This window comes from Spinacia oleracea, chromosome 6, assembly GCF_020520425.1.
Source record: "Spinacia oleracea cultivar Varoflay chromosome 6, BTI_SOV_V1, whole genome shotgun sequence".
NCBI classification, from domain to species: Eukaryota; Viridiplantae; Streptophyta; class Magnoliopsida; order Caryophyllales; family Amaranthaceae; genus Spinacia; species Spinacia oleracea.
In genome coordinates, this window is record NC_079492.1 from 14,871,167 (window position 1) to 14,942,093 (window position 70,927).

Sequence of the window (70,927 nt, forward strand, 5' to 3'; positions counted from 1 at the left end):
CCTAATGTTCTTGTTTAATTGTTGAGGGATTTGAAGATGATAGAGATCGACAATACAATACCGATTCGATGTGAGCACCGTCGCCATCATCTAATCTCTCACAACTCAACATCTTCACAAAAGAAGATGAAATCAGTATCCCTCTATCTCTCAAGATTCACGCCTAATTCTCAAATACTCCGTACCAGTCTCCATATTAATCCCAGAAAACTACAATCATCCGCCATGGTGTTTCATGCCTGTCGGGTCACCTCGTCGGAACTGCATTTCGTTCAGGCATATTCCGGTAAAGCGGTGTCTACCTAAATCCCAGGTTACGAATATTCATATTTCATCAATTTTTTCCCCAATTAAGTTAGTTCTATTTTTTCGAAAATTTCTGGTGTATTACCTTGATTATTTATGCAATTGATTGAGGGCTTTTGTTTTTGTTGGTGTTTTGAATGATCTATTTGAAGCTATTACATCAGTTACTCCTTTGACTACTTCCAAGTTCCAACCCAATATTTGTTTTTTTTGTAGATTTAAGTGAGCTAGATTGAGTAATACAAAGGTGACCCATTTGCAATTGGTTGGTTGAATGAGATACTGTAGTATTTAAATGTATATGTGATGTTTTATGATACCTCATATGCCACTCAAATTGCCTTATTAGCTACTGATATGTTCTTTTTGGCTAAATTACTTGCCTGAGTATGCTTCAAACTCTTTGGTTTGCAAGAGTTGCAACCACCGTTTTCTTAATCTAGCCTATTAGCTCAATATGGGAGAGCATTGTGTGACAACACACAAAGAAGTAGGTTCAAATCCTGCATAGGCTACAGAAAAAAAAGTATGTATGTAGGGAAGAGAGATGGGCGACAGGGGAACGTTCATGTCGATAAGATTACTGCAAGGTTGAAGAAATTGAGTTATGGTTTGAGTACCGATCACTGTGATCCTGTTCTTGTCTCCCAGAAGGTTTGTGCTTGTGTTTATGAGGGTGTTGCTACTAGTCAGCTTGATGAATTAGCAGCTGAATCTGCTGCTGCTATGACTGCTAATCACCCTGATTAAGCTTCGGTGAGGCCTTTATTTTTTCTGGGTTTGGTTTTGTTTCTGCTGCTGCTATGACTGCTAACTTGCTAAGACTTGGTATACCATGAACATCTGTTTAATCATAAAAGAAACTGAAACTTTTGGACATGTATGTATGTATGTCAATATTTATAAAACTCCCAAACATAATTCTTAATCCTCTAGAGACTAAATTAACTTATACAATTGTTTCTTGAGCATCTGCCAACATGAGCATCTGCCAACAAAAACTCCTTGCCACAGCTAACTCAATCCCATCTAATGAGATGTATAACATCACATACCTGCATACACATGGAAAAAAAAACTTATCTTCAAGTCGTACCAAGGTCACACCCACACACCCAAATGACTGAGTTAATAAACATCATACCTTGCCAATTTACATTTGACATATCGTTGAAATTTGTTCGGGAGTGAAGCTCTTGAGTAAAATGTTGCACGTTCACAACCTACAAGAAGCAATTGAAATTTGCAGATATTTTAAATATGGAGCCTGATCAAGCTATGCTACACATTTACTCTTTTCTACACAAATTATGAAATACCAGAAGATTTTATGTACTGTCAACATAAAATTACAACATTCATAAACTCATATTTTCATTACTTGACTGGTGTAGAGTCAAAATCAGTATCAGCTATACCAGTTTCAAGTATTCCTAGCTTCTGAAAGTGATACGCACTGGCTAGGTGGGGGCAATTAGCCTATCAATGTTTGAAGACTTGAAGGGTGGGCAAAAATGACCTGGACACAAGATGAGACCAGCAAGGCTAATAAACTTTGGAGGTGTGTTTTCTTTGTTTTCTTACCAGTAACTAACATTGATAAGTATCGATTTATTGAACATTGAATGTTCAGCTAGGCTTGAACTCTGAACTCTGAAAACATGGAACGAATAAGAGCTAGCCTCACATTTGGCAAAAACAATGTAGACAGTAGTAAAAACAGGAATCAATGTTCCATGTAGTACCTGATACTGTGGGATTATAAATTGAGCCATCTAAAAGAAATTCAATAACTACTGAAAACTATAGTGATGAGATTAACAAGGCTGATAAGGCTTAAGTTAAGAACAGAGTAAAAATCACCACTTACACAATAAACTTGTTAGCTATTTTCCTAACTTATCTGAAAAAAGGACGACAAACATAGAAACAGCTAGGATAGCAGCAGAAAATAGCACCAGAACAACAAAAACAGAAGAATATCCTGTCCACGAATGTACAACAACTACCATGCCGAAAATTATACCTGGCTTGGAAATGAAATTCCTGTCCACGAATCAAAATAAGACGGATCTTGACTTCTATTATGCTCCCCCTGAAACAAAGTTCAATAATTAAAGTAAACAATTAAAATATTTTGTGATACATTGTTCTATTTAGGTTATTAATTCTTACCAAGAGTAGTTGTGTAAAACTATTGTTAGGGACTTGCAGATTTTGATAGTTATTCCCAAGTGCTACAATATGTTGTGGTACAATTCTTCGATCTTCTCCTTGCTAAGTAGCATCATTTAAGGAAAAAAAGCACGAAGTTATAGTTAGAATTTAAAATAAAAATATCATGGTGTGATTATAGCACTTTTTATATACCTCTGGCGGTGTATTTTCTGTATTGGAGTGATTTGACATCTTCTTCTTTCTACTTTTTCTCTGATCCGTTGATCCTTAACTATCTTTATCATGAAATTTTTCCGTCCAACTTTTCCTTCGCTTTCCTCCTTTTTTCCCCTCTTTTGGCTTCAAAGTAACATTGTTAGGAACATATGTTTGTGTTGATCCTTGTTCACTTGCAGTCCCCTCAGACAATAAGGGAGTTTCACCCCTTTCTCTTTTAAGGCTCAACAACAACTTGTCAACCTCAACACTCAAATTATTCAACCCATTCTCTAGCAGTGACGACGATTCTACAAAATTAGATGCACCAGAAGCTACTTTCACAAATTTTTGACATAAAGCTTTGTATCTACGAGTAACATCCAACCGAGGGTCCTCAAGAATAGTTCTCCCTGAGGTATCTTGCACAGTTTCAGCCTTTGCTTCTCTAGTCCAACGCTTCAAAATATATTTCCTAGGAATCAATTTAATGTTCATGGTATCAAGAACCTTCAAAGCATGAGCACATAATAACCCCAATCTTTCAAACATCTTACAACTACATGAAACTGTTTCGATCAAAGGATCACCGAACACTTGGTACTCTTTATTAATAGAGCTATCATTCTCAGGGTCTGAAATTACAACTCTATACTCAGGCGGCTTAATAATAGCAGCTGTTGACCATTCATACTCGTCTTGAAATGCTTCGAATATATTAGAAGTATATATTTGGCCAACTTGCCTAAGTAAAGGTGTTCTTCTCATCTTAATTCTTGGCAGTTTCTCCTTAGAATCAAACTCATTGTTTGTCTCATTTTGACGCTTTAGCCCCAAGACTCTCTCAAATTGTTTAAAAAACCGCATTATATCCATAGTGCATTTTAGATAATCTTTTAAATCTTTATTGAAACTTTCACTTAATTGAGTGCTACGCATCCCCAACGAAAACACATTTGTCATGTAACACTCTGCCCATTTTTCTTTTACTGCATAAATACTATCTAACCATGTACCTTTTGAGACTTTTCCACGCAATGCACTGAATGCCTCTTCAAACTCCGCCTCTTCTTTATACTCATACATACAAGCTTTGAATGCTCGAAAAACTTCCAGCCCATCACATAGCAAGTGTTTGGTTGCATTTTCAGTTATGTGCCAAGTACATAGTCCATGCCACACATTTGGCATCACCTCCGCAATAGCCTTACCCATAGCAATATCTTGGTCAGTGAAAATAGTCTTTGGCTCCTTGTTACAGTGTGTTGCTAGAAACGTTTCAAACAACCATTTAAAAGATTCTATTGTTTCATCATATAAAAGAGCCGCACCAAAAACCGTTGTCTCCCTAAAATGGTTAAACCCAACAAATACGCCAAGTGGTCTATGTTCTTTATTAGTACCAAATGTAGTGTCAAATGCAACAACATCACCAAATAAAGCATAATCAATAAGCATCTTAGCATCGGCCCAGAATATGTTAGTTATTTGCTCTTCACAATCCAATTGAATAGAATATTGGAATGAAGGGTTCTCTATTGTTTGTAAGTGGAAGTACCTGCTTCCCCATACATCAAATCTCTTTGGCGCTTACTTCGTAAATAGTTTTTATGGTCCCGATGAGTGTAGCCAAGATTGCTAGATCCACCCACATGTGCACCAATAAACTCATGCGCTGCTCTAGGTCGGATCCCAGAATCATCAGCAAGTTCAATTTCAATGGCTTGCACTTCAGATATTTTTCTTTGTGAAGACAATAGGTAGCTAGTATCTGGTGAATGAAGTATATGATTGTGTTCGGATACAAAATCATGTACTCGGTACTTCCCTGTGGCCTTAATTAAACAAATCCCCATACGAACCTTGCAACCTACTCTTTTTTCAGCTCGAGAATTGATAGTCAAATGATCTCTCTTATCAAGTGGACGGAAACCCTCTTTTGAACAGACATATCGTCTAGAAGTTACTTGTCCATCCTTAGTCTTGTTTTCATAATGCTTGCGAACATTAAAACCCAACTTCCCGCCATACTGCTGAAGGAAATAATGCCCTTGGTCCAAGTATGCATTCTATGTTAAGTCTAATAAATGCGGTTCAGTATTAATTAACAAGTTAATAATTCAGTGAGATCAAGTGAGCTGAATGCCTAGCTAGAGGCCGCTTCAGTTCAAGTGGAATTAATGATATTAATCCACAGCTTACTCTTGACTGAACCCGTAGGGTCACACAAATAGTACGTAAACGGATCAAGTATTTAATAGCATTAAATACTCCATCTATGAATATTCGGAACCGACGGATCTTGGTTTCAGTGGGAGCTAAGATCGTCACAGGCAAGGAATGAATACTCCGGAAACGATGATATTGCCGGAAACGGAAATATGGATCGTATCGGAAATATAAATATTTTCCAAGTCGTAGATGTTGCCGGAAACGGAAACATGGTACGTGTCGGAAAATATTATCGGAAATGGAAATATTGCCAGAATCGGAAATATTGCCGGAAACAGAAATATTGTCAGAATCGGAAATATTACCGGAATCGGAAAATAATTCCGGAAACGGAAATATTAAATATTTGTTCGAAACGGAAATTAATTCCGGAATCGGAAATATTAAATATTGTTCGTATCGGAAATGAATTCCGGAATCGGAAAATTTAATCGGAAGCGCATCGTACGAATAAGCATCGGACGAGGCCTGCCGGACGAGGCCCAGCACGAAGCCAGGCCATCGCCCAGCAAGCCAAGCGCGCCGCACAAACAGCCACGCCAGGCCCAGCGCAAGGCCAGGCCCAGCAGGCTGCGCGCGGCGCGCAGCGCGCGCGGGCGCTGAGTGGGCTGCTGCTCGCGCGCACGCATGGGGCCCATCGTGGCTGCCGTGCGTGTGTGTGCAAGTGTTTGTGTTCGTGCACGTTTCCTAAAACATGCAGAGTTCGGTTAATGATTAAATTCCTAATTCTATTTGATAAATTAATTAAATTAGAGTTCTTGTAGGATTCTAGGTTTAATTAATTTGTATCTGAATAGGATTTCGATTCCCTTTCCATACCGCTATAAATATGAGGCTAGGGCTCACAATTTATAACACAAGTTTAAAAGTATTCAAAGTGAGTTTTTGAGAGAAAAATTCAGTCACACATTTGCCTATAAAGTGCCGAAAATAATAGTACCTTAAGGGCGATTCTAGTTGGTCAATCTTAAGGCGGATCCGGACGTGCTGTGGACTATCTACGGAGGGACGACACTTGGAGTCCTAAAGACTTGTTCTTGTTCGGTTCGGGCGCAGCTAGGGAAGGCACGCAACAAAGAGTATGCATCTAATCTATGCTAAATGATTATGTGAATAATATGTTTTCCTGGGTTTATGGTTTTTCCGCATGATTTATGAATTGTCATATGTATCATAACCTAACAGTGGTATCACGAGCCCCTTATTATTTTCATAATCTAAATTGCATGAACATGGTTAAATATTAAAAATTTGCAAGAATTAAAAGGGGTAATTAATTTTCGTAATTGTTAATTAATTGCAAATTGCGTTTATTTAATTATACGTACGCAGTTTTTCGGCAGTTTCTTCGTTACTCATCCGAATTGAGTGATTTTTGTGTCAATTCCGCATGTAAAAAACATTCTAAAATTTTGACAAAAATAGTATTTTTCTGCCGAACCCAGAATTCTCAAATTCGAAGCCTAACTATGACTTTTCGAAGGTTTTAGTTTTTCGAATGCAAAATTTCGTAAATTTAAGATGTTAAATTAAATATTTGCGATTCTTGTTGATAAATCTTGAATTTTTGATTGACCTACTGCATATGTTTAACAAGTTTGAATGCCTAGTCTTGTTAATTATGCAATCTAATTTGTAATTATGATTAATTTGTTGAAAATTAGAATAATTTAGAATTAATTTGATTTTCATAATTAATTGTAATTTAATTAGAAACCTATGATTAAAAACCACCATAAAAATTGTAAATTTACGATAAATTTTAAATTTTTATGACCTAGGCTTGAATCCATAACAATCGGAAATCAATTGGATAATAAATTTTCGATTTTTCGCCCTAAAATTATGAAATTAATATTATTTATTAATTTGTCATTAATTTTAAATATAAATTTTAAATTTTTATGCGATTCGTTCATATAACTTGCACGCACGAAGCAATGGACGCTTCGTGTTACCCTTAAGGGGTGTTGTATAATGCGGGCATGCGACGACGAGCAAGGGAGCTCGTCGCCCGTGCGGCACGAATGCAATGAGCAAGGGCGTAGTGCACGAGCACAAGGCAGCAGCCCTGCCTTGTGTCGTGTGCCACGACCAATGGACGAATGGGCATGGGAGTAAGGCGAGCCAAGGCAGTCGCGTGTGGGCAGCAAGCGAGCTGCGCCACAACGCGCGCTGCCTCGCACAAGAGCGCGCAGCGAGCGCAAGCTCGCGTGCCACGAGCGCTGCGCCTAGCATTGCTCGCGCGCACAGCGAGCGATGTCGCCCGCCCAGCGAGCGATGTCGCGCGCCCAGCGAGCAATGGCTCGCGCGCCCAGCGAGCGATGTCGCGCGCCCAGCGAGCGATGTCGCGCGCCCAGCGAGCGATGTCGCGCGCGCACTGCGAGCGATAGCCCGCGTGCGATGAGCGCTGGCGCGCGCAGCGAGCACCAATGCGTGCGGAGGCTTGCGATAGGGATGCAGCAGCTATGCGACGAGCGCATGGGCTGCGCGCACATGGCCAGCAATGGCTGTGTGCGTGCGGCCCATGGGCGTGCAACGCGTAGGGTGTTTGCGTTACGATTAGATCGTTCTGAATGTTTAATTTGAAAATTTCAGTTCACGTAATTTTAATTAATTTTAAAATTAATAATTTAAATTATTTTCTTGGATTTTAATTTTGAATATTATAATTATAATAAATGTTATTTATTCTAATTATTTTACTAAAATTAAAATCATGAATTAATTTAAATGCGACTGAAATTAAATTAAACTTTTTGGATTCAATTATAAATTTATATGAGCTTTAAATTTTAATTAAATTTGTATGTTTCCGGTTAGACTAGAAATACATTTTTATGTTTAAAATTGGTAAAGCATATGAATTTATTGGTTTAAGTGGGAGCGTTTTTTAGTCATAAACTCTTGATTAGGTCTACAAATCCTTAAGGTTAAAACAACTTGATTAGAATTAATAAGGACTGAATAATTGGTAGATTATTGGTGCCCTTGATTAATTGCTGCAAATGTTTACGTGATGCATAATGTGTTTTACTAACCAGCTATGTGGGCCATTCATGATAATGAATGGGTGAATGGTATATATTGTATATGTACTGTTTTGCAGGTTATGAAGTGACTAGTATGGCCCAAATAGGATAGAAAATATGGTCTGCGTACCATTAATTTGAATGTAATTGGTCTAAAGTACCAAAGTTATTTTTCAATTCAAATATGGTCTGCGAACCATCAAATAGTTGTAATTAGTTATAGCTTATCCTATTTGAAGAAAATGGTGCCTCCCACGGAGATTTTCAAGACGGACTTTGAAGTCAAAGCTTCAAGATGAAGTCGGGCCATACTAGATCACAAATATCTTATGCATGTTTTAAGTTATTTATTGTTTTAAATATGTCTTAAAATGCATGAGATCAAAAACTTGATTATGTTGCATGATTAAGGATTTTAGTTCACTTAAAATCTAACCAACATAGTAAGAGCCTTAAGTTCCAAACTTAAAAATTGAGTTAAAAGGTGCCATGCCAAAATATACACTTGCTTGGATATCCTTTACATCAATCTAGTAATAGTTTTCGCTCAGCGAGGTGTTACTTATTGGTCCTAAAGGGGCAAGGTACACAAATAATTGTGAGTACATGTTAGTTTTGGTGAAACTCAACGATATAAGTAAGGAGTCCTTTTATGTCGTGGCAAATTCGATAGGTTTACCTAATAAGTTCTTAGACGTACCTATCAACCAAGAATAGTTTCTAGACTATTAGCAAAAGGCTTTTGCTTACCTAAGATGTTCTAGGATTAAGTCGACAAACTGTGCTTAGTTCTTCAATGATTTTAGGATCTTGGAATCATTTTATTCACACCTGCCGGAACACATAATTTGAATAAAATGCTTAATAAACATTGAATTATGCATGTATGCTAGAATTTAAGTTTATTAAGAGGAACTGTGAATGGTTATTTATTTGTTTATTCTTTTCAATTGTAGTTTTTAATATGGCAAACAACAATTCATTCAACATTCGATCAATTCTCGAAAAGGAGAAGTTGAACGGGAAAAACTTCCTTGACTGGCAAAGGAACTTGCAAATAGTTCTTATGCAGGAAGAAAAGCAGTATGTCCTAGATGAGGCGATGCCCGAAGCTGCAGGCGACGGGGTCACTCAGGCAGCCCTCAATCGTTGGATTGATGCCAACAAGGATGTGAAATGTCTAATGCTCGCCACCATGAGTGCGGATCTGCAGAAAACGTTCATCAACTCAGATGCTTTCACAATCATCAGTGAGTTGAAGAACATGGTCCAAGATCTGGCTCGAGTCGAAAGATTCGAGACTCATAGGCAAATTCTTGAGACCAAGCTTAAGAAAGGCGAGCCCGTAAGTCCACATGTTCTCAAAATGATTGGACTCATTGAGAATATGAGTCGGCTGGATCAGCAATTTTCTCAGGAAATGGCTATAGACACCATCCTCCATTCTCTTCATAGCGGGTATGATCAGTTCAAACTGAACTACAGTATGAATAGTCTGGACAAAACGCTCACTGAGCTTCACGGTATGCTGAAGACCGCTGAAAAGACGCTCAAAAGTGATAAGCAGGATGTGCTTATGGTGCGTGGGGGCAAGTTCAAGAAATCTGGAAAGAAGAGGAATGCTAAGAAAGGTGGCAACAAAGCCAGCCCAACTAAGCAAACTGGCGCCAAATCTGCAAAGAGAAAGGTCAGTCAACCCACTTCTGAATCCGAATGCTTCTACTGCAAGAAGAAGGGGCATTGGAAGAGAGATTGCTTGAAGCTAAAGGAAGATCAGAAGAACGGAACAGTCGTTCCATCTTCAGGTATTTTCGTTATAGACTGTATACTTGCTAATTCAACTTCTTGGGTATTAGATACAGGTTGTGGCTCACACTTATGTTCCAATCCACAGGGACTAAGAAGAAGTAGAAAGTTAAGCAAGGGTGAAGTCGACCTACGAGTGGGAAATGGAGCACGGATTGCTGCATTAGCTGTAGGAACTTACTATTTGTCGTTGCCCTCCGGGCTAGTTTTGGAACTGGAAGAATGTTTCCATGTTCCAAGTCTTACTAAAAACATCATTTCAGTTTCTTGCTTAGATTCTAAGGGATTTTCCTTTATAATAAAAGACAATAGTTGTTCGTTTTATTTTAAAGAGATGTTTTATGGATCTGCTAGATTAGTCAATGGACTTTATTTATTAGATCACGACAAACAAGTATATAACATAAATACCAAAAAGGCCAAAAAGGATGATTCAGATCTCACCTATCTGTGGCATTGTCGATTAGGCCATATAAACTTGAAACGCTTAGAAAGACTTCAAAGGGAAGGAATTCTAGAACCATTTGACTTAGAGGATTATGGTAAATGCGAATCGTGTTTACTTGGCAAAATGACGAAGCAACCTTTCTCTAAAGTTGGAGAAAGAGCAAATGAACTATTGGGTTTAATCCATACAGATGTATGTGGACCAATGAGTACAAATGCTAGAGGTGGTTTCAGCTACTTTATCACTTTCACTGATGACTTCAGTAGGTATGGTTATGTCTACCTAATGAAGCATAAGTCTGAATCCTTTGACAAATTCAAGGAATTTCAGAGTGAAGTAGAGAATCAATTAGGCAAGAAGATTAAGGCACTGCGGTCTGATAGAGGCGGTGAATATCTGAGCTATGAATTTGATGACCATCTGAAAGAATGTGGAATTCTATCAGAATTGACTCCTCCTGGAACACCACAATGGAACGGTGTGTCAGAACGGAGGAACAGAACCTTGCTAGACATGGTCAGGTCAATGATGGGTCAGGCCGAACTTCCATTAGAATTTTGGGGACATGCACTAAATACAGCTGCACTCACTATAAATAGAGCTCCGTCTAAAGCTGTCGAAAAGACTCCATACGAATTATGGTTTGGAAAGCCTCCAAATGTGTCTTTTCTTAAGATTTGGGGATGTGAAGTATACGTCAAACGATTAATTTCAGACAAACTTCATCCAAAATCTGACAAATGTATCCTTGTGGGCTATCCAAAGGAAACAAAGGGGTATTACTTCTACAATACATCTGAGAACAAAGTGTTTGTTGCTCGAGATGGTGTCTTTTTGGAGAAAGATCACATTTCCAAAATGACAAGTGGGAGAAAAGTAGACCTCGAAGAAATTCGAGTCGAACAACAAACTCTAGAGAATGCTCAAGATGACATTCAGGATGAAACTCAGAGATCTTTAGAAGAATCTGGTGAGAATCATGGTCAATCTAGAAATGTTACCCCGCGTAGATCGCAAAGATATAGATCTCAACCGGAAAGGTACTTAGGTATTTTGACGAACGAGAGCTATGACGTTCTATTACTTGAAAGTGATGAACCTGCGACTTACAAGCAAGCTATGACGAGCCCTAGCTCCAAGCAATGGCAAGAAGCCATGCAATCTGAATTAGACTCCATGTCTGAAAACCAAGTATGGGATTTGGTCGATTTGCCAGATGGCTACCAAGCCATTGGAAGCAAATGGGTTTTCAAACTGAAAAAGGACAAGGATGGGAAACTTGAAGTTTTCAAAGCTAGATTGGTTGCAAAAGGTTACAGGCAAGTCCACGGTGTGGATTACGATGAAACCTTTTCACCAGTTGCAATGCTAAAGTCTATTCGAATAATGTTAGCAATCGCTGCATATTACGATTACGAAATATGGCAGATGGATGTCAAAACTGCTTTCTTAAACGGCGTTTTAACAGAAACTGTGTTTATGACACAGCCTGAAGGTTTTGAGGATCCAAAGAATGCTAAAAAGGTATGCAAGCTAAAGAAGTCAATCTACGGATTGAAGCAGGCATCCAGGAGCTGGAATATACGTTTTGATGAAGCAGTCAGTGACTTTGGTTTCATCAAGAACGCGGACGAATCTTGTGTATACAAGAAGGTCAGTGGGAGCAAAATTGCTTTCCTAGTATTATATGTCGACGACATATTGCTTATCGGAAATGACATTCCTATGTTGAACTCTGTCAAGATTTGGCTTGGGAAATGTTTTTCGATGAAGGATCTAGGAGAAGCACAGTACATATTGGGCATCAAGATTTACAGAGATAGATCTAAAAAGATGATTGGACTTAGTCAAAGCACTTATATCAATAAGGTGCTTGATAGGTTCAAGATGGCGGACTCCAAGCGAGGCTACCTACCCATGTCTCATGGAATGACTCTAAGCAAGACTCAGTGCCCAAAAACACTTGATGAGCATAGACGAATGAATGGGATTCCATATGCATCATTGATTGGTTCAATAATGTATGCTATGATATGTACACGCCCGGATGTTGCGTACGCACTCAGTGCTATGAGCAGATACCAGTCAGACCCAGGAGAGGCGCATTGGACTGCTGCCAAGAACATTCTGAAGTACCTGAAAAGGCACAAAGATGACTTCCTGGTCTATGGTGGAGATGATGAATTAATTGTTAAAGGCTATACGGACGCAAGTTTCCAAACCGACAAAGATGATTTCAGATCACAGTCTGGGTTTGTCTTCTGCCTCAACGGAGGAGCAGTAAGCTGGAAAAGTGCTAAGCAAAGCACCATTGCGGATTCTACAACTGAAGCGGAGTACATTGCTGCACATGCATGAAGCAGCAAAGGAAGCTATATGGCTAAGGAAGTTCATAGGAGAACTTGGTGTAGTCCCCTCCATTAAAGGACCAATAGCCCTGTATTGTGATAATAACGGAGCTATTGCACAGGCAAAAGAGCCTAGACACCACCAGAGAGTCAAGCATGTACTTCGTAGATTTCACCTTCTACGAGAGTTCGTTGAAAGAAAAGAAGTCGAGATAAGCAAAATTGGAACTGATGACAACATATCAGATCCATTAACTAAACCTCTGCCGCAGGCGAAGCACAACTCGCACACTGCAGCTATGGGAATCAAGCATATTGGAGAATGGCTTTGATGTCTCTGTTTAATGTTTTAAAGTTTTAGAGTTTAAATCTTTGTAAAACATTATTGGTTAATCATTCACAATAAATGAAAAGAATTCATTTTTCCATTTAATTTGTGGTTTATTAAATGATGAGTCCCTTCAATTTGACGATATATTCAAGATAGACTGTCAGGACCAGTCCTGTGACTAAGAAATGTCCATCAAGTGAACTTGAATGTCAAAGGTTGAAAATGGTCCCTAATCGGAGTTTTCTATAAAATTGGACGCATAGAAAACGTTAGACGATTAGAATGCAAGATGACTAGTAGTTCTGTTTCTTGAACTATGTGGACATGGCAATGTCATAATCATTTGCATAGATACTTACTTTGGGAAGACTAGTATCGGACGAGACCTATGAAACTTTACTGTAAGAGATGAAAGTCTGTCATAAGTAAATTTCATTAAATTATTAGACACTAAATCCTCAATACCTGAGTGATTTGAGATTACTTGTTTGAGAACTGGTTGCTTTGACGTTGACCAACCGTCGCACCGTAAAAGGAGGCTATAAAGGCAACGCTCAGGTAATCACCTATCAAACGAAGTCTAATCTCAAGATCGCAAGATTGGGATTGTCCTCCCATAAATCGGGATGAGATGCTTAAAAGTTGTACAAGGCCACTCGGAGAGCTAGAAACTGTGAAATGCATGGCCGTGCTCGGATGAATCATAGGCTATGATTATCTGTTTATTTGATCAGTTGAACTCTGAAACCGAGGAACACCTCTGGACATAATAAGGATGACAACTCTTACCTTATGTTCAAGAGCAAGCATCGAGCGACAAAGGAATTAGGAAACGCACACTTGTCCCTAAGGACAAGTGGGAGACTGAAGGAAATAATGCCCTTGGTCCAAGTATGCATTCTATGTTAAGTCTAATAAATGCGGTTCAGTATTAATTAACAAGTTAATAATTCAGTGAGATCAAGTGAGCTGAATGCCTAGCTAGAGGCCGCTTCAGTTCAAGTGGAATTAATGATATTAATCCACAGCTTACTCTTGACTGAACCCGTAGGGTCACACAAATAGTACGTAAACGGATCAAGTATTTAATAGCATTAAATACTCCATCTATGAATATTCGGAACCGACGGATCTTGGTTTCAGTGGGAGCTAAGATCGTCACAGGCAAGGAATGAATACTCCGGAAACGATGATATTGCCGGAAACGGAAATATGGATCGTATCGGAAATATAAATATTATCCAAGTCGTAGATGTTGCCGGAAACGGAAACATGGTACGTGTCGGAAAATATTATCGGAAATGGAAATATTGCCAGAATCGGAAATATTGCCGGAAACGGAAATATTGTCAGAATCGGAAATATTACCGGAATCGGAAAATAATTCCGGAAACGGAAATATTAAATATTTGTTCGAAACGGAAATTAATTCCGGAATCGGAAATATTAAATATTGTTCGTATCGGAAATGAATTCCGGAATCGGAAAATTTAATCGGAAGCGCATCGTACGAATAAGCATCGGACGAGGCCTGCCGGACGAGGCCCAGCACGAAGCCAGGCCATCGCCCAGCAAGCCAAGCGCGCCGCACAAACAGCCACGCCAGGCCCAGCGCAAGGCCAGGCCCAGCAGGCTGCGCACAGCGCGCGCGGGCGCTGAGTGGGCTGCTGCTCGCGCGCACGCATGGGGCCCATCGTGGCTGCCGTGCGTGTGTGTGCAAGTGTTTGTGTTCGTGCACGTTTCCTAAAACATGCAGAGTTCGGTTAATGATTAAATTCCTAATTCTATTTGATAAATTAATTAAATTAGAGTTCTTGTAGGATTCTAGGTTTAATTAATTTGTATCTGAATAGGATTTCGATTCCCTTTCCATACCGCTATAAATATGAGGCTAGGGCTCACAATTTATAACACAAGTTTAAAAGTATTCAAAGTGAGTTTTTGAGAGAAAAATTCAGTCACACATTTGCCTATAAAGTGCCGAAAATAATAGTACCTTAAGGGCGATTCTAGTTGGTCAATCTTAAGGCGGATCCGGACGTGCTGTGGACTATCTACGGAGGGACGACACTTGGAGTCCTAAAGACTTGTTCTTGTTCGGTTCGGGCGCAGCTAGGGAAGGCACGCAACAAAGAGTATGCATCTAATCTATGCTAAATGATTATGTGTAAATAATATGTTTTCCTGGGTTTATGGTTTTTCCGCATGATTTATGAATTGTCATATGTATCATAACCTAACAACTGCAACCAAAAATTCCAAGCATCCTCCACTGAATCGAATTCCATGCCGATTTGTGGACTATATTTTTCGAGTTCCTGTATATCCATTACTATGAGACAAAAAAATATTGGTATCAATCATCAAATGATAATATGTGTTAAATTGCTACTATGTAAACCGAATAATCAGTTAATTACGCAAGATAATAACGTTATAAGTGTAATCAGCATAATATTCATAAAAAAATCATTGAACACTATTCTCTAAACGAATACAACATATAAACTGTTTCAATTCTGAACATATTAGCTTCTCTTACTTACAATGGCTGCTCGAAGTTACGACTTCAATGTTCGTCGGTATTTGCAGGCAATTGTGTCGATTGTGTATATAGAGGGATACAGATTGTTGCTTCAATTTTTTTTTTTTGAAAAATAAAAACTTATAGCCACAAGCCTTCAATCATAATACTGAGTATGTATAATGTTATGTGCAAGTATCCGTAATTTATTTATCTTCCCGTGAAAAACAAAGAGAATTTCCCACCAAAATTGATAATGATGAAGATTTTGGTGGGAGATACCATAAAAGACTAACTTCCCCTATAATTTAGGAGCAGAGTATACGCACGCCCCTAATCCTGACTTGTTTCTTTTCCTTTTTTTTTTTTGCTTTTTTTTAATTAGTTGAGTTAGTAGAGCAAATCTTAGCCATTAAATATAATAGAAGGCCAAGATCTTTTCAACTCTATTTTGTAGAGTTTTTCTCCAACTCCAGAGGATCCGAACCCATTAAAACACCACTAAAAGCGTGTTCTTGTATGGTAAGTAATTAAAGTGAATCCATATGAGACATAAAATAATACTATAGTCTTAAAAATAATGTTAAAAAAACCAAAAGAAAGTCCATATGAGACATAAAACAATACCAAAGTCCTAATTATGATGTTAAAAAACCAAAAAAATAGTTCATATAAAACCAAAAACCAAAGATAATGCTTTGAAAAAAACACGATTTGAAAGCTATGCTAGAACCAAAGTCAATTCCGTCAATAAATATGTATTCAATGAATTTTGAATTGTTTAGCTCATTTGAAAGGTTTGACCCGTCACCTTATGTCAATTACGCAAGGAAACATGGAAACTTTTGGTCATATATGTATTTTATTATTCAAACTCTATATGATCACAACAAATCCAAAAAAGAAGAATAAGCATGGCTCAAAAGATCAACAAATCTTCACTAATCTTCTTACTCCCAATCCTAATTATCTTAACTACCATTTCCAAATCAACATCACTTTATCCAATTTATTCCTGCTCAAACACCACTATGTTCGCCAACAATACCCAATATCAAACCAACCTAAACACCCTCTTCACTTTCCTCTCTTCCAACTCAACCACCCCAACCGGCTTCCATCAAGCGGTTTCCACCAACGGCACCGCCACGGATGAGGCGGTGTACGGTCACTTCCTCTGCCGTGGTGACCAAAACGCTACCTCATGCCAAGATTGCGTTACCACGGCCGTGACCATAGACCTCCCTAGGCTACACTGTCCTAACCGAAAAGAAGCAATAATATGGTACGACAAGTGCATGGTTAGGTATGTTGGGTATATGTCACAAGTTCTAATTACTACAAGTAATAATTAAATTTTTTTTTTATATTTGCCTACTTTTATCAATCTCTTTATTCGCTTCCGCTTGCGCTTCTAACCCCAACAAGGTACTCTAACTGCTCGTTTTTCAACTCAATGGATGATTCACGAGCCGTGGTTTATTGGTCGGATCCGGGTCAAGTAATTCGCAACGAGACCCGATTCATGGAGCTTTTGAAGAAGATGATGAACAACGAAATTGCCGTTAGAGCTGCACTCGGAGGATCACAGAAGAAATTTTCAACGGGGTTTGTGAACGTTACGGCGTTTCAGACAATATACGGGTTAGGGCAGTGTACACCAGATTTGAGCCCTAGTGATTGTAATACTTGTTTGGAGACTGCTGTTGGAAGCTTTATCGTGGGTCAAAGTGGAGGAGTTATGCCGCCTAGCTGCAAAGTCCAATATGATATTATTCCTTTCTTTGATTTGTCATTACTTCCGCCACCGCCACCACCATCGTCGCCACCATCACAACCATCACAACCACCGTCCTCGACGGAAGATTTCACTCACACTAGGGGTAAGACAAATTTTCTTAATTAGACATGATTTTCTCTATAAGTTTTAATATTGATCGACTGATCGAGAGAGGGGAAAGAAAACAACAAAGAATATTGTTTCTATCTAATTAACCCAAAACATAAGTCATATTAACTCCGTTTCAAAATAATCTTTACACTTTGTTTTATTTTAACTTTCAAGATGAAAATTTACTACCATACCATTTTTACCTCCATAATATTTACGATTTCCACTCGCTTCTCTACATTTATTCATTTTTTCTTACACTCTTATCTAGCGAATCCATTGAACAATAGTTGCATCATGGACACCTATTCAGCATGCGTGTGTAGTCATGTGGGTCTACCGGCCCTTACCACAAGTAGTACATTAACCCTCGCGCTTTATAAATTAACAAAGGAAAATTATGGTTTTCTACCACTATGGTACAATTTCCACTATGCATTTTTCACTCTTTTCTATGCTGTTCTGAACTAGAATTTTCAACAATGACAATTATAACTAGGATTTTAAGCTTAACTTAACTAAATTTTACTAAATTAAACTGAACTTTCCAAAATGATTTTGTAGGACATGGGAGCTACACAGCGAAGATTGCTATCCTAATCACAGTACCAACCGTTGCACTAACTTCTCTTATAGTTTGGTTGATCTATTTCTTGTTTAGAAGAAGAAAGACATGGAGAAACGCTAAAAGTAAGCAAAATCGTCTCTACTTCAAATCATAAATAATGGTACATTCCAAATACATTTATAATTGTTAACCATCTTAGTTTTCTTCTTCTTTTAGCGGATTCCGGTTCTCTCCACCGAGTTAAAAATGACGAAAGCATAAGTTTAGTGTCTCTACAGTTTGATTTTCACACCATTAGGGTGGCTACAAACAACTTTTCGGATGCTAATAAACTTGGCCGAGGTGGATTTGGTACAGTTTATAAGGTACTATCTCTATTTTGTAACGATCTTTACACTTTATGGTTTAGTCAGTTTGTTAGTGATCACCTTCTTGGTTGATCACAAACTGAAAGTAGCAACTTTCAGAAATTGCAGAAAGAAAGAGAGAAAGAAAGAGAGAGAGATTATTTTCTTATTGAATGAATAATGATTACAGCATAATTGGCCTTATATACAATGATTAGGTGACGTGTTGGAGCCAATCAATGTGCTCCAAACTAACACACCAGCAAGCTCTAACTAACACTCTCTATAACAGAAACAGAAGCTAACAACTACACTAACAGAATTCAGTTACATTGAACATTCTAGAAGGCTGTGATGCAGTTAGCTGTTGTTGCTTGAGGTGAGCTTGTGCACGAATATTGCTTGCTGTATTGCTGTAAGGTTGAGTTGATCATACCAGCATTGAGATCATGAGTGTGTACACCAACACCCCCCCTCAAACTTGGGATGGGTGAAACATGAGTCATACCAAGTTTGGAGGAAAGAGTTCTGTGTTGATGACTAGGGAGAATCTTAGTGAATATGTCAGCTAACTGGTGCTGAGTAGGGAGATAGCTGAGTTGTAACAGACCTTCAAGAACTTTATCTCTTGTAAAGTGGCAATCAACTTCAATATGCTTGGTTCTTTCATGGAAAATAGGGTTAGTGGCAATGTGAAGAGCAGATTGATTGTCACAATTAAGTTGAACAGGTTGTAAACCAGTGACCCCCAATTCCTCTAGAAGTCTCACAATCCAAGAAACTTCACTAGCTGCTTGTGACATAGCTCTATACTCAGCTTCTGAAGAGCTTTTAGAGATAGTTGTTTGCTTCTTGGATTTCCAGCTAATAGGAGAATTGCCTAGCAAGAGAATATATCCAGTTACTGATCTTCTAGTTGAAGGGCAAGAAGCCCAATCAGAATCAGAGAAAGCTTGGAGTGTGAGTTTATCAGTAGCTCTAAGCAAAATCCCTTGACCAGCAGTGTGATTAACATACCTCAAGGTATGAGTGAGAGCAGCAATATGATCAATCCTGGGTGAATGCATGAATTGACTAAGTGATTGAACAGCAAAGGCCAAGTCAGGTCTTGTGTTGGTGAGGAAATTTAGCTTGCCTACATAGCATCTATACAAGTCAGGATTTGCATAAAGATCACCCTCAGGAGAAAGCTTTAGATTCAAAGGGAAAGGTGTGACTGCTGGTTTAGAAAGATCCAGTTCACAATCATGGAGCATTTCCTTAGTATACTTCTTCTGAGTAAGGATGTAACCTTCTGTTGTGTGACAGATTTCAATCCCTAGGAAGAAGTTAAGTAATCCCAAGTCTTTGATGCTAAATGTCTGATGTAAATGAGTCTTTAGTGCAGTAATAACAGATTCATTTGATCCTGTGATGATAATATCATCAACATAAACAGCCACCACTGTAATGTCAGTAAGATCATGTTTGATGAAAAGAGAATAGTCATTCTTTGACTGTGTAAACCCTTGAGATTTCAACTCAGCTAAAAGTCTGGCAAACCACTGCCTAGATGCTTGTTTGAGACCATAAAGAGACTTAGTAAGCTTGCACACATGTCCAACAGGAGCATTGACACCTTCAGGAACTTTCATGTAAACTTCCTCATCAAGATTTCCATGTAAAAAGGCATTGTTAATATCCAGTTGGAACAATTTCCAATTTCTGCTTGCAGCAATAGAAATCAGACACCTAACTGTGGACATTTTCACAACTGGGGAGAATGTTTCATGGTAATCAATACCATATTTTTGAGTGAAACCCTTGGCCACTAATCTGGCTTTGTACCTTTCAATAGAACCATCAGCATTTTTCTTAATTCTGTAAACCCATTTGCAGCCAATTGCTTTCTTGCCTTTAGGAAGAACCACAAAATCCCATGTGTGATTTTTGTTGAGAGCTGTAATCTCCTTTTCCATGGCTGTAACCCAGTTATGATCACCAGCAGCTTCAGAATAAGAGGTGGGCTCAATCAAGTCCATATTTGCTGCAATTAGGACCTTTTGTTTGTCAGGTAACTGGTCAAAAGCAACAAGGTTGCACCAGTGTCTAACTGGTTTTGAACAAATAAAATCTTGATAGTGAGATGGCTGTTTTGGTACTCTAGTGGACCTTCTTGGAGGAGGAGCACAAGGTTGAGTGAGATCTGAAGAAGTGTGAACAGTTTTTGGGGAAGAAGGAGATGGTATGGAAGAAGGAGAATTGTGAGCAGGAGGTGAAGAAGTTAAAGGAGTAGAAATGGAGGAGATATGAGAAGAGATATGAGATTCTTCATTTTGAGCAATAGAAAGAGAAGAGGAATCTGAAATATCAGTAACAATTGAAAGGAAAAATTTGGTTTTGTAAGTGGAATAGGGGGAAGATGAAAAATGATATGGAAAGTGTTTTTCATGAAAAACAACATCCCTAGATGTAACAAGCTTATGAGTAGCAAGGTTAAGAACCTTGTATGCTTTCTGATCACAAGGATATCCTATGAAGACACATGGATCAGCTCTGGGATCAAATTTTGATCTCTGTGTCTTTGCAGTAGTAATGTAGCAAAGACATCCAAACACCCTTAGATGAGACAAGTCTGGTTTTGTACCAAATAGCTTTTCATAAGGAGTGCAGAAATTGATACTTTTCAAGGGCATTCTGTTGATGAGATAGGTAGCAACAAGAATACATTCACTCCAGTATTTATCAGGGAGATTGGATTGAAATGAGAAGGCTCTAGCTGTTTCAAGTAGGTGTTTGTGTTTTCTCTCAACAACCCCATTTTGTTGAGGTGTATAGCTGCAACTTTTCTGGTTTAGAATACCCCTTGATTGAAACAACTCTTTCATGCTACCTTCTGTCAAATCAGGTGCATTATCTGATCTAACATGTTTAACCTTTAAGCTAAACTGATTTTCAACATAAATAAGAAATTGAGTCATGATTTTCAAAGAACCTGTTTTATTTCCCATAAGATGAGTCCAAGTCATCCTTGTGTGATCATCTAAAATTGTAAGAAACTGATTACAATGAGAAGAATCAGGAATAGAGTAAGGGCCCCATATACATCAATGTGTATTAATTCAAAAGGCCTAGTTGTTTTGATGCTACTATTAGAGAAAGGAAACATAGCCTGCTTAGCTAAAGGGCATATCTGACAGAAAGATTCAGCTAAGCATCCTGGTACATCAACTCCTTGTAATCCCTTTATTTTGGCAAATGACATATGTCCTAACCTAAGATGCCAGAGTTTGGCTTCTTGGACAGCAGCTGACCCAACAATAGAGAGAGCATACTTATTCTTGCTAGACACCAGTAAATCTTCACTTAAACTGTACAATCCCTTCTCCAATCTACCAAGCAGAATAAGCTTGTTCTTGGAAAGGTCCTGAAGTAAACATTCATTAGTTGTGAATGAAACAGAATAACCATCATCACAACAAAGTTTGGATACTGATATCAAATTGAACTGAAACTCAGGAATATGCAGCACATCTTTAAGTGTAATATTTCCACCTAAATGAATGACACCTTTGTGCTTAACTGTCAATTCTGAACCATTAGGAATAGTAATAGTATGCTGAGCATCATTCACAGATTCAAAAGAACTGAATAATGACAGATCTGAACACATATGACCACTAGCACCACTGTCTAAAATCCATTTTTTCTTGAGATTGGAAAATAAACAGAAAGTACCTTTGTGCTGAGAAGTTGTTGCTAATCCAAGTGAGTGAGAGCTGGAATTCTCAACTTGATTAGAAACCTGATTATTGTTGAGGTATTGCATCAATTGACTGTATTGATCTTCAGTGAAAGTAGCATGAACCATTCCTGAATCTGTTTCATTCTGATTTTCTTTGTTGAAGCTTTCATCAAGCTGTGCTGCTGCTGCAATTCTCTTTCCTTTATTTTTGAAATCTTTTGGATAGCCATGTAGCTTCCAGCATTTGTCAACAGTGTGATTTCTCATTTTGCAATGATCACAAAAGAGATTATTCCTGGTTGAGGTTCTGAACTGATTTGTGTTGGATGTAATCTGAGAGCCAGAATTAGAGCTGTATTGAGGCTTGTAGAACTTGTTGTCAAACCTTTTGACACTGAATGCAGCAGATTCTGTTGTTTGCAATTGATTTCTGACAGTGTGCAACTCTTTCTGCTGCTCTTCTTGGAGTAAGAGTCCATAAGCCTTAGATATTATAGGTAAGGGATTCATCATGAGAATTGCACTTTTAGGATGCTCATATTTCTGGTTTAATTTCATCAAGAATTGTATCAATCTCTGATTCTGCTGAGTTTTCAGAAGTTGTTGTGTGAGATTACAACTACAACCAGTGCAAACACACGTAGGTAGGGGTTCTAATCCATCTAGTTGGTCCCAAAATAGCTTGATTTTACTGAAAAAACTAGCAATTCCTTCATCCTCTTCTTGTGTTAATTCACTCAACTGATGCTGTACAGAAAACAATTGAGGACCAGATTCTCTACAAAATCTGTCAGCCAATTCAAGCCAAATTGCTCTTGCTGTCTTGAGATAAAAGACACTTCTTGCTATTTTAGGTTCAAGTGAAGCTAACATCCAAGAAATCACCAAATCATTACATCTGCACCACAATCTGTAGTTTACAGAATTTATTGCTGGCTGATTTAGTGTTCCATCAACAAAACACAATTTGTTTCTTGCAGATAAAGCTATCATCATAGATCGTTTCCAATCATTGAAAAACTGTCCCTCAAATTCAATATTCACCAATTTTGTAGCATTTAGATCACTGTTGCTCAGATAGTAAACAGAACTAGGATTTTGAGATTGATCTGTTTGATCAGGCATTTTTTATTGATCTTTTTGAGTGTTTTGCTGATTGAATATGCAAAGAAGAAACGGATTATAGCAGGATCTGATTTAATCACTGCTCTGATACCATGTTAGTGATCACCTTCTTGGTTGATCACAAACTGAAAGTTGCTAAGCAACTTAACAGAAAATGCAGAAAGAAAGAGAGAAAGAAAGAGAGAGAGATTATTTTCTTATTGAATGAATAATGATTACAGCATAATTGGCCTTATATACAATGATTAGGTGACGTGTTGGAGCCAATCAATGTGCTCCAAACTAACACATCAGCAAGCTCTAACTAACACTCTCTATAACAGAAACAGAAGCTAACAACTACACTAACAGAATTCAGTTACACTGAACATTCTAGAAGGCTGTGATGCAGTTAGCTGTTGTTGCTTGAGGTGAGCTTGTGCACGAATATTGCTTGCTGCATTGCTGTAAGGTTGAGTTGATCATACCAGCATTGAGATCATGAGTGTGTACACCAACACAGTTTTATAATATATACACATAATGTTACTAGTACGTACGTATAATATATGCACATAATGTTTTTTTGGTGTTAGCACCCGGTTCACACTTAGGGCTAATCCGGATTCTAAGCCAGTTTTGGGTGGATAGGTTTCAGTCTACTCCCAATTATTGTTGCGGGGAATCGAACACGGGTACGGTCCTCCCTACCAAGTTCAGCCCCAAACACCACTGAACCAACAGACAATTAACAATATATGCACATAATGTGTCTACTAGTATTATTAGACTAATGTAAAATGTTATATGAAACCAGGGAAGATTAGCCAACGGACAAGAGGTCGCGGTTAAAAGGCTCGCAAAAAATTCCAATCAAGGTGATGGCGAGTTCAAGACCGAGGTTTTGTTAGTGGCGAAGCTTCAGCACAGGAATCTCGTTAGACTCCTTGGGTTCTGTATAGAACGTAAAGAAAGAATTCTCATCTACGAGTTTGTTGCCAATACAAGCCTGGATCATTTCCTGTTCGGTACGTATGACTATATATATAGATGGTTGTAGACCGGGTTAGGCTTCGTGTCAAGCCATGGGTTGTGGTACGGGTCGGGTCATGCTTTGGTCCAAGACATGGGTTGTGGGTCGGACTGTATCTAGCTTTGGGTCAAGTCATGGGCCTGAACGGGTCCAGTCTACGCCGAGCCACCTGTAACGTGTTGGGATGAAATTAAAATTAAAAAATGAGGTCCAGGTACAGCTCAGGCCCACGTGTCAGGTCATCGTGCTTAATCCTAGTTTACTCCATTTAGCGTGTTTTACCATGATGTGTCGTGCTTTTTCAAAAAAATGCGACCCACGACTTCTTGCTCGTGTCGGACCAGATTCTTTTTCTGTGGTTGGGCCAGGCCATGCAATATTTAATTCCATATAGGTAAATTTGTAAAAAAAACTAACTTATAAAATTGAATTTTTTTGAAAACTATCTTATAAAATAAATTTATGTTGTAAGATACTACCTTTCGTAGGAATATAAACATTGATTCAAGATTTCGTGATTGACTTACTAAATGTATCTCACGTGGTATCTAACGGGGCAAATGGGTAATTAAGTGACACGTAAGATGCATATGGTAGAGTCAATCCCGAAATTTTGAGTCAACCTCCATAATTTGGAAAAATGTAGTATCTTACATTTTTACAACATAATTTCTTTTATAAGTTAGTTAATTACAACGGTTTTTTAAGGTGTATTTTCGCAAAAACACAATTTTGTAAGTTGATTTTTGACAAATTTACTTTCTATATATACAGAATGTTTCAGCAGAATGACAGTTCGATCACATTAATCCTCATATGAACCGAAACATATGTTGTGCAGATGTAAGCAAGCGATCATATTTGGACTGGAGAAGCCGGTACAACATTATAGTGTGCATAGCTCGAGGAATCCTTTACCTTCATGAAGAATCTCGACTACGAATCATCCATCGTGATCTTAAGGCCAGCAACATACTTCTTGATGATGAAATGAATCCTAAAGTTGCAGATTTTGGCACGGCTAAGTTGTTTGAAGCTGATCAATCTCAGGGTGATACCAACAGAATTGTTGGTACCTAGTAAGTCTATTACTTCGTATTGTTCAATTCATCGATCCTCTGTTTTTTTTCGTAATGGTCATTACTTTTTACACTATTTACATATTCTACTTCGATTATATTTTTGAATTACTATCCATATATATAAAGATAAAACATAGTAATGTAGGATCTTGGAAGATTTTTTTATTTTCAAAATATCAATTTTTTATAATTTTTTGTTAAAGAGTGTTAAATATATTAATTATCAAAGTTGTGTATTGGCATGCGTGAAAGTATATAACACGAAGTATGATTTCTTTACGCAGTGCATACATGGCTCCGGAATATGCACTTTATGGTTTATTCTCTGTGAAATCCGATGTCTACAGCTTTGGCGTACTAGTTCTCGAAATTATTACAGGTAGAAAGAATAGAGGCTCTCCCAATGGCAATGAGGAAGATGAAGAGGACCTAATATACTTTGTAAGTGTCAAGTTCAAGATTTTCCTAATAAAGACTAGTATGTTACTCCCTCCGTATTTTTTTAGGAGTCACACTTACTCCCTCCCTAATCTTCTAATTTGTTTAATATATCTAATTTTCTTTAATGATCACCACTACAATAAACTTGCTCTGTACTTTGATTAAAACTCTTTTTTCCATCATCTTTTTTCTATTTGTTTACTCCCTCCATCCACTTATTTTATTATTTTTATTAGATTCAACTCTCATTCTTTAATACACGTGTCGATCAACATGTGACTCCTAATAAAATATAGAGGGAGTAGTAAACAGTTATTTAGTCCATACTAATTTACTTTATGTAATAAATATAAGGTATAAACGTTTTTTCACAAAATTGGGTGGTCGGCAGCCCTACCCAGACACCTCCGGGTCTCGTATGAAACCTATTAATTACATCTAGAGTATCAGAGAAGTATCAGATCATCTGATCCCTAGGGACACGACACCCCATAAGAGTCTTAGCAACATCGGCCGTAGCACTAGTGTTAAACTCTCTAGCTAGATAGTACATATAGCTGGGGCTGTCAAAAACTGACCCGATCCAACCGATTTCTGACAAAAATCGAAGTGACCCAAAAAAAAAAATCTTAAACTCAATCCGCATAAGTATAATGGCCCCGTACAACTACATTATCCGATTAACCCGAACCGACTATACCTAACCTGTAACCAACTGATATCCATGCACCAAATCTGTATCTTATGGATAATGTATTCTTGCAGGTATGGAGAAATTGGAGAAAAAATACACCTCTGAGAATTGTGGATCCAACATTGTCAATAAGGTCAAAGATTGAGATTATAAGATGCATACACATGGGTTTGTTATGTGTTCAAGAAAATGTAGAGGATCGACCAACAATGTCATTTGTGGTGTTGATGCTCAGTAGCCACTCGCTAACTCTTCCGGTGCCTTCTTCTCCTGCGTACATCACGCCCACCACTAATGGCAGAGGCACTACTAGGCCTCGTGACAGCAAGGAAATATATGTTGGGCGTTCATCAGTGAATGAAGATTCTATTACTGACCTCTATCCACGATAGGGTTCTAAGATTAACAGAATGATCAATCTAAATATGGTTTATACACCCGGGTGGGCAATGCTCATTGTAATGGCTCACCTTGTTTTTAAATGAACATATAGTTCAAATACAAAGAACATATTGTTCATACCCAACAAATATATAGCGAATGAACATATGGTTTAAATCCAAAGAACATATAGTACAAATATTTCATTTGTACATGTACTATGAAATCTAGATTCTCAAAGAACATTTGTCAGTGAATGAGGATTCTATTATTGACATCTATCCGCGATAGGGTTCCAAGATGAAATCAACGATCAATGACCGACCTAGAAATTGTTTGATGTTTCCTTCCTGCATTGTTAGAGTACTTGTTCCTATTTTGTTTAACTTAATGATGGGAAATGGGCTTGTTCTTCGTATAATTTGTACTAAATTCTTAAAAGTAGTAATAGAACTAATTAGTTAATGACAATTAGTCAATTACACCATAGCACAGAGATTTGATCACTTCTAACGATAAATCCTGGCTGAGCACTACAAGATATGGTTTCCATGTCTTATTCCTTGTCATAACTCAGAAGTCAACTACTTAGCCGTGTCTTGTTTATAATTTTTCCGTTCCACAAATATCTTTTGTAATACTACCTCCGTTCTTTAATGTTCTTTACGCTTTGTAATGTGTGTTCAAAGTGTGAAAACTTTGACCGTGGATTCTCACTGTTATATACATCAAAATATATTATCATGTAAGATCTTGTTAGATTGCTCTAATTAAATATTTTCAAAATATCAAGTTTTTATACTTTTTTTCACATACAGAAATGGATATATAAGTCGTTAAATATTGCATTGGAGTCCGTGCAAATAGTAAGCATAAAGAACATTAAGGAACAGAGGTAGTATATACGTAAGAAAATATGTAATCATGTTAGATTTGTATCGATATATACTTTCTAAATACCAACTTTTTTTTATAAGTTTTACTTATGGATATATAATAGGAGAAAATAAAAGTCAAAGTCATGTATTGGGGAATGTAAAGTTAACATGATCCAATATTTAAGGAACAGATGAAGTATAAGAAATGCATAAAAATGACTAATAGAATAGGCGGCGTACGAACACAAACATGAGCAAAAATGGTACCAACACTTCACCACATCTCACGATCTCTTCCATTAATCATCATCCTTCAAGTCTTGCTACTTCTAAAATCTATTACCGGAGACTCAAAACCAAATATTGCTTCCCAATATTGTATTAACAGCACTAGAAATTACACAAAAAACAGCCAATACCAAAACAATCTCAACACCCTCCTCAAAGATCTTGTATCCCATGCCACAAAAACCAAATACTTCAACACCTCTAAAGGCGAAAGTACCCCTTCTGATAAAGTCTTCGGTCTATTCTTTTGCAGAAGTGACATTGATACTCGACTCTGCAACGACTGTGTGCAATCCGCAGCATATGAAATTGTAAAACGCTGTCCTGGTAGAAAAACCTCTCTTATTTTCTACAAGGAATGTACATTACGGTATGCAAACCGCTATTTCTCAAACCACCCTGAAGAATACGACGCTTGGATGACTTGGAGAAGCGTCGGAAACACGTCTTATCCCTCTAAAATTGAGCAGGTTCTTCCAAGTATAATGGAGTTCATTATTATGAATGCGTCTTACCAAGCTGCTTATCGTGGTTTTGCTACGAGAGAGGCTGATCTCTCTCGTGGTATGAACTTGTATAGTCTCGCGCAATGTACACCAGATATACTTGGTTTACAGTGTGAGAAATGCTTGCGTTTTGCTTATAAAGATTTGATAGATGATTGTTGTAGAAGCCAAACGTTGGCCATTCTCCGGCCTAGTTGTATGCTGATTTATGATACAGCGCCTTTTTATGTACTCCGGCCTCCCCCTCTGCTGCCTTCTTCACCACTCTCACCAGGTAAATACATCATTCATTTTATGCTCCCACTACAAGAAATTGTACCATTAACGACAGGAAATTCTGTCGCTAAACGCCAATAATAGTTGATTAATGTCAACCTAAAAGGAGGACGTCATTAACCCGTCGTAAAAGACATTTGGGACGATTGTTCCCATTTTTGTTTGGTCGTTAACCCGGTCGTAAAAGGCTTTTGCGACGCGATTTTTGACCCGTAATTAGGTTATCATTAAAGATACAAATTCTTGTAGTGTCCATTTGGCACGGTGTAAAATGTTTTCATGGAAAATAATTTCACACTTATGAATCATTTTACGTTATTTGGTTTGACAAATGATGAAAATAACTAGCTTTTGAGCCCGTTCATAGAACGGGTGGTTGTATAATAGTTGTTCAGATGTCTTTTGAAGTTTTAATTAGTGAGTACTTATGGTTTTTGGTAATATATTAATTAAATAGAGGTGTAATTTGAAGGTTGGAAAATATAACAATTATATGTTGAATAAATATTGGATGTTAAAGGGTGGAGTGGAAGAGACTAATGAGTATATTAGACTATTAATAACTTGATGTTGAATAGGGAAAATGGAGTGGAAGAGGCATTAGAAGTTGTAAATCATAGAAACAATAAAGAAAAATTGAAAAACACAAAACAAAATGATGGATGAAAGGAGAGATGCCACATAACTTCTAATAATGAGATGTCACATGGCTTCTAATAATTTATGGTGTTCCTTTTTAAATACTAGGTATAGATTTTTCATGACTACCTCAAATCCGTCTTCCCATCAATCTTCACTCAACCATCTTCTTCCATTTTCCTTTTTCTATTAATTTTCTTGTAATTAAGGAGTCAAACAAAGGAAAAATAGTTTGGAATTGCATTTTCTAGAATTATTTTTCACTGAAAACGTTTTACGTCAAACCAAACGAAGTCTGCCTGCACTAGTTTCTTGTGCACACAGGATGCGTGTTTGTAATTTAAAAATTCAAGCAAAAATTGATTAATTTTTTTTTTTTTTACTTTGCATTATGTATTTATGTGGCATTCTCCTTCAGATTCCGGTGGAGCAACGAACAAGAATAATAGTGTTGTGTACTACATTATCCGAGCTGGAATTCCTGCAGCAGGCTTCATTGTGCTACTTCTATGTGCTGTTATTGCTTTCTACGTTCATGGAAGGAGAAAGAAGAAGAACAACAACAACTTGGGTAAATTCTATTTTAAAAGGTGTAAAACTTGTGTTGAGGAAGTATTTTCGGATATCAGATATGTGCTTGCAAATGCATATCATAGCAAAAGACAAAATAGGAAAAAGTACAAAAAAAATTAAATGGTACTTTTTTAAACAAAAAGTTACTTTTTTTTTACAAAATGGTACTTTTTTACATGAATGGTTCTTCCTTTTTTGTCTTTTAGCTATTTGTCTTTTAACTTATATGTGTATTGCCACACATATCTGATATCTGAAAAAACAACCTCCTAATAGGCTATTTTACAAGCAACATGTCGAGAAACGCGCTCTGACCCATGAAACATCACACGTGACCGAACTAAAAAAGTGGACCTCACACGTGGGGGGGGGAGTGTTGAAAAAAGCCTTCCCAAATAACACATGTGAGTGTCTCACATTGAGAAGAGATGAGAGAGTTAATCGCTTAATAAGGCTAAGGGGCTACTCCCCTTATTGCCATATGGTTTTAAGGTGGAACCTCCTTTGAACTTGATAAGTGGACTCTCTCTCTTGATGTCGGGTGCGGCCCAGACCCGTATTTAACCCAACATGACATTGCATAGGAAACAAGACTTCTTAAACACCCCAAAAGCTTCCTGATAAACTAATGCTCTAATTTCAATACCCTTAACATAATCTAATTACCCAACATTATATTGCTAATGCACATGTTGTCTTATTATTGTTGAACATGCTATAAAAAACTTAACATTAAAAGCTCTATTGTTTCAAATTAGTAACTGAATGTGTTCTTGATGTTGGTTTAACTTAATGTCAGTTTTTAATTTTCTTATATACTACCTCCGTTCTTGAACGTTCTTTACTCTTTGGAATATGTGTGGAATATACGTGTCAAAATATGAAAATTTTGATTGTAAGTTTTCACTATTATATACATCAAACATTATCGCGTGAGATCTTATTATTAGATTCATCTCGATATGTATTTTCAACTTTTTATAAAAAAAATTCACATACTTCGTACAAAGTTGGATATATTAATGGTCAAATATTACATCAAAATTCATGCAAATAGTAAGTGCAAAAAACCTAAAAAATGAAGGTAGTATATCTACAGTTTTGTAATTCCTTTGGTTATTGCAGAAAAAGACAACGCTACCATCGAGTCATTGCAATTTGATCTCGAATCCATCAAGCTCGCAACAAATAATTTTTCAAATGATAACTGGCTCGGAAGAGGTGGATTTGGCATCGTCTATAAGGTATTGGACCTTCGCCGGTGTTTAATTATATTAACCAAGATACTAATTAGTTATTATCTAATAGAGTATAAACTTAATCTGGGGGTTTCAACCATCAGGTTAAACTATAAAAGACCAACTAAATCAAATATTTGAGTTGATGGTTGAAGCCACAAAATTAGTTTTATACTCTATCACTATCCAATTATAGAAATATAATTAACATTAACCAATACACGCATATCTTGTTTTTTTTTTTCAGGCCAAACTGCCCGATGGCAAAGAAGTAGCCGTAAAGCGGCTAATAATGAAGGATTTAGGACGGGGTGGCGATGAACAATTCAAGAATGAGATTCTTATATTAGCCAAGCTTCAGCATCGAAACTTAGTGGCACTTTTAGGATTCTGCTTAGAAGAGGAAGAAATGCTTCTCATTTATGAGTTCATGCCCAACAACAGCCTGGATAAATTCATATTTGGTTAGTAGTTAATCTATACCAGTACGGCAATATTGTCCGATTTTGGATATTGGATCCGATTTGATCCGAAATTTTCGGATCGGGAAATGTGATCCGAATCCGATCCGAAAGTTTTGGATATTCGGATTTTTCGGATGTGATATTTCGGATCGGATATCCATAAATCCGAAAACTATCCGAATTTTTAAAAATTAAAAAAACAATCACGTTTTAAACTAAAATATTTCAGATATTCGATCCAAAATATCCGAAAATTTGAATCGGATTATCACATTTTTCTATTGTATTTTTTAAAATATGGAAATATTTCGGATATTTCGGATATCCGAAATGAAAGAATTATTGATCCGAATCCGATCCGAAAATCAGAATTTTTTGGATATCAGATCCGAAATATTCGAAATCTTAAAACCGAATCGAATATCCGAAATTTCTAATAGGATCATTGAATTTTCAGATCGGATCAAACGGATCGAATATTTTTGCACACCCCTATAATATTAGGGGTCATGCCGCTACATATAAGTATATAACCAATACTTAAAATATGAAATGATGCCATATAAAATCATATGCACACATTGATCAACATTCAGAAAAATGTACAAATGTTGGTACTGAATTACTGATGACTTTAACCAACCAATTTTTGATGACATCCACACAAGATTAGTCATATTGTCATATACTTCCTCCGTTCCTAAATAGTTGCACCGTTTTAACTTTCACGTTTGCCAACGCATAAGTTTGACCATCAATACTTATACTTATGTATTAGTAAAAATTATAAAAAGCTGATATACTTAAAATATATATTAAGATAAACCTAATAATACTTTGTATAATAATTTTTAATTTTATTTATTAGTAGAAAATTAAGGTCAAAGCAAGACAAGTGAATAGTGTCAAAAGTCAAAATGGTGCAACTATTTAGAAACGGAGAAAGTATATATGCACGTATCTAAATATATTAAGAAGTCTTGTCAAAAAAAATAATTATATTGAGTACTGTTACTAAAATTCAATGGCAATACATTATACATGTCAGGCCGCTACATATAACCAATACTTGGACTTTGACACGATGCCATATAAAATCATATGCACACGTTGATCAACATTGTCTTCCGAAAAATGTTCAAATATTAGTACTGATGACTTTGACCAACTAAATTTGTTGACATCTACACAGAATTAGTCATACGACTCATATGGTAAGTATCTAAGTATCTTAATGAAGTTTGTATGACTGCATGTATGCATGATGCAGACACAGCTAGGCATACATTTATACGATGGGAGACGCGCTATAAAATAATCAATGGCACTGTAAGAGGACTTGTCTACCTCCATGAACAGTCAAGACTTCGGATCGTTCATCGAGACCTGAAAGCTGGAAACGTTCTCCTAGATGAGGAATTCAACCCAAAGATATCAGATTTTGGAATGGCGAGACTATTCAACATAGACCAAACTCAATCAGTAGCAAGCAAAATTGTTGGTACTTTGTAAGTACTCTGTGTATACCTTTGTGCACATCTATTGTACTACCTCTGTTTCATTTCACGATACTTAGATCATTTCTCTTTGTACAATAACTGATGAAGTGGGTAAATGGTTGAAGTTGGATAAGTTTGTCCATTTAATCGGATCGAGAAAAGAGAAAATCTAAAAAAGAAAACCTGTTCTTAAGAGGGAAAAAATAAAAGGTAATTACGACATTTCACCAAAAAAGTTACTCCCTATGTTCCAGATTAGTTGTTACACTTACCTTTGCACAAAGTTTTAGGTGATAAGTGGTTGTTTGGTTATCAATTGTTATTTTATTGAAAACGTAGATGTAATTGGAGTAAGTGGGGTATTTTTTCAATTGAATGAGACAGGGTGTGGGGACAAAAAAAAAATTAGTGGGAAGAGAGAGACAATATAATAATTGTGGAATCATTCCTAATTTAGAAGTGTAACAACTAATATGGGACGGCCGAAAAAGAAAAGTGTAACAACTAATTTAGGACGGAGGGAGTATTAAAAACAAAATGATGCAAGTATTATGAAACATCTCAAAAACGAATACTATGTAACTATTGTGAAACGGGGGTAGCATATTGCAACTCTGTATTAAAAGATTGTTATTTTCCAACTGAATTTAATAATTGACAACTTGTACAGTGGATATATGGCTCCTGAATACGTGCTCCAAGGACAGGTTTCTATGAAGTCGGATGTCTATAGTTTTGGTGTACTAGTCTTGGAAATCATAAGCGGGCAAAAGATTGGCTCATTTCGATCCGAAGAGAATCAAGAAACCCTTCTTGAATTTGTAAGTTCTCTGAGAAAACAATTACCTAGTACTAAAATTAAAACATTCAACAATTATGTCAAGTTAAAAAAGAGAAACCGTCTAGGCCAGTAACTAGTTGTTTGATCAAAACTTAGTTTTTTGTTGTGAAATTTGAACATGAAACATGATTGTTGATATATAACCTGTTTATGTACATGTGAGCGGTCCTACGTACATGTGGAGAAATGAAAATAACCACTAAATTCGGTAACTCGAGGTTTTCTACACGTTAAGTGGCTTGTGACTAAATTGGACACAAGTCACCCAATATAATTTTTTAATAGCAACATTGAATATATCAGTATCAATAACACAAATGACTCGTATTAGTATTGAATAGTAATGTACTGGTATACCAATATCACAATAATCAGTACCATTACCAAATTAATGAGTATAGATAAGAGTCACTTGCATCCATTTTGGACATAGACTTGCTCTGCATTACTCCTTTCTGGATGGAAGTGTGAAACCTCGTTTATAGTCTGTAGACTTTAAGCGGGAAGTGATTTTGCCACACACCATGTGCGAAGGTATAAATATGTGTGCTCCACTCAATTAGAGATGCGTCAAAATCAATAAAGTTGTGTGTCAAAATCAGTTTTCCTCGTCGTTCAAACTCTTCTTTATCTTGAATATATCACTACCAATAACGCAAATGACTCGTATTGGTATTATTTCGTAGTGTATTGGTATACCAGTACCTATATCAATACCACGGTAATCGGTACAATACCAAATTAATAAGTACCCATAAGAGTCACCATTTTGGACACAAGCTGGCCACTTTTAACATAAACTTGCTAATTTCTGAATGGAAGTGTGAAACCCCTTATCTATAGTCTAAAGGCTTTTAAGTGGGAAAGTGATTTTGCCACACCCTGTGTGAAAGTCAGACACTTGTGTTCTACTAGTATAGAGATGTGTCAAAATCAATAAAGTTGTGTGTCAAATCAGTTTTATTAGTCTTTTTCTTTTTATTGACGATGGATTTTGGTTTCCTAGGTGTGGAAAAATTGGTCAGATGGCACAGCTTGGAATGCTGTGGATCCTGCATTATCAAATGCTCATAGCACTGAGGTCCTGAAATGTATTCATGTTGGTTTACTATGTGTCCAACAGAACCCAAAAGACAGACCAACTATGACTTTAGTTGATCTTATGCTAAGGAATGATCCCATCTCCCTACCAGCGCCATCGAAGCCTGCGTTTTTCGATAGGAGCGACATCCTAGACGATGCTCCGCCACAGGGGAGTTCTTCAAACCAATCGAGCAGCACATTTGTTGGAAATTCAACAAACGAGGTTACTATAACACAGCTTCAACCTCGTTAGTATCTGCGTCTCATTTTACTTGCTCCATTTGACCCAAAAAAACTCTCATAAAAATTGTCAATTGGGGTAAGTAAAAGGAGACGGAGAGAGTAATATACGATAATGCAGTCCTTTTATTTTGTAATTATGGATATGTTAGCTTTCCATCATCGAATTTCCTTTGCTCCAAAAAGTAACAATTGTAACATTTGATTTCGCATTGGAAACTATTCTAGGAATTCGAGTCTTTGCTCATTCAGCGGTAACTGCTACCTCATCTGGATCCGTCCACTTAGGAATACATGTTTCTCAATCAATCAGTGGAATTTCACCGTATTCTTCAAGTTAAATGCTCCTGAAAGTGATCTTAGGCGGGTCCCAGTTATTAATCGTATTGTCCATATTAGTTTCATAATTTCTCACAAATTGATCATTTTCAAGATAATTTCCATCTATCCATGACTCTAGAAGTCCGCAATTTAGAAGGTGGACCATGGTGCACCTAGAGCATGGTGCACCTTAAGAACACTAGTATATAATTGAAAGAACATCTGGTTACGGGAAAAAAACATGAGTATTTTTTTATTTAGGTTTTTAATAAATAGTAAAATAATATATTATTTTTATAATAAAAAAAAAGTGAAATATTATATCGCATGTTCTTTTGCCGTAGTATCATGTTCTTTTGCTTATGCACATATGTCTTTTGGTGCACCATGTTCTATGTGCACCACGGTCCATAGTCCACGGATTGAAGTCAAGCCAAAGCAGCCCCTTGACTCCGGAAGTCTAAAACATTGTTACATTGATGACTGTATCACTTTTCCTGATTTTCATATTTGAGGGCTTTTCTGCCGTTGTTCAGGATGCTGAGTTTTTCAAGTTGATTGATGAAGTAAAAATAAGAAAGAATTGCCCCCTATTTCTCTACTTTTTCCCTACACAACATATAACTTGTGTAGGTGTGGAATTCTTAATACGAAAATGATGTACAAGTAGAAACTTCTTTGGTTATTACTACTCTCTTCGTCTCTTTTTGTTCATTATGTTTGACTTTTTGCATGCATTTTAACGACTAATTAATGTGCATTGAGATTCATCTATTTTTTTATTTAAACAAGCCAAATTACGTTTATTTATAATGTTTTCAATTTTATCAAAATTCTAATATTGGGGAAATGAAAAAAAAAAAAATTATGTGATGATATAAAATGAAATGTAAAGAATATTTTTGGACACCCAAAAAAGAAAATGTAAAGAACAAAAAGAGACGGAGAGAGTAGTAGTTTATGAAGATGTGAAATTGTGCGATGCTTTTATGGAGCCGTTGTACTTTTGTGTGTGGCCTGTGTTATTACTGCGGTGTGCTCCCAAATTCATTATACACCAGTTTCTCTGTTTTGTAACTCTGTTTCGTGTCAGATGAAACAACTCATACCTTTCCTATTTTTTTATTTTGGAAACTTACAACAAATAATAGAAAACTACTTCTCGTGGGTTTCATATTTTACTTTTTAGTTTTATAAAAAACAGAAAACAAAAAACGAACACGAACAGAATACTATATGTATCATGATTCAATCTAAATCATACTACCTTTAAAATCAAAAACTGAAAACTGACATTGATACCGAACGAGCACTAAAAAAACCATAAACCATGATTATGTACTACTAAACTAATTCATAAGGAAACTTTAAAGATTGATTTGTTCAAGATTAAGAAACAACAAACCAATGTCAGACCAAATTTTCTCCAGAACTTATTAAATCCTGTGGCAGAATGAACAATTACCAGTAGTCCAGTATCAACACCCAGTAATCAATTCATTGTTAATCCTTCATCCTGAAATCAGAGCTTCTGACATTATAATCACCAAGAAAACTACAACTGATGAATAACCGCTCCAGATTAAGCTACAGGAGGGTGAAGAACATGATCTTGCGAAGTATCAAAAGCAGCTTGAGGAACAAATTGCCAAAAGGGAACACTGGAGTAATTAACCAGTGGCATCAGTTTGCCACCAACTGATTGATACGGCATAGCATACGGAGTTGGAACTGAACTAGGATGGAACTGCAAGTTAGGACGAGTATCTAACTCTTTGATTCGCTGCTCCATTTTCTCTTTCTCTGATACTAAGCTGTGTTTTTCAGCGCGAAGGGCTTTCTTCTCTGCCTGCAGTAGTACAAAGTTCAGATTTGTAAGAATCCATCACTTGATAGTAAAACACTTAGAGATCGGAAATTCTAAGGATATTGTATTATGGCTGTTTGTGAGAAATAAGGGATGTCAATGGGGTGGGCTGGGTGCGGATGTAGTAGGTCTCTTCATTCCCATCCCCACCTAAAATTTGCATCCTTATCCCCGCCCCATCACCCATGGCGGGTACATAATTCATCCTCATCCCCGCCCCAACAGGTACAAACTAAAATCCATCCTCGCTCCACCACCCGCCTGGGTATCCATCCCCGCCCAACCACCCGTCTGGGTATCCATCCCTGCCCCATATCCACGCCAATACCCGCCTCCTTTTCTTTAAAAAGAACCCTAGGGGAAAAAAATAAGTATCTGTCATAACGAAAATTCCAAACAAACAAACTTAAAAATCTCACCTAAATTAGTATTATCACAAACAAACAAATCCAAAAAACAAATTGTTCAACTTTAGAATTGTTTAAATTTTTAAATTCACGTAGGAAAGAATGCTCGGATCCGATATGAAGCGGGGCGGGAGGGGATGGGGCGGGGCGGGTGGGGATGAGATGGGGCGGGGCGGGCGGGAGGGGATGGAGCGGGGCAGGCGGGGCGGGAGGGAGGGAGGGGATGGATGGGGTGGGGTGGGTGTCCCATGAAACCCGCCCCACTGACATCACTGAGAATAGCTAGTCTATTTGCTGATGTATGATCGGTTTTTTTTTCACAGATAGATCAAAACCATTCATAAAAGAAAGAACCTTTAATTCGTTGTTCTTTTGTTTTAATTCTGCATTCTGTCTGGTCAAGCTACTAGATTCTTCGCGTAACAACTTCACTTGCCGAATAGCATCAGTTAGTATAGCTGCTTTGTCAGACTTGGGTGTTGTTGTTCCAGACTCCAACATAGCACTTAACTCAAAGAATCTATCACGAAAATGGTAAACAAGGATTTTGAGGAAAGTGATAAGTTGAATTCTGATCTAAAAACCCCCCAGAAAAATTTATACATGCCTATTATTTAGATGGTCTCTTCGTTGTTTCTCACGGCACGCTTTAAAGCTGCTGGATGCAGCGACTGATCCAACACGAACCCTGCAGTTGAATAGCAAAGATTTAGTTAACAGACAGTGCAGAGAAGAAAAAACTTAAAATAAAATAAAAAAATTCGAGATATATTTCTCAAATGAAATGAATGTGTACCTTTTTCGACAGCAGTCTTCAGAACCATCCAAACCCTCACTTGAATCTTGAGTGTCCAAACTGGATGGGAAAAACAGAAAGCATACTCAAAAATATTGTAATGTAATCTTCAAATATAAGCCACGATTATACCTTGGTTCGGAGTCTGTTTGCACTAACTCGTCCCCTAAACTATCCGTGCTTCAATGGTGCAGAAGAACAGAACCACAAAAGATATATAAACAGACAAAACTATTGCCTGTAAATAAGTACATCCATGGACGAAAAGAGTTCATCTACAAATAGTTTAACTTGCCAAAATCTAATTTCACAAATACAGTTAGTTACTCTGAACCCAACTGTCAATTACTCTGATACCAACTGTCAATTACTCTGATCCCAACTGTCAGTTACTCTAATCGGTTTAACTTGCCAAAATCTAATTTCTCAAAATACAGTTACTCTGAACCCAACTGTCAGTTACTCTGATCAGCTTATCAGACAAAACAGTTGAACAGCTCTGTAACAAGGATAGAGTGAACAAACCTATGGGAGGTGGAGCTGGGGAAAGAATTGAGGCGAGGAATAGACGGCAAAGGAACATCAAAACGCGTAGTTGAGTCACAACAGGTGGTTGGAATATCATCAAGAAGACTGCAAACCCAGTTGAGATCAAACTCCACCCCTTCAAGTGACTCCATCCCTTGAACTTACTCTAACAGGTGAACCACCGGAATTTTCAATAAAGGTAAGCGCCTTTTTGTTTCAGAGAAAAGTTTTTCTTTCTGTTGTGTGTAATACACAAGTTTTGATAAATACTGAACAAGTCAATTAGAAGGAGTAATGTGCAAGACTAAACAATACAGTCATGTATAGGAAATGAAAGAATTTGTCATTTTCTGGGGCTAGATTGGGCAAGGAAAGAAAAGAATAAATTAATAATCAGAAAAAGTTTTTTTTTTTTTTTTCAGTAAAGAGTGGCGTGTGTTGAAGACTTTTTAATATGAAATAATCAGTTTATGCATGTTACAACCAGGGCTACTTATAAAAATTTAAATAAAAAAGAAAAAGAAAAAGAAAAGAATAATCAAGGCTATCTTTTCTGATTATTTGCCCGTCAAGTGAACAAATGAGCAAAAAGAATTTACCTTACTTTACCGGTTGTATAATAAAAATTGCCAAATAATCAGTCAAGCAATCAAATTGAACAACCAGGTGTAGCAAAAACTTGCAGAAATGGCATACTTGCAGCACATTATGTCAACGTCATATATGTTCTATATTCCATTTCTGGAAACTGTTTAGAAAAGTAAACAGGTAGAAAGAATTATTCTGCCAATGAGCTGTAGCTTTGACAAATAGGTGAGTGGTCTATTACTCTATTATTATCAGATCTTTCTTTAATCCCCAAAGAGAGTTGCACTTCTATTGGTAGTGTGGAGTCCTTAAGCTTGAGCTCCCTTGAATGCTTTATGTGGGATGTCAAAGTCAGCACCAAAACTTGGCAACTGCTCTATTAACCATAACGTAGACCTGCGTAGCTAGGTTGGCTAGCATGTGATAGCTGTTGGTTCAATAGGGTCATTTCTACTTACCTAATAAAAAATATTAAAAAAAAGGACAGGACCAAAAGAGGTGGGAATGGCTGAATTTCTTCCTGTGAAAGATCAGCTGCATGCAACTGTATCTGTAATCTATGCAAAAGGAGGTAACTCTTTTATCCTTGTCAGTTCATTTTATACCAAGTTGGGTAATGGATAGCATTATGAAAAAAAAGACAACTACTTGTGGCATGCAAACAGAATTTATTCACTCATTTTAACAAAAGGGATTACAGAATATTTTGACTTCAACACAATAGGTATGAGACGATTGTATGGTATGTATACATAGTAACTTTAAATGCTGGATGTATTAAAGAACACCGGAAACTATCACAATCCTTTTAATCAGTAAGAATACATTAATTAAAATCTTTAAAATTAGATTGTGTAGTGAAATCTACAAAAAAAACTAAAAAAGAAATGGCATATATCTGGTATATGGTTAAAACTACACAGGTGATAGTTCATCAACCAGCTACATGAGACAACCAACATAAATAGAGCGAGGATACTTCCTTTGCAGTTGTGGCCATTGTACGTAAAGTTGATCAGCAATTCCTAGTTTGTACAGCAGCAAGCCACTCAAAGAGAGCCTTTTAACTCTTGCAATGCTCTCCACGTAAAATATCGACGACCATCTGATCCCCAATACCTGCAGAAGTAGAACCTAAGTGACTGATTCTGTACGAATTAACACTAAGGCTCCATTTGGTAGGGTGTAAAACGTTTCCATGAAAAACGATTTTCCCCTTTTCAATCAATTTACGTTGTTTGGTTTGCCAAGGGATGGAAACAATTTTCCATAACTCTCTCAAAGGTGGAAAAACCTTTTTCCATTTGCAAGGGAGGGAAACCATTTTTTCACCTTTCCTCCTTTCCTCTTTACCTCTCTCTCCCTTCTTCCCTTCAATCTTCATCATCTTCTCCCATTTTCTTTTAAGGAGCCAAACAAAGGAATCTAATTTGGAAATGTGTTTCCCTTGGAAAATGTTTTCCGTGGAAAATCATTTTACACTTAAAACGTTTTACACCAAAACAAACGGAGCCTAAGAGTTTGTCTTAAAACAACAGAGTAAATAGCTTACCTTAAACATAAAGGCAATTGCACATAGAGGAATGCAAGTTCCAGGGCCATTGCAGAGGATCTGACAGTAAATATTGAGATAACTCGTCATTCATTAAGCTTTCTAAATTTATTATTGATCAGTAAACAACATAGGCTACAAATGAGATGAGAGATGAGAGGACTATACATACCACTTCGGGTCTGATTTTAATCATCAGCCACAACGCGTGAGCAATGGCAATAAGGGTTGTCCCAACAGAAGTTAGATATGACTGACCAACTTCCCGACTTCTATATATCTGCATGTACTGCGCAGGTGTCCCTTTCTGTACCAAAATGATAATCAGCAAAAGTTTCCTTCAAATATAAGGCAATGGAAAAAAATCTAACAGAACTACAGAAGCAATTTTGTCCTCTACAGGAAAGAAATTTGTCCACCCAGCAAATGTAAAAGATATGTTTGAAAGTGTGAGGCACAGAATTTAAGGCCTTAGGCAGGGCAATCCCAGTGAAGCGCAGTTGACACGCCCTGAAGCACTACAAGGTACACCTCTGGGGGTCTCATTAAGTACTGGTCTCCGCTAATTTTTATATTTCTAATGAAAAAAGAAAATCCTTGGAAATCCTACTGTTCTAGACCTTCTAGTGTACTCTGTATAACATATGCTTTTATGAAGTAGTGATGTAAAAATTCAGTGATTGTATAGCTTATATGTGTAATGTGATTCTACATAAGATAATCTTCATACGGAGTACTAGGTGATCTTAGTTTTAAATTTAACTACAGAGAGTACTTGCTTGCTTAGGTACTTTACCTAGCTATGTGTCTTTGCATCTCACCTTATGGCCCTGTTCGGCAAAATTAGCGGTAGCGGATAGCGGTTAGCGGTTGAGTAGCGGGTAGCGGTTAAAGTAGCGAGTAGCGGTGAATAGTAGCGGGTAACGGTTAGCTGTCAAAGTAGCGGTAACTAATATGAGTGTTCGGTAAAAGTAGCGGTTGATATTATAAAAATAAAAATAAAAGCAAGAATATTATTTAAAACTTTATTATAAATTTGTCAAACGCTACCCGCTACCTTAAACGCTACTAATTTTAACGTTTGACAAAAGCTACCCAACCGCTACCTCAATCGCTAACCGCTACCTAAATCGCTACTTTACCAAACACTTATAAATTTTACAAGTAGCGTCTTGACTAGGTCAAAACGCTACCCGCTACCTCAAACGCTACCGCCGAACACGCCCTATGCCTAGCCTCCAAAACTCTCAATGTGCCAACACCAGTGCAAGGTCGCGTAGAAGCAAAGCATTCATAATTTGATACAAATGTGTGGTCAATTGTTCTTACACATCAAGGAAATTCTCAAAGCATTCATAAAATGTATCGGTAGTCACATACAGTGATACAGTTTTTAGATGGAAAATCTGTGAAAACGGGCTCATAAAGACCAAAACGTTCATTTCATAGGCCACGAAACATAACTTCTTCCCCCAGCTCCAAATCAAATACATTTCTACCAACCAAAAACCTCGGAACAGAGTAAAAATACCGAATTCACATGAACTTTCTTTGTAAGGATCATACGTACAGAAATAAATCACTAAAGAAACAGAATGATCACTAGGCTCACTACTGCAACAGGGATACTTCATACTTCAGATTGACAACGCAGAAGCCATAACTATCCCACAAAACCTTTTGTTCCTTGGTTATAATTAGCCTAATACTTCGTACTTTCCTAGTTTCTGTCAAATGCTTCAGCAAGCAAGCTCTCCTACAGAGAGTCAATAGAATCATTCAACAGCTGACTTGTCCTCTTACATGGTTACACAATCAAAATTGTTACAGGCATCCAGTGTTATCCAAATTAACCTTTCCTTGCAAGGCAAAAGAACACTTCAATGTGCTTATAAACAAGGATTGAAGAAGAAGCAACCTACAACCTTCCAGAATTCAAATGGTCATTGTACATTGCAATACCCATTTATACAAATAAAGCTCAATTAGATGTGTTCATACTTGAAATTTTGGCAACCTCTTTGCCAGTTACAGTCTAAACATTGCCCAACTTTCCCCACTCAACAATTAAAAAAGCACATAACCTCTAGTAAAAATATGCATATTGACACTAAATTTAAATGACCCTATAATCTCCATGCCATCTGACATAGACGATAAGTAGATAGCATCTCCTATTAGGTTTTCTTAAAAACAGAGAAGGCATGTCAAACCCATCAAACTTTTACGGAGTACTCCGTATAATTTAAGAAACAACCTGAGCACTGTATCAAATAAAACAAACTTGCAAGTATCCATTGACATGGATGATGATGTAAAGGCCTAGATAGGAAGACAGTCACAGGAGATGGGTATTGTAACTAAGCATAGAACCCAAGAATTTTAGTTCCCTTAGTGCTTAACTTTCTAAAATGGGAATCAAGCCCTACATTGGTCACCTCACCCTGTAAACCACTACTCCAAATACCCACAGAGAAAAGGGGAAAACAGAACACTTCATCAGCAACCTAGCCATTCGGCTCTATACAGTTGAAGATTTGTAGCAGAAAAAAAATTCAATCTAGGGATTTTTGTTTCATTCAAGAACAAGTGACCAGAATCAACATCCTACTAAAGTAATGGAAACATTAAGTGACAAACACTGGCTGGCGCAACAGGGAAATTTAAGCTTGGGGTGGGGGGCACCAGAATACAACACTCAACCACAGATGACCCACAGAATAACAGATGAAGTTCAACCCCAAATGAGTATAGTCGCAGCTCTGTGTTAGACTGTTGGTACACAAAAAAGAACCAAGCATCATAATTATAATCCACCATAAAATGCAAGTTTCATATATGCTAGCCTTGGACATGAATGGCAAAACTTAAGAGTGTGCTATTCTGATCGTGTCAGGTCACTACAATAAAAATGTTCGTCGACAGGATAATCTGATGCAGCACCGACACAAGTTTAACCCAGCAGTTTAAGTTTGGGAAGCAGGAAAGAGTGGTAAGCAGAAATACATTACCTCACTACTCGAGGAGCTCTCAAATGTTCGAGCTTTCTGCAGACTCATATTATCAGTAGCTGCAGCTACGTAATATCTAGGCATAAACCTATCCTTTTGTAGTTCCAACAAGAGATTAATCATCTCAGCCGTGTGACCCCCTGCAAGCATGATAACAGATAAAAAGAAATATGATTAGGTTCGATTAATTTGTCAAATCAGACACTATAGATTCAAACAAACATTATGTCTTATAAGTCTTAATTCCAAAGGGGGGAAAAGGTCCAATTTTCGCCATTTAGCCTTTACCCATCATCTGCTGCTAACCATATACTTCCTCCATCCTCTTATTAGCTATTTGTGTTTTCCATGGTCTCCACTCTCCAATACACACCAATTACCAACTAAATCATTAACTTTTTATCAGTGAAAATTTGAGAATCACTTGCATCAAAACTGACACTTTATATAAACATGTTGAATCGAATCTAACAAGATCACACATGACGACTTTTTCCAATCAACACAATCAGAAATACAAAAAAAGTTCAAATGAGCAATGAAAATCAACAAGCTAACCTGAACCAAGAACAATGAGAGTGCTAAGAGGTTTAACAGTAGTGGGTCGTAATGATTTTCCGCACCGATTAAGAACATACAGCAATCGAACTAAAATTAATGTTAAAACAGTCACCACAATAACTGCTATTCCGTTTGATTCCGCCATTGATGTTAACCATTGATTCTCTCTCATCATCGTCAAAATCACCTCAATATAACCACGAATCGAAACGAACTAAAACCTAGAAGTATGAAAAAATAGCCAGAATCAATTAAATTACACCTCAATTTCAGGAAATTCGGAACATAAGATGGCGAATTTTGCACAATTGAAACATCATTATCCAATTTCTACTTCGTGTTCTTTCCAGAAATCAGATGGGGAGAACAATTTACCTTTTAGTTAAAGATTGAAGAATGAAACTTCCAGGTAAATCGCCGGCGAAAGTGATGGCCGCCGGTTCAACCGCCGACGGTGGGGAAGAGAGAGGATAGTGTGGATTTTGTGTCTACAAAAGAATAGCCCAGTAATAGTGAAGCCCAACAAGCCCACCGCTTTACAGATTAACCTTTGATTGAATCATGTTCAACTCCCTTTCTCCAAATTTAGCTTGTTTGTTACTCCTAACTAGCTTTGGAGCCTGTTCAAAGAACGGGCAATTATATTAGTGTTTGTTAAACCGTTTCTTAAAGTGTTAATTTTATTGAGCGCTTGTGATTTTAGTTAGAGTATATGATTTATATAGAGGTGATCAAATTTTTATGGTGATAAAATATACTTAAATTATACGGATTTTTCATGAAATACCCCTCAATTTTCACGAAATTCACCAAATGCCCCTCAACTTTCAGAAATTCACCAAATGCCCCTCACCTTTAATATAATACCCAAACTACCCTTACTAATGACGCGCCGTTAGTCCGCCGTTAGCCTACTTTTCTAATTCACCAAATGCCCCTACAATGTAACTTATTTCACCAAATACGCTCCCAAATACCCCTATTTTAAAATATAATTCACCAAATGCCCAAATGTAAAAATTACCTTTTTAAAGCCCAATGGCTAGTTTTTTGGGATTGAAAAATAGCCGTAGCTTATTGTTTTAGTCCCCAAAACTTTCCAGTCATTTGAGAGTTGAGACTATGGAAGATATAAGGCAGTGTGATGATAGATACTGTGGCAATGGTATGTTACAGTTTAGAACTATTCGGCCCGAGTTAATAAGTAAGCCCCTTGAGTATAAGAGGATACTCAAGGGAAGGGAATCCTCACCCCCAAAATACAACTTTGAGGTTGTAAGATACAATCTCAACAACTAGGTTAGGCCAAGTACTACTTGGTACTTTGTATTGATACAAATATATAATGCCTCAATTTACTTATTTACATTTCTTATAGAGTGGCATATGAAAAGAGCGATACAATTAAGAGAATGTCTCCAAAATAAAAGACCAACCAAATGAAACTCTACTCAAAAGACTAACACCACTTAATGAGTTTGATGCGTGTTTGGTTCACGGTTATTTGAGGCCACGAAACGAAATTAAGAACATGACTTTCTTCCCACTTATGTGCTTGGATAACAGGAATATGATACTCCATTACTAGAGGTAATAGAGTGTAATATCAATTGGTTATCTGCAATATGGAGGCCCTTTTTTCCTTTCCTTTCCTTTCCTTGAGTAGTGATTTTAACTTATATTCATGCAAAACAAGAGGTAATAGACTCATTATGTGTGGATGATGATTTTGAATGATAACTCATGACACAAACTGAGATGAAACTACAACAAAACAATTTGGTGACTAAATAAACACTCAGAACAGGGTTATTTATACTAAAACAATAAGCTACGGCTATTTTTCAATCCCAAAAAACTAGCCGTTGGGCTTTAAAAAAGTAATTTTTACATTTGGGAATTTGGTGAATTATATTTTAAAATAGGGGTATTTGGTGAAATAAGTTACATTGTAGGGGCATTTGGTGAATTAGAAAAGTAGGCTAACGGCGGACTAACGGCGTGTCATTAGTAAGGGTAGTTTGGGTATTATATTAAAGGTGAGGGGTATTTGGTGAATTTCTGAAAGTTGAGGGGCATTTGGTGAATTTCGTGAAAATTGAGGGGTATTTCATGAAAAATCCGTAAATTATATGGTGAATTAATATTAAGTGTTAAAGAGGGAGATGAAGTGGTAGTGGTTGAATATGAATTCAATGGTGAATTGATGTAGGATGAAGAAGATGAAGTGGAAGATGTGTTGAAGTTATGAAATGCTTAGTATAACAAACAACAACATGAAAGATTGAAAAAAAAAATCCATGGATGAAAGAAGGAGGTGACACGTGTCATCTAACCAAAAAAAATCTATAGATGAAAGAAGGAGGTGACATGTGTCATCTAAATGTGTATGGTTATCCTTTTTAAATACTAGGTATAGATTAGGTATAGATTGGTGGTTGGATGTCGGTTGTTAGTTGTTTCACTTGGTTTGTTACATCGGGATTGATTGGGATTGATTGATGTTGGATGTTATTAACAACTTTTGTACTTAGAAGTCAACATGTCAAAAATTACTTCAAGCGGCTTTTTCATTTTAGCATAAAAGTCAGCTTTTCAATCGTTTTTTATAAAACACGCGATGAAAAGTTGTTTATCAAGAAAGACCTTAAGTTTCTTGTTTTATTGTTTCTTTTGACAATGATCATCCATTCTTTCATTTTCTTTCGTTTACCCTTAGTCCCTTACCCTAAGAGAAGACTCCACTCCCGGTATTTAATAGGGGTGTTCACAAAAAACCGTAACCGCGTACCTACCGAAAACCGAAAAAACCGATCTAAATGGGCGGTAAACCGAACCGAAAAAATAATATGAACGGTTACGGTAACCGAACCGGCAAAATTAACGGTTAAACGGGTCGGTTACGTTACATTTTTTGACAAAACGGTTAACCGAATAAACCGAAATTTATTTTTTCAAAAAAACTATTCAATTAAATTTAGTTGGAGGTGACAAAATCACAAAATTATAAGTAAAGTATTTTAGTAAAAAAATGTTTATTTGTGCACAACTAGCCCAATTAGTGTACTTACTTCTTAGGCTCTTAGCCCATTAGTCCTTTCTTGAAGCAATAAGTACGTTACTTCGTAACTTTGTTTGAAGTTGATGAACTTGTGTAATTTTAGACGTTGTTTAGACTTATTTTTGTTTGACTTGATCTTCTATTTCAAATTGTTATTTTTTGTAAAAAAATAATACGATAAATGTGATCCAAAATAAAATTAAATAATTTCATAGCGGTTTATGGTTAACCGGGTAACCGTACCGAAACCGCGGTTAACCGTTTAAACGGTATGGTTACGGTTCATGAAAATGCCAAACCGAAATTTTCGGTTACCGAACCGAATCAAGTTTCGGGACGGTTAACCACCCATGAACACCCCTAGTATTTAATCCCTTACCCTAAGAGAAGACTCTACTCTTGGTAATCAGCCAAGCACTTAGATTGCCTTTAGCTTCTTGGCTTGGTGGATGTCAAATAAGTCCCAATAAACACTAATCACGTCTTTAGTTTTTATAAAATTCTACATGAACCTACCTTCTACATCTAATGAAGTGCCTTATCAGGCCGGAACCCCGCACAGGTCAACCCGGCCCAGGTTAGCTTAGATGTTGGGGATGATAAAAGAAACCCTTCCTTAAAAATACCCCTGCTAGGAATTAAACTCTCTAACATTTTGGATGATAGACGAAATTCTTTCGACTAGACCAAAACATTGCTTAGTACCTCCTAAAATTATGTGCTACGATAACACGGTAAGTGAGAAAATTCAAGTACAAATCCGCCACAATACAGATTATTAATTGTTTTTAGTTGTGAAAAGTAATTTTAAAACATTATCTTTCATAGTCAGATTGAGGTGTACACTTTGCTAGAAATGCAGATAAATTATATTAGGTCAGATTCGTGTTCATGAATTAGGGATGTCAATGGGGCGGGGCGGATGCGGATGTATGTCCCTCCATCCCCATCCCCACCTAAAATTTCCATCCCCATCCCCGCCCCATCACCCATGGCGGGTACAAAATTCATCCCCATCCCCGCCCCAACGGGTACAAACTAAAATCCATCCCCGCCCCACCACCCACCTAGGTATCCATCCCCGTCTCATCCCCGCCCCATATCCGAGTCAATACCCACCTTGTTTTTCTTATTTCGCCAACATTATGGAAAAAATAACTCCCATAACAAAAAAAATCAAACACATAAAATTAGAAGTCTTGCCTAATTCATAATATTAAATACTACAAACTAATCCAAACGCATAAAAAATTGTTCAACTTTTTATGTTCTTTCAATTTTTCAATTCGCGTAGGGAATGTTATTCGGATAGGGTTGACGAGTATCAAGAGGGGCGGGTGGGGATGGGGCGGGGCGGGCGGGCGGGGATGGGGCGGGTTCAACACAAAATCCACACCCGCCCCATCACCCATGGCGGGTATGATTTTTATACCCATCCCCGCTCTATCACCCGCCAAACCTCCCTCCATCCCCGCCTACTTGGGGCGGATGCGGAGCGGGTCTCCTATAAAACCCGCCCCACTGACATCCCTATCATGAATCATGATAAAGCAAGAAAGGAATTGAGGATACGATTCTACTTCTATAACATTGGTTTAACCTAATGAAAAGATTAAAGATTCTAATCAACAGCTTATTTCGTGTCAAATTCATATTGTGTTGTAATTATACCAAGATGTGGATTATGATGTTCTGGACTTTGACGAATGCAGATTATCTTTGTTAGACTAACAATTTCTTTTCTGACGACTACTTTTAAGCCGATGAAAAACAGTCACTTCCAAGCTCAACTCCGCAAGTTATAACTCTTGCTTAAGCCCTGTTCGGAAAAACTAACGGTAGCTGGTAGCGGTTGAGTAGCGGGTTGCCAAACACCCCTATTTTTATTCACTACTTTCCCCACTACCCGCTACTCAAACCGCCAACTTGCCAAACTATAAGAAGTTTGCTAATAATACGATAAACTGCTGGTAGTCTGGTAACTGTAGTGACTGATATCGAATTCTGAAGTCCTGCAGGTTTGCATAACCCTGTTTACTGTAATCAGGATGATTCTGCAGTTTTTATTGTTATGATATGATACTCTCTAGTAGACTTGTTCAACGGGCCGGGTTAGGGCGGGCCAGGCCGGGCCTAGCTTATAAAATATGACGCTTATCTCGTCTCAATAAACGCAGTAGACGCCAGATACTAACAGCTTGACAGCCAAATCTTCAATCCAAAAACTATAATTCATGCCGAGATCAAAATAAACAAAGCAGATCATCAGATCAAGGCAAGCATAAATACATGTACTCATAGTAATTAACAAAATTAATCTTTCTTTTCACTTGTCAATCAGCAGCACACCAGAAAGGGAGCGCAGTCAAACATTATACCCTTCTTCCTCAGTAAAAATGTTGGCATAGCTTTCACCTCCAAAAACCACAAGTGCAAGCATGGTAAATACAGACTGATCAAGCAGTTTCTGTCAGTGTAAACTGAATACTCGGAAAGACGTAGTATGAACTTGACCTGAGAATTTAGCATAGTACAACTACTAGAACATCAAACATACAAAATATCAAATCACAGTTAATGTACTCCTAAGCAATATTCACAATCTTGACTAATCAATTTCTAATAAGGGCGTTTTGAATGCCATAAACAAGCAACGACAGTGTAATACTCCGTAGTGCCTAACATGACATGGAAGAAGAAGGCCAGCCACTTTCATTTCATGAGACCTGGTAAAAATGTCTCAGTTCAACCGGAATTGGACCCAAACTAACCCGACATGAACTTACTACAAGTCTACAACAACCAATGATTGACTGTTTCATACTCCGTAATAAACAACAATTGGCGATAGACCCCATTATCTCCCCCAACCAAAATTTGACCAAAACTAAACTAAATTACTCAGATATTTACTACATCATCATTATCATTATCATTACCCTATTGCCTCAAAGAGGCTCCCGCAAGAAGCGGGGTAAGGGGGGTCGAACGTACGCAACCTTACCCCTGCAATTGCAGAGAGGTTGTTTCCAATTGACCCAAAAGCGATAACGGGACGACAATGGGACAACCATCTTCTATTTCATGGAAAGGAAGCGAAGAGGTATTACTCAGATATTTTCTACACAAGAACAAAAATTTCCTAACCGATATTACCACACTATGAGTAATTAAGAGAATCGAAACACAATCCAATACATCATATCATCAAATTTAAAATGTCAAATGTCGCCATTTCTTTGGGGTCAGTAAATAATTTTAGCACCAGACACTAAAAATTCATCCGATTCCATCATTTCTTCCTCTAAAGATCCATCAGATTTCCACACAAATCAACAAAACCAGGACATTTTTTGCCATTTCTTTGGGAGTCGGTAAATAATTTTAGCACAAAACACCACTCCATCATCCAATATGCCATATGGTAAATTATACTATCAACTTTCACAATTTCATTTTATACAAATCAATCCACACAAATCAACAAAAACCGGATATTTTTCAAAGGTAAAGATACTACCTTGACATCATCAACATCAACATTGATAAACATAACATAGAGTAATCTGAGGCCAATTCTTCAAACAATGAATTCATTACAACTGATGGAATGCACCATGAAGCTCCAAAGTGAACCACAATCTGCATAACATGATAGAAACATCAATAAATGGGGTTGGATAAATGGATTGCCTCTAAAATTACACCCAAAAAAATCAATCAAAAAAAAATGACAAAACCCCCCAAAATATTTCATCAACCATTTATCCATGTTTGATTAAAAACAATTTGCAAGATTTGATTTTTGGAAAATTTATCAATCAGCATAAAGACTATCCGGAATTTGTTCTCATGCACACATCGTAATTTGAACTAGTAAGGCGACAATCAAATCAGGAGGCAGTAGTAGTATAAGATTGTTGAATGAATTAAAAGAAATGAACTTACAGGGGAATTCTGTTGTTGGGCTTTGTTGACAAGAAATTCCCATTGATCCGTAGATTCTACCTTGGCAAACATAAGCACGTGTACTCGTAGTAATTATTAATTAACAAATTAATCTTACATACACATATGGCCATACATTCATGTATTTGTTTTTAACATATATCGAGCTGTTAGACAGCACACTGCTGCAGTGCTGCGGAGTGTAAAGAAATGAGCAAAATGTACAACACGAAACACACAAAAAGACGACTAGGGCATATATGCACCGCCACCGGTGGTCTGAATAAAACTTCCGACCCTTTTCCTTATCTCATCCGGATTCGCTCCAACTAGCTTGTCAACTACACTGCCATTCTTCATCAGTAACTGGGCTGTGCATCTGCCACCTCAATCAGAACTTATGACACAATTTAAGTCAAGACTGGACATGGAATGAAAAAGAATTTAGTAGTTGATCTTGATCCAAACAGATACCAATTCCTTAAGTGTTGAGCAATGTTTGGAGCTAAAGCCTAGCTTGATAATTCAAAACTAAGTACTCCGTATCTCACTAAATAAAGAAAGCCCGAATATACACTTATACATTCAATATGCATATAACTTTGACATTAATTCCGTAACATTTTACAAGTTCAGTATGCATATAATTTTGACATAACTTTGTTCTACCAAAATCCCTCATTTTCTGGGCGGCTGGGCCTTGTTACTCAGACAGTTGATTTAACCATACTATCTTATGCTTGACACAGACTAAACTTCTAAAGATTATAGTCTCCCATCTAAATAAAGGTTATAGTCATTCTCTCATGGTCTCAATACACTCCTTCGTGCGACACTAGGGAGACAGTCTGAGCAGCACAGCAGCTGGGAGCCTAGAAGTGGATAAGCGATGAATCATGGTAAAAGACAAATAAGCAAATAGCCACAAGGTAAAAACCCAGCAAAGTAGATACTAGATAGTATATTCTAGATGGTAACCAGGTGACAGTAAACAAAAAGGCAACCCCAACCCCAACCCCCCCCCCCCCCCCCCCACATTGTCCAAGTTTTCTAGGCAGTCTGGAAAAAAAAGGTGGATGAACAACAAGGTACTATGAGGAGCATGGTGAATATTTGAGCACAATTTTGAACAGAACGAGTTACGATATGTAAATTTAAAGGTAAACTTCTTAGAACCATGCAAACTATTTAGTGTAGAGACTGGAGACCTCATCCATCAAATTGTTTTCTTATAAACCACAGAAAGCACTTAACAACTACTACTATCAAATAACAAATTTTGGCTAAGATTGAACTGATATGACTTACATTCAGACGCTAATCAGTTTGATCAAAAGTATCTGTATCCATGACAACTTGATGGTTACTGCAGTTGTCTCCAATCAAATGATGCAAAAGAACACCAGCTGCAACACTGACGTTCAGACTTTCCACAGCCATAAAGGACTGAAACTCTTCACCAGACAACTTATTCTCTATGTCAGCTTCGACATCATCCTCAACTCCTGTCGATGATATATCCACGGGAATATTACCAGGAATTTTCACCAGTTGAGTGCATGACCTCTCAACCAGAGGCCTCAAACCTGTTCCTTCACTCCCCAAAACAAGAATAGTGGGTTCTCCGGGTGAAATCTCACGCAAGGGAACAGCTCTAGAAGCAACTGACCCTCCAAGAACCCGCCAACCATTTTCAGAAGACGATGTTAAAAACTGCATCATGTTCTTACAAGATCTAATCTCCATCAGCTCAAGAGAACCAGCACTAGCTTTGCTCACAACACCACTCAATGGAGCTGAATTCTTCCTACACAATACCACCCCTGATGCTCCAAAGAAATATGAAGATCTGATGATGGCTCCCAAATTCTGAGGATCAGTGACCTCATCTAAAGCTACCCAAAGAAGACCCTTGTCTTGTTCATCAGAAACAGGATCCAACTCCTTTATGTTTACCATCTCTAGTGGAGAAGAATCTAACACAAGACCTTGATGTGGACGGTTATCACTGATCATGTTCAGATCATGCTTAGAGATCTCTCTTAAACTCAAACCAGTCTTCTCTGCTATCTTCAACACCTTTTCAAAACCCTTCTTATCCTTCTTTTTCTTATTGTTCTTACTCAGCTCTACTCCTTCTTGAACATAGAGTGTATAGAATTCTCTTCTCCCAGCAGTTAAAGCAGCCAAAACTGGTCCAACCCCATAAACCCCTTCCCCAACCATCTTTGGCAAGCTTGACTCACTAGCCTCTTTATATGTCTTTTTACCCCAACTTTCTTGCTTATTCCACATTCGCACCTCCGGCCTCTCAAAACCCACTCTAGCATTCACCGCTCTACCAGCTCTAGTATTAATATTGTTCCATCTAGAATCATCAACCACATGATTACCACCATCTTCGTCAACATTGTCATTCCTTTCCCAACGCGGCTTCTGCCAGTTTTCTGTCTCTTCGACCGGCCTGCTCCTCCTCCTCCTTTCATCCTGAGTTAAGGAACTATTAGCATTCCTTTCAAAACGCGGCTTCTGCCATTTTTCTGTCTCTTCGATCGGCCTACTCCTCCTCCTTTCATCCTGAGTTGAGGAGCTATTATCATTCCTTTCAAAACGCGGCTTCTGCCAGTTTTCTGTCTCTTCAACCGGCCTGCTCCTCCTCCTCTCATCCTGAGTCGAGGAGCTGCCGCTTTTCTGAAGTAACTTCTCTGCTGAAACCTCCCAAGATGATTTACTAGCAACTTTCGCCTTCACAACTTTCGCCGGCCTCTCCGCCCTCATCGACTCCCCCCTTCTACTACCAGCTAACCAAGGCAGAGTGTTCCTGTCTCTAACCACTCCACTATCCTCAGCAGCATTACTTAAACTTCTAATTCCTCTACATTCAGACTTAGGCAATCCAAATTCAACACAAATTCTACCAAAAGTCAACAAATTTTTTGTGGGTTTGAGAAATTGAATCGTTTTATGAGCTCTAAGAGAGTACCCACGAAGAGGGGCAGCAAAAACAGTACATTTAGGGTTTAAGGAGGGTTTTGGATAAACACCATTTGAGAAAGACTGAATCTTTGAGGTGTGAAGTGGATTGGGTTGTGAAGAAACCCTGAATGCCATGGGTAAAGCTTGATTCTTTGATATATTACAGTACATAATGCTTGTAATTTGCAACAAAAGTGTTCGTAATTTTGTTGATAAATTTGCAGAAATTTTCTACATGAAAGAAGCGAGAACTGAGATGGAGCAGACAAGAAAATACCTTCAGCTTAGTTGGAATTCAATGGAAGCGCTATCCTTCGACTAGCGCTGGTAATTCATGGATAGTGTAACTGTGCTGGGGATTCAATCGCCGGACGGTGGGGAAGAGAGAAGACAGTGGAGTTTGTGTCTACAATACAATAGCCCGGTAATAGTGTTTAAGCCCAACAAGCCCATTGCTTTCTACATATTAATTTTTTTTTTTTTTTTTTCCTGCGAATGAGCCATAAAAGCAATATAAACTACAAATAGGGGCGGGGGGAATCAAATTTGAGACCTATTGTACCCAGGGCCTCAGTGTTAACCATTAGATTAAGACCTCATTGGCTCGTTCAGATTAACCTTTGGTTGAATTTGAATCATGTTTAACTCCCTTCTCCAAATGTAGCCTTGTTTGTTACCCCTAAGGGCATGCTTGGATTGAGGGTAATGTATTAAATGGGTAATAAAAGTCAAACTAAGGTAATTGAAGGTGATGATGAAGGGATGAAGTGGTGGCAAAGGGAACAAGCTAGTGTTGGCAAGAAAAAAATAAAAAGAAAGGGGGAACAAATACCCTCATCATGGGGGAAATAGTTACCCACCATCCCACTAGGGTGATTATTACCCTCATTTGGGGGGTAATTACTTCCCCTTCCTCCCTTCTCCTCACAACACCACCACTACCACAACTTCTCATCACAATACCACCACACCATCCTCCTTGCAACCACCTCAATTCACATTCATTGTCCTTTTATTATGGTGGTTTGACTTTTATTACCCCTATAATTCATTACACCAAATCCAAACGTGCCCTAAGTACTAATTGGTTGTTGGACCTTTGTCACTTGTTTCACTTGGTTTGTCACATTGGGTTTTCTTGCTGGCTAATTTGATTTTATATTTGTTTAGTAACACATGTTTAGCAAAACTACATGTTGGATGTTATTAACAATTTTTATACCCAAAAGGTCAAAAGCTACTTTATTTATTTGTTTCACTTGGTTTTTTATAAAAATTGGGATGAAAAGTCATTTATCAAGCAAGACTTTAGTTTTTTTACTTTATTTATTTCTTTTGACAATGATCTATTCTTTTATTAGCCATTTCGTTTACCCTTACTCTAAGAGGAGACTCTATTCTCGGTATTCAGCCAATTCAGCCAATTACTTAAACAGGCGTGGTGGATGTCAACGAAGTCCCTATAAAGTAGCTAATCCGGTCTCTAGGTTTTATTTAAACTAGATTTTAGCCCGTGCGATTCACGATGCACAGATTCTATTAAATTGTTAAGTTAAAATAAAACTTCTATGTATACCAACTTCTATATTTTATATATTAGATTAGATTAGGATTTTTTTATTTTGGATTAAATTTCGTTTTAGATTTATTTTTAATTATTAGAGTGTTTGATTTGGATGAAGTTGTATATGCGTAATATTGGTAATTAATTAATAAAAATATGTTTGTGGCACCTAATTATTTATCTACGTGTCATTCGACTTTAGCAATTCAAAAATAATTTTGAAATCTTATTTTTCATTGGTCGAAACCATTAGGTTTCATACGCGGCGCTCTAATATTGGATTAGTGTTTGATTTTGGATTGAATTCTTTTTAGATTAGTGTTTGATTTTGGATGAATTTTATTTTAATTTTTTTAGTTATTAGATTTTTTGGTTTTGGATAGAGTTGATGTTAGGTTATGATACATATGACAATTCATAAATCATGCGGAAAAACCATTTAGCCAGGAATACATATTATTTACACATAATCATATAGCATAGTTTAGATGCATACTCTTTGTTGCGTGCCTTCCCTAGCTGCGCCCGAACTGAACAAGAACAAGTCTTTAGGACTCCAAGTGTCGTCCCTCCGTAGATAGTCCACAGCACGTCCGGATCCGCCTTAAGATTGACCAACTAGAATCGCCCTTAAGGTACAAATAATTTCGGCACTTTTAGGCAAGGTATGTGACTGAATTTTTTTCTCAAAAACTCACTTTGAATACTTGAATAATCTATGTAAATATGTGACCCTAGGCACCTATTTATAGAGTTATGGAAAAGGTTTTGGAATCCTATTAGGATACTAATTTATTTAATTATAATCCTACTAGGACTCTAATTAAATAATCATTATCTAATAGTTTTAGGATTTAATCATATTTCGAATCCCGATTGCTTTAGGATTCCCGCACAAGCATTGCATGAGCACCGTACACCCGCGCAAGCCTTGCGGCCCACGCTAGGCGCACAGCGCTCGGCCCACTACTGTGCTCTCGCGCGCGCGCCCCAGGCCTTGGCTGGGCCTGGCCTTGCGCTGGGCCTGGTCGAGGCTTGGCATGCGATGGTGCGTGTTGGCTTGCTGGGCGATGGCCTGGCTTCGTGCTGGGCCTTCGTCTAGCGGGCCTCGTCCGATGCTAATTCGTACGATACGCTTCCGATTAAATTCCCGATTCCGGAATTCATTTCCGATACGAACAATATTTAATATTTCCGATTCCGGAATCAATTTCCGTTTCGAACAAATATTTAATATTTCCGTTTCCGGAATTATTTTCCGATTCCGATAATATTTCCGATTCTGACAATATTTCCGTTTCCGGCAATATTTCCGATTCCGGCAATATTTCCATTTCCGATAATATTTTCCGATACGTACCATGTTTCCGTTTCCGGCAACATCTACGACTTGGATAATATTTATATTTCCGATACGATCCATATTTCCGTTTCCGGCAATATCATCGTTTCCGGAGTATTCATTTCTTGCCTGTGACGATCTCAGCTCCCACTGAAACCAAGATCCTTCGATTCCGAATATCCATAGATGGAGTATTTAATGCCATTAAATACTTGATCCGTTTACGTACTATTTGTGTGACCCTACGGGTTCAGTCAAGAGTAAGCTGTGGATTAATATCATTAATTCCACTTGAACTGAAGCGGCCTCTAGCTAGGCATTCAGCTCACTTGATCTCACTGAATTATTAACTTGTTAATTAATACTGAACCGCATATATTAGACTTATCATTGAATGCATACTTGGACCAAGGGCATTATTTCCTTCAGTCTCCCACTTGTCCTTAGGGACAAGTGTGCATTTCCTAATTCCTTTGTCGCTCGATGCTTGCTCTTGAACATAAGGTAAGAGTTGTCATCCTTATTATGTCCAGAGGTGTTTCTCGGTTTCAGAGTTCAACTGATCAAATAAACAGATAATCATAGCCTATGATTCATCCGAGCACGGCCATGCATTTCACAGTTTCTAGCTCTCCGAGTGGCCTTGTACAACTTTTAAGCATCTCATCCCGATTTATGGGAGGACAATCCCAATCTTGCGATCTTGAGATTAGACTTCGTTTGATAGGTGATTACCTGAGCGTTGCCTTTATAGCCTCCTTTTACGGTGCGACGGTTGGTCAACGTCAAAGCAACCAGTTCTCAAACAAGTAATCTCAAATCACTCAGGTATTGAGGATTTAGTGTCTAATAATTTTAATGAAATTTACTTATGACAGATTTTCATCTCTTACAGTAAAGTTTCATAGGTCTTCTCCGATACTAGTCTTCACAAAGTAAGTATCTATGCAAATGATTATGACATTGCCATGTCCACATAGTTCAAGAAACAGAACTACTAGTCATCTTGCATTCTAGTCGTCTAACATTTTCTATGCGTCCAATTTTATAGAAAACTCCGACTAGGGACCATTTTCAACCTTTGACATTCAAGTTCACTTGATAGACATTTCTTAGTCACAGGACTGGTCCTGACAGTTTATCTTGAATATATCGTCAAATTGAAGGGACTCATCATTTAATAAACCACAAATTAAATGGAAAAATGAATTCTCTTCATTTATTGTGAATGATTAACCAATAATGTTTTACAAAGATTTAAACTCTAAAACTTTAAAACATTAAACAGAGACATCAAAGCCATTCTCCAATATGCTTGATTCCCATAGCTGCAGTGTGCGAGTTGTGCTTCGCCTGCGGCAGAGGTTTAGTCAATGGATCTGATATGTTGTCATCAGTTCCAATTTTGCTTATCTCGACTTCTTTTCTTTCAACGAACTCTCGTAGAAGGTGAAATCTACGAAGTACATGCTTGACTCTCTGGTGGTGTCTAGGCTCCTTTGCCTGTGCAATAGCTCCGTTATTATCACAATACAGGGCTATTGGTCCTTTAATGGAGGGGACTACACCAAGTTCACCTATGAACTTCCTTAGCCATATAGCTTCCTTTGCTGCTTCATGTGCAGCAATGTACTCCGCTTCAGTTGTAGAATCCGCAATGGTGCTTTGCTTAGCACTTTTCCAGCTTACTGCTCCTCCGTTGAGGCAGAAGACAAACCCAGACTGTGATCTGAAATCATCTTTGTCGGTTTGGAAACTTGCGTCCGTATAGCCTTTAACAATTAATTCATCATCTCCACCATAGACCAGGAAGTCATCTTTGTGCCTTTTCAGGTACTTCAGAATATTCTTGGCAGCAGTCCAATGCGCCTCTCCTGGGTCTGACTGGTATCTGCTCGTAGCACTGAGTGCGTACGCAACATCCGGGCGTGTACATATCATAGCATACATTATTGAACCAATCAATGATGCATATGGAATCCCATTCATTCGTCTACGCTCATCAAGTGTTTTTGGGCACTGATTCTTGCTTAGAGTCATTCCATGAGACATGGGTAGGTAGCCTCGCTTGGAGTCCGCCATCTTGAACCTATCAAGCACCTTATTGATATAAGTGCTTTGACTAAGTCCAATCATCTTTTTAGATCTATCTCTGTAAATCTTGATGCCTAATATGTACTGTGCTTCTCCTAGATCTTTCATCGAAAAACATTTCCCAAGCCAAATCTTGACAGAGTTCAACATAGGAATGTCATTTCCGATAAGTAATATGTCGTCGACATATAATAGCAGGAAAGCAATTTTGCTCCCACTGACCTTCTTGTATACACAAGATTCGTCTGCGTTCTTGATGAAACCAAAGTCACTGACTGCTTCATCAAAACGTAAATTCTAGCTCCTGGATGCCTGCTTCAATCCGTAGATTGACTTCTTTAGCTTGCATACTTTTTTAGCATTCTTTGGATCCTCAAAACCTTCAGGCTGTGTCATAAACACAGTTTCTGTTAAAACGCCGTTTAAGAAAGCAGTTTTGACATCCATCTGCCATATTTCGTAATCGTAATATGCAGCGATTGCTAACATTATCCGAATAGACTTTAGCATTGCAACTGGTAAAAAGGTTTCATCGTAATCCACACCGTGGACTTGCCTGTAACCTTTTGCAACCAATCTAGCTTTGAAAACTTCAAGTTTCCCATCCTTGTCCTTTTTCAGTTTGAAAACCCATTTGCTTCCAATGGCTTGGTAGCCATCTGGCAAATTGACCAAATCCCATACTTGGTTTTCAGACATGGAGTCTAATTCAGATTGCATGGCTTCTTGCCATTGCTTGGAGCTAGGGCTCGTCATAGCTTGTTTGTAAGTCGCAGGTTCATCACTTTCAAGTAATAGAACGTCATAGCTCTCGTTCGTCAAAATACCTAAGTACCTTTCCGGTTGAGATCTATATCTTTGCGATCTACGCGGGGTAACATTTCTAGATTGACCATGATTCTCACCAGATTCTTCTAAAGATCTCTGAGTTTCATCATGAATGTCATCTTGAGCATTCTCTAGAGTTTGTTGTTCGACTCGAATTTCTTCGAGGTCTACTTTTCTCCCACTTGTCATTTTGGAAATGTGATCTTTCTCCAAAAAGACACCATCTCGAGCAACAAACACTTTGTTCTCAGATGTATTGTAGAAGTAATACCCCTTTGTTTCCTTTGGATAGCCCACAAGGATACATTTGTCAGATTTTGGATGAAGTTTGTCTGAAATTAATCGTTTGACGTATACTTCACATCCCCAAATCTTAAGAAAAGACACATTTGGAGGCTTTCCAAACCATAATTCATATGGAGTCTTTTCGACAGCTTTAGACGGAGCTCTATTTATAGTGAGTGCATCTGTATTTAGTGCATGTCCCCAAAATTCTAATGGAAGTTTGGCCTGACCCATCATTGACCTGACCATGTCTAGCAAGGTTCTGTTCCTCCATTCCGACACACCGTTCCATTGTGGTGTTCCTGGAGGAGTCAATTCTGATAGAATTCCACATTCTTTCAGATGGTCATCAAATTCATAGCTCAGATATTCACCGCCTCTATCAGACCGCAGTGCCTTAATCTTCTTGCCTAATTGATTCTCTACTTCACTCTGAAATTCCTTGAATTTGTCAAAGGATTCAGACTTATGCTTCATTAGGTAGACATAACCATACCTACTGAAGTCATCAGTGAAAGTGATAAAGTAGCTGAAACCACCTCTAGCATTTGTACTCATTGGTCCACATACATCTGTATGGATTAAACCCAATAGTTCATTTGCTCTTTCTCCAACTTTAAAGAAAGGTTGCTTTGTCATTTTGCCAAGTAAACATGATTCGCATTTACCATAATCCTCTAAGTCAAATGGTTCTAGAATTCCTTCCTTTTGAAGTCTTTCTAAGCGTTTCAAGTTTATATGGCCTAATCGACAATGCCACAGATAGGTGAGATCTGAATCATCCCTTTTGGCCTTTTTGGTATTTATGTTATATACTTGTTTGTCGTGTTCTAATAAATAAAGTCCATTGACTAATCTAGCAGATCCATAAAACATCTCTTTAAAATAAAACGAACAACTATTGTCTTTTATTAAAAAGGAAAATCCCTTAGCATCTAAGCAAGAAACTGAAATGATGTTTTTAGTAAGACTTGGAACATGGAAACACTCTTCCAGTTCCAAAACTAGCCCGGAGGGCAACGACAAATAGTAAGTTCCTACAGCTAATGCAGCAATCCGTGCTCCATTTCCCACTCGTAGGTCGACTTCACCCTTGCTTAACTTTCTACTTCTTCTTAGTCCCTGTGGATTGGAACATAAGTGTGAGCCACAACCTGTATCTAATACCCAAGAAGTTGAATTAGCAAGTATACAGTCTATAACGAAAATACCTGAAGATGGAACGACTGTTCCGTTCTTCTGATCTTCCTTTAGCTTCAAGCAATCTCTCTTCCAATGCCCCTTCTTCTTGCAGTAGAAGCATTCGGATTCAGAAGTGGGTTGACTGACCTTCCTCTTTACAGATTTGGCGCCAGTTTGCTTAGTTGGGCTGGCCTTGTTGCCACCTTTCTTAGCATTCCTCTTCTTTCCAGATTTCTTGAACTTGCCCCCACGCACCATAAGCACATCCTGCTTATCACTTTTGAGCGTCTTTTCAGCGGTCTTCAGCATACCGTGAAGCTCAGTGAGCGTTTTGTCCAGACTATTCATACTGTAGTTCAGTTTGAACTGATCATACCCGCTATGAAGAGAATGGAGGATGGTGTCTATAGCCATTTCCTGAGAAAATTGTTGATCCAGCCGACTCATATTCTCAATGAGTCCAATCATTTTGAGAACATGTGGACTTACGGGCTCGCCTTTCTTAAGCTTGGTCTCAAGAATTTGCCTATGAGTCTCGAATCTTTCGACTCGAGCCAGATCTTGGAACATGTTCTTCAACTCACTGATGATTGTGAAAGCATCTGAGTTGATGAACGTTTTCTGCAGATCCGCACTCATGGTGGCGAGCATTAGACATTTCACATCCTTGTTGGCATCAATCCAACGATTGAGGGCTGCCTGAGTGACCCCGTCGCCTGCGGCTTCGGGCATCGCCTCTTCTAGGACATACTCCTTTTCTTCCTGCATAAGAACTATTTGCAAGTTCCTTTGCCAGTCAAGGAAGTTTTTCCCGTTCAACTTCTCCTTTTCGAGAATTGATCGAATGTTGAATGAATTGTTGTTTGCCATATTAAAAACTACAATTGAAAAGAATAAACAAATAAATAACCATTCACAGTTTCTCTTAATAAACTTAAATTCTAGCATACATGCATAATTCAATGTTTATTAAGCATTTTATTCAAGTTATGTGTTCCGGCAGGTGTGAATAAAATGATTCCAAGATCCTAAAATCATTGAAGAACTAAGCACAGTTTGTCGACTTAATCCTAAAACATCTTAGGTAAGCAAAAGCCTTTTGCTAATAGTCTAGAAACTATTCTTGGTTGATAGGTACGTCTAAGAACTTATTAGGTAAACCTATCGAATTTGCCACGACATAAAAGGACTCCTTACTTATATCGTTGAGTTTCACCAAAACTAACATGTACTCACAATTATTTGTGTACCTTGCCCCTTTAGGACCAATAAGTAACACCTCGCTGAGCGAAAACTATTACTAGATTGATGTAAAGGATATCCAAGCAAGTGTATATTTTGGCATGGCACCTTTTAACTCAATTTTTAAGTTTGGAACTTAAGGCTCTTACTATGTTGGTTAGATTTTAAGTGAACTAAAATCCTTAATCATGCAACATAATCAAGCTTTTGATCTCATGCATTTTAAGACATATTTAAAAGCAATAAATAACTTAAAACATGCATAAGATAAATGTGATCTAGTATGGCCCGACTTCATCTTGAAGCTTTAACTTCAAAGTCCGTCTTGAAAATCTCCGTGGGAGGCACCATTTTCTTCAAATAGGATAAGCTATAATTAAAACTAATTACAACTATTTGATGGTACGCAGACCATATTTGAATTGAAAAACAACTTTGGTACTTTAGACCAATTACATTCAAATTAATGGTACGCATACCATATTTTCTATCCTATTTGGGCCATACTAGTCACTTCATAACCTGCAAAACAGTACATATACAATATATACCATTCACCCATTCATTATCATGAATGGTCCACATAGCTGGTTAGTAAAACACATTATGCATCACGTAAACATTTGCAGCAATTAATCAAGGGCACCAATAATCTACCAATTATTCAGTCCTTATTAATTCTAATCAAGTTGTTTTAACCTTAAGGATTTGTAGACCTAATCAAGAGTTTATGACTAAAAGGGCTCCCACTTAAACCAATAAATTCATATGCTTTACTAATTTTAAACATAAAAATGTATTTCTAGTCTAACCGGAAACATACAAATTTAATTAAAATTTAAAGCTCATATAAATTTATAATTGAATCCAAAAGTTTAATTTAATTTCAGTCGTATTTAAATTAATTCATGATTTTAATTTTAGTAAAATAATTAGAATAAATAAAATTTATTATAATTACAATATTCAAAATTAAAATCCAAGAAAATAATTTAAATTATTAATTTTAAAATTAATTAAAATTACGTAAACTGAAAATTTCAAATTAAAATTTCAAAACGATCTAATCGTAACGCAAACACCTCACGCATCACACGCCCATGGGCCACACGCACACCGCCATCGCTGGCCATGTGCGCTCGCTTGGTGCGAGCCAGCGCTCGCTGCGCGCGGCATCGACGCTGGGCGCAGCACTCGTGGCACGCGAGCTTGCGCTCGCTGCGCGCGAGGCTGCGCGCGCTTGCGCGAGGCAGTGCGCGTTGTGGCGCAGCTCGCTTGCTGCCCACACGCGACTGCCGTGCCTTGCCTTCGCCCATGCCCATTCGTCCATTGCTCATAGCCCACGACACAAGGCAGGGTTGCTGCCTTGTGCTCGTGCACCATGCCCTTGCTCATTGCATTCGTGCCGCATGGGCGACGAGCTCCCTTGCTCGTCGTCACATGCCCGCACTATACAACACCCCTTAAGGGTAACACGTAGCGTCCATTGCTTTGTGCGTGCAAGTTATATGAACGAATCGCATAAAATTTAAAAAAATTATATTTAAAATTAAATGACAAATTAATAAATTAATATTAATTTCATAATTTTAGGGCGAAAAATCGAAAATTTATTATTTAATTGATTTCCGATTAACATGGATTCAAGTTTAGGTCATAAAAATTTAAAATTTATCATAAATTTACAATTTTTATGGTGGTTTTTAATCATAGGTATCTAATTAAATTATAATTAATTATGAAAATCAAATTAATTCTAAATTATTCTAATTTCCAACAAATTAATCATAATTACAAATTAGATTGCAGAATTAACAAGGCTAGGCATTCAAACTTGTTAAACATATACAGTAGGTCAATCAAAAATTCAAGATTTATCAACAAGAATCGCAAATATTTAATTTAACATCTTAAATTTACGAAATTTTGCATTCGAAAAACTAAAACCTTCGAAAAGTCATAGTTAGGCTTCGAATTTGAGAATTCTGGGTTCGGCAGAAAAATATTATTTTTGTCAAAATTTATAATGCCTTTTACATGCGGAATTGACACAAAAATCACTCGATTTGGATGAGTAACGAAGAAACTGCCGAAAAACTGCGTACGTATAATTAAATAAACGCAATTTGCAATTAATTAACAATTACGAAAATTAATCACCCCTTTTAATTCTTGCAAATTTGTAATATTTAACCATGTTCATGCAATTTAGATTATGAAAATAATAAGAGGCTCGTGATACCACTGTTAGGTTATGATACATATGACAATTCATAAATCATGCGGAAAAACCATTTAGCCAGGAATACATATTATTTACACATAATCATATAGCATAGTTTAGATGCATACTCTTTGTTGCGTGCCTTCCCTAGCTGCGCCCGAACCGAACAAGAACAAGTCTTTAGGACTCCAAGTGTCGTCCCTCCGTAGATAGTCCACAGCACGTCCGGATCCGCCTTAAGATTGACCAACTAGAATCGCCCTTAAGGTACTAATAATTTCGGCACTTTTAGGCAAGGTATGTGACTGAATTTTTCTCTCAAAAACTCACTTTGAATACTTGAATAATCTATGTAAATATGTGACCCTAGGCACCTATTTATAGAGTTGTGGAAAAGGTTTTGGAATCCTATTAGGATACTAATTTATTTAATTATAATCCTACTAGGACTCTAATTAAATAATCATTATCTAATAGTTTTAGGATTTAATCATATTTCGAATCCCGATTGCTTTAGGATTCCCGCACAAGCATTGCATGAGCACCGTACACCCGCGCAAGCCTTGCGGCCCACGCTAGGCGCACAGCGCTCGGCCCACTGCTGTGCTCTGGCGCGCGCGCCCCAGGCCTTGGCTGGGCCTGGCCTTGCGCTGGGCCTGGTCGAGGCTTGGCATGCGATGGTGCGTGTTGGCTTGCTGGGCGATGGCCTGGCTTCGTGCTGGGCCTTCGTCTAGCGGGCCTCGTCCGATGCTAATTCGTACGATACGCTTCCGATTAAATTCCCGATTCCGGAATTCATTTCCGATACGAACAATATTTAATATTTCCGATTCCGGAATCAATTTCCGTTTCGAACAAATATTTAATATTTCCGTTTCCGGAATTATTTTCCGATTCCGATAATATTTCCGATTCGGACAATATTTCCGTTTCCGGCAATATTTCCGATTCCGGCAATATTTCCATTTCCGATAATATTTTCCGATACGTACCATGTTTCCGTTTCCGGCAACATCTACGACTTGGATAATATTTATATTTCCGATACGATCCATATTTCCGTTTCCGGCAATATCATCGTTTCCGGAGTATTCATTTCTTGCCTGTGACGATCTCAGCTCCCACTGAAACCAAGATCCGTCGATTCCGAATATCCATAGATGGAGTATTTAATGCCATTAAATACTTGATCCGTTTACGTACTATTTGTGTGACCCTATGGGTTCAGTCAAGAGTAAGCTGTGGATTAATATCATTAATTCCACTTGAACTGAAGCGGCCTCTAGCTAGGCATTCAGCTCACTTGATCTCACTGAATTATTAACTTGTTAATTAATACTGAACCGCATATATTAGACTTATCATTGAATGCATACTTGGACCAAGGGCATTATTTCCTTCAGTTGAATATATGAGTAATTTATTAATTAAATAAAATATCTATGTGGCACATAATTAATGATCTACATGACACTAGATTTTTCAAATTCAAAAATAAATTAAAAATCTTATTTTTCATTGGCCGAAACCATAAGATTTCCTACGTGGCCCTCTAATAGCTCAGTAAATATGCCTCATTTAATTATATATATATTAGATTACTACACAAACTTGTTGTAACACCCCGACCTCTAATCCAAGTAATTTAAGCAGCGAAATTAACCTAATTCGGTTGGGACATTACTGTCGTAACTCCCTCTTGAGAATTACAAGGCGAACATCATAAAATAAGTTAATAAAACTCCACATTAATAATAATCCTTTTATTTCCATAATAAAAGTACATAACTTACTAAAAGTCTTTACTTAGACTATTACAACTTTAAACATTAACTAGGTGAACATTATTAAAATGAAAATTCTCGCCACTACTCATTTCCATTGTCCCAAACAATACTGAAAACAAAAAATAAAATGGTGAGCCGAAGACTTAGTAACGTACTATTCTAGTGACGTAAATTCATTTCAACTCATTTTAGTTGATAAAATAGGGAGAATAGAATAATGTAAAACATTTAATAAAATATCATATTAATTTTGTTCATAACCTTTTTATTAAAATGCAAGTATGACATGGTGGAACGTCTTCCACGGTGGGACGACGTCCATAAAACATGAGAGCCTTGGCTCAATTGGCGGTTGCCCCATAGGTACATGCATGACCGTGAATCGTAACTTGTGAACATATACTGCCAAACGGACTAGGTCTTCCACTTTCACTTATCATGTTTCGTTTAATTTTACATTTCTTAGCCTTTGTACTTCAGTTGAAGTAGCATAAATTCCAAACATCATTTATTTCATGGTTTCTCATAAGCATCTTATTATAAGAAATAATTCAATCAAATCATATTTCATTCCTACGATCCATAAAATATGTCAAAACATTTATAATTTAATCATAACGTCATAATTTCATAATCATATCTAGAAAAGGATTGCGGGTACTAGCAATAGCCGTTACCTATATTCCGCGATTTGTTAAGATTTTTCCTTGGTCTGTTCCTTCTGAACTTCGAGTCCGATTTCTTTGAAAAGATTAAATTATTGAACTAATATGAAAATAATTAATATATATTTTTATTTTAAAAATCAATATTCTTTAAATAACATTTCAGATATAATTTCATGAAAACATTATTTAAACCAAATTTCAACATATATTTGAAATCATCATTTAAAATCTATATTATCACAATATTAAAATAAGTAACAATTGATTTCCATGAAATATTTACATGAGTGTTTAACTAGAAGAATAGAACTTACTTTGAGATATTGGAAACTCACTTTGGAATATCGGGCTAAAAGAATTGGGCCTTGGCTTGGAAAATATAGGAAAACAAAGTTCCAAATTGGAACTCGCTTCCTGCAAAACTGGAGCACGGGCAGGGGAGACGAACGAAGAGGGAAGAGAAGAGGAAGGGAGGCGGTGGCCGGGGCCTGGGCGGCACAGCAACGCGAAACCGTGCTAGGAATGCGACGGTGATGGTGGTCACAGGGCAGCGCCACAACAAGGGAAGGAAGAGAGAGTGCGAACAGAGGAGAGAAAACTTGAAAGATGGGTTGGGTGGTTCGGGGCGGTGGCAGCAGCAGTTCGCCGGGGAATGTGGGGCAGAGATGGGTTTAGGAGATGGTGAGGGTGGCTAGTGTGGGACCCGATTCTCGACTGGTTTTAATTAACGGTCAGAATCCCACATAAGCCAACATTAGACCTATAATGTTTGAAAGTTTGGAGTCGCCACCCTATTTATACGATATGGGGCAGATTTTTAAAATCATCATTTCAAGGGAGAAATAATTATTTAATGGAAAATAAATTTTCGAAAACAATGATGGCTCCATAAAATAACATATGAAATTTGGTCTTTTGAAATCAACTATTAAGGTCCGGGGTATAAGTTAGGAAGATCGAACGTCTGGAATGGGTCTCTCCCTCTGTTCTAATAACAGGCTCCTACTAATATGTTGTCCCTATTTATCTACAATAATCGGTTATGATCATTCACAATGTATTAATTTAATGTATAATGTCACGTAATTTGCAAGTAGTCAAACACACTCGGATGCTATATGATATAATATATGAGGAGATAAATCTGGTGATATATGGTGGGTTTGAGCGTTGAAGTTTTCCTTTGTGTCGTTCGTTGTGGGATTTGAATCCACTCCCAGATCAAAACCCTAGGTAGTTCTGACAGGTGTCCTTTCTTATGTGGTCAATTATGATGGGTAAAGGGAAAGAGAGTGTGAATAACTTAAAAGAAGGTTGGTACTGCGTCTTTAACTGACTTGCTTTTCGGAATTTAACCGCTCCATTAAGGTTGTGGACATCACCCCGATTAGTGACACCATAAAATTCTTCTGTGAAAGACAACTCAACGATAAAATGCGTCATGATTGAAGACTTTTGGATTTACTTGCTTTTGAAAAGAAAGTTGTTTTGGACTTTCTAACTTGCGTATTTTGGGTTGAACTTCACTCAATTGATAATGGATAGTTATTTACTTTTGAGTAGGATTTGAGGTAATGTTTTTGGGGTTTATGAAGTGACCAAATAAGTTGGGACACCTGATATGGACTAAAATCGAATAATAGTTTCATAATAGAAATCATGCCATACTAAACTGCATGCGAGTGATTCACTATGGGTAACAAGATTTGATGATAATATATTTTATAAGTAGGTGAATCACTTCACAGTCCTATATGACTAAATTTCCAATTTGACCCATTTACTCGATTCAAGGTCACAAACCTAAGTCACTAAGTTTATCTCATGAAAATGCAAAATGATATATGGATCAAGCATGCAAAGTTATTTAACCAATTTAATTAAAAAAAACAGTCGAATAATTTATTATTAAGAAGTGTGCATAAGATAATTCCTTTGTTGTTTTATTAATTTGATGGTGGAACTTTTAATTTACAAGTGTCATAAATACAATAAATATTACAATAATCATAATTCCTATCTAATGAGCAGCTTCAAATCTTGATCCCTTCGCCTTGAACTGCTTTGCCTTGACGTGTCTTCATATTTCTTCACTTTGAATGTTTCGAAAGTAAAGACCTCAGTAAATAAAACTTATATTTATATTTATTTAGAGTTTTTCACTTTACTTAACTTAACCTAAATTAATTTTAGGTAAGTATGATGATGTGGTACATGCTTTGGAGTATTTATGCTTACATGATCCTGTTATTAAAAATCAAAAGAAATTTATTTTGGTAAATCGAATTTTGTATAAGAAAAATCAAATTTCTTTAAAAAAAACTGTTGATAAAATTACATCTCGCCGGTCTTTTAATTTGATACCTCGACCTCCAAAACTCGGATTTGAGCGTTTAATACGTCTATGGAAAGATCTAAGTGTTTTCTTTGACTGTTAAAAAATGGGTTCAAACTCAAAAATAGATAATTTATAAATAGTGTTTCTTTAAAAGCTCCTGTTTGAGATCTTGAAGTGAAATTAAATTATATATTAATTATTTGATAACATAATCACGTTTTTGTTTTTAAGGTAGACTTTAGAAACATTTTGGAGTAACATGTACAAAAATATAGGATTTTGAATATTTACTATTTTAAATAAAATAGCACTTATTTATTTGAAACTGTCATTTTCAAGAAACTGATTTCCTAGTTTTCTGTTTTCGAAAATACTTTATAAAATTAAATAAAAATCGTGTGGAGGTGGGAGAGGTCAATTTGAAAAGCTTAGGAATTCATATTTCTATGATTGTATTTGAGATATTAAAAATTTATAAGGTAACCTGGTCGAATTTCAACAATGAAGAAATTTGGACTTGAAAAATACAGTTTTGCTAGTCTGTAATGCAGGATTTATTGTGAATTT

At 37.3% G+C, this 70,927-nt stretch overlaps 7 protein-coding genes across 11 annotated transcripts; 3 read left to right on the forward strand and 4 right to left on the reverse strand.

Annotated features, from left to right (window-relative positions):
* Positions 1-2,751: 2,751 nt before the first annotated feature.
* LOC110805282 (protein FAR1-RELATED SEQUENCE 5-like) lies at positions 2,752-4,535 on the reverse strand. The gene is made up of 2 exons (XM_022010877.2): positions 4,238-4,535; positions 2,752-4,172 (listed from the first exon to the last, which is right to left on the reverse strand). The coding sequence occupies exons 1-2, from the start codon at positions 4,533-4,535 to the stop codon at positions 2,752-2,754; spliced, it is 1,719 nt and encodes a 572-aa protein (XP_021866569.2).
* Positions 4,536-16,269: 11,734 nt separating this feature from the next.
* On the forward strand, positions 16,270-27,125 carry LOC110805284 (cysteine-rich receptor-like protein kinase 44). Its single transcript, XM_022010880.2, has 8 exons — positions 16,270-16,706; positions 16,829-17,283; positions 17,856-17,981; positions 18,076-18,224; positions 23,852-24,062; positions 24,909-25,146; positions 25,434-25,590; positions 26,356-27,125. The coding sequence occupies exons 1-8, from the start codon at positions 16,315-16,317 to the stop codon at positions 26,674-26,676; spliced, it is 2,049 nt and encodes a 682-aa protein (XP_021866572.2). The 5' UTR covers positions 16,270-16,314; the 3' UTR covers positions 26,677-27,125.
* Positions 27,126-27,803: 678 nt separating this feature from the next.
* On the forward strand, positions 27,804-31,179 carry LOC130462958 (cysteine-rich receptor-like protein kinase 25). The gene is made up of 4 exons (XM_056831956.1): positions 27,804-28,611; positions 29,671-29,823; positions 30,951-31,069; positions 31,168-31,179. Exons 1-4 carry the CDS (start codon positions 27,804-27,806, stop codon positions 31,177-31,179), a joined length of 1,092 nt encoding a protein of 363 aa, XP_056687934.1.
* A 102-nt stretch (positions 31,180-31,281) lies between these two features.
* LOC110805283 (cysteine-rich receptor-like protein kinase 44) lies at positions 31,282-35,454 on the forward strand. Its single transcript, XM_022010879.2, has 4 exons — positions 31,282-31,527; positions 32,798-33,035; positions 33,697-33,847; positions 34,874-35,454. Exons 1-4 carry the CDS (start codon positions 31,356-31,358, stop codon positions 35,201-35,203), a joined length of 891 nt encoding a protein of 296 aa, XP_021866571.2. The 5' UTR covers positions 31,282-31,355; the 3' UTR covers positions 35,204-35,454.
* Positions 35,455-36,758: 1,304 nt separating this feature from the next.
* On the reverse strand, positions 36,759-40,336 carry LOC110805270 (transcription factor ILR3). The gene is made up of 5 exons (XM_022010869.2): positions 39,107-40,336; positions 38,582-38,641; positions 38,393-38,473; positions 38,140-38,305; positions 36,759-37,360 (listed from the first exon to the last, which is right to left on the reverse strand). Exons 1-5 carry the CDS (start codon positions 39,259-39,261, stop codon positions 37,094-37,096), a joined length of 729 nt encoding a protein of 242 aa, XP_021866561.1. The 5' UTR covers positions 39,262-40,336; the 3' UTR covers positions 36,759-37,093.
* A 156-nt stretch (positions 40,337-40,492) lies between these two features.
* LOC110805271 (UDP-N-acetylglucosamine transferase subunit ALG14) lies at positions 40,493-45,493 on the reverse strand. Its single transcript, XM_056830831.1, has 6 exons — positions 45,197-45,493; positions 44,819-45,042; positions 44,261-44,400; positions 41,422-41,556; positions 41,250-41,309; positions 40,493-40,816 (listed from the first exon to the last, which is right to left on the reverse strand). The coding sequence occupies exons 2-6, from the start codon at positions 44,994-44,996 to the stop codon at positions 40,640-40,642; spliced, it is 690 nt and encodes a 229-aa protein (XP_056686809.1). The 5' UTR covers positions 44,997-45,042; positions 45,197-45,493; the 3' UTR covers positions 40,493-40,639.
* A 5,709-nt stretch (positions 45,494-51,202) lies between these two features.
* On the reverse strand, positions 51,203-55,247 carry LOC110805268 (uncharacterized). 5 transcript variants are annotated; one of them, XR_008922937.1, is made up of 3 exons: positions 53,139-55,247; positions 51,831-52,201; positions 51,288-51,524 (listed from the first exon to the last, which is right to left on the reverse strand). XR_008922937.1 is itself a non-coding variant. In XM_056830934.1 (2 exons), exon 1 carries the CDS (start codon positions 54,975-54,977, stop codon positions 53,148-53,150), a length of 1,830 nt encoding a protein of 609 aa, XP_056686912.1. In that variant the 5' UTR covers positions 54,978-55,247; the 3' UTR covers positions 51,203-51,524; positions 53,139-53,147. The 5 variants fall into 5 exon arrangements, 1 of the variants encoding a protein (XP_056686912.1); XR_008922936.1 differs by having other exon boundaries at positions 51,831-52,209; XR_008922935.1 differs by having other exon boundaries at positions 51,831-52,227.
* Positions 55,248-70,927: the final 15,680 nt, after the last annotated feature.

Coding starts and splice junctions, on each gene's coding strand:
- LOC110805282 (XM_022010877.2), bottom strand. CDS start 4,535: ATGGGGATTTGTTTAATTAAGGCCACAGGGAAGTACCGAGTACATGAT. Junction 4,173..4,237: donor TTTGATGTATGGGGAAGCAG/GTACTTCCACTT, acceptor TGGATTGTGAAG/AGCAAATAACTAACATATTC.
- LOC110805284 (XM_022010880.2), top strand. CDS start 16,315: ATGGCTCAAAAGATCAACAAATCTTCACTAATCTTCTTACTCCCAATC. Junction 17,284..17,855: donor AGATTTCACTCACACTAGGG/GTAAGACAAATT, acceptor ATGATTTTGTAG/GACATGGGAGCTACACAGCG. Junction 17,982..18,075: donor GACATGGAGAAACGCTAAAA/GTAAGCAAAATC, acceptor TTCTTCTTTTAG/CGGATTCCGGTTCTCTCCAC.
- LOC130462958 (XM_056831956.1), top strand. CDS start 27,804: ATGGTACCAACACTTCACCACATCTCACGATCTCTTCCATTAATCATC. Junction 28,612..29,670: donor TTCTTCACCACTCTCACCAG/GTAAATACATCA, acceptor ATTCTCCTTCAG/ATTCCGGTGGAGCAACGAAC. Junction 29,824..30,950: donor GAAGAACAACAACAACTTGG/GTAAATTCTATT, acceptor TGGTTATTGCAG/AAAAAGACAACGCTACCATC.
- LOC110805283 (XM_022010879.2), top strand. CDS start 31,356: ATGAAGGATTTAGGACGGGGTGGCGATGAACAATTCAAGAATGAGATT. Junction 31,528..32,797: donor CCTGGATAAATTCATATTTG/GTTAGTAGTTAA, acceptor TGCATGATGCAG/ACACAGCTAGGCATACATTT. Junction 33,036..33,696: donor AGCAAAATTGTTGGTACTTT/GTAAGTACTCTG, acceptor CAACTTGTACAG/TGGATATATGGCTCCTGAAT.
- LOC110805270 (XM_022010869.2), bottom strand. CDS start 39,261: ATGGAGTCACTTGAAGGGGTGGAGTTTGATCTCAACTGGGTTTGCAGT. Junction 38,306..38,392: donor AGAGACCATCTAAATAATAG/GCATGTATAAAT, acceptor TTTTCGTGATAG/ATTCTTTGAGTTAAGTGCTA. Junction 37,361..38,139: donor AAAAGAACAACGAATTAAAG/GTTCTTTCTTTT, acceptor GTACTACTGCAG/GCAGAGAAGAAAGCCCTTCG.
- LOC110805271 (XM_056830831.1), bottom strand. CDS start 44,996: ATGATGAGAGAGAATCAATGGTTAACATCAATGGCGGAATCAAACGGA. Junction 44,401..44,818: donor TCTCATTGTTCTTGGTTCAG/GTTAGCTTGTTG, acceptor TCATGCTTGCAG/GGGGTCACACGGCTGAGATG. Junction 41,557..44,260: donor AGAGCTCCTCGAGTAGTGAG/GTAATGTATTTC, acceptor ATTTTGGTACAG/AAAGGGACACCTGCGCAGTA.
- LOC110805268 (XM_056830934.1), bottom strand. CDS start 54,977: ATGTACTGTAATATATCAAAGAATCAAGCTTTACCCATGGCATTCAGG.